Consider the following 72,089-nt stretch of genomic DNA (forward strand, 5'->3'; position numbering starts at 1 on the left):
ATTCGACTGTCCGTTCGATATTGATAATATATAACTTGTACACACTAAGCGATCATAGGAGGTAACAGTATGGGTCACACCACTTACATAAATTAGAACTTTGTATTACAAATTTTAAGCATAAGAAACTTATACATTTTGGTCTTAAGGTACTAAGACTACAACTCATTTACAAAGAAAATATTGGATTTTCTGAGAACATGTTAACATTTTCAAGGAACAAAGAACATACTTTTTATTACAAAATGCTTATGAACTCACCAACTTAAATGATGACACTTTTTCAAAACCACTTGTATTCTCAGGAAACCAGTAGACAGGTACACACACAGGTTTTCAGAAGACGGAGCGTAGTATTGTCACGTCTTAATTTTTGATATAGTTTAGTTGTCAAACAAACGATGTTTCGAACACAATGTAAATTACATATGTTTTCAATATGATGGTTGTCTTTGCTTTATTTACTATTATTCATTGTTATGATACTGTACATGACGTCATCCGCCCCCGAACGTTTCCGCCGTTCCGGTTTGGGGGTGTGACAGATTGGTATCAGAGCATTATTTATATTGAACTAAGTATATCAAACCATATAAGATATAAAACTTTAAATACAATGTGACTAGAACACTCTAACCAAGATTTATACTTTTTACATATAATAATATTTTTAGTATACATACATACATATATACTAAAATAGTGTCACAATAAGAACAAAACAAAAGTTTTATGATTGTTGAACACCACGAGTAGACCTTGGAGTATGTAATCAGGTCTGGGATGAATATAGCCTGATCAACTATATTTATTCAAGACGTGACTAGCATACACTTGGGAATAGTCGTGGTGAGCGACAAGTCTAAAACTTACCAACTTTTTATACCAAGAAACTCTACGACCAAACATAAAGTTTAAAATACTATAGGAGTATTTTATGATATTATAAGATAACAACAAGTCTTAAAACTTATCAACTTCGTATACCAAGAAACCCTAGAGTCAAACATAAAGTAAAAATACTACAGGATTAAGGTACTATAAATAACTTATGTGAATACTAAAAGACCCTTACTGTTAGGTCTATAATTGTTGAGTGTATACGCTAAGGTTATATATAATTAAGATCTTATAGGATTAGAATTTGTGATTTCCGCTCTACTTCCTATTCCTTGTTTGGTTGTGGTCTTAGAGTAGGATCACATATTCGAAGGTCTATTCAATCTTAGTTATCTACAACTTGTATACACTACATGATTATAGGAGGACCTAGTAAGGATCACACCATAAAAATTACATTAGAAATGCTTCTTTTAATCTCATAGATTCTTTATATACCCCCATTCTTGCACAAACGACATATCTAGACATCGCAACCCCATTACAACAGCTAACAGAGGAGACAAGGAAGAACCAGAAGGGGGTTCATGAGGAGGATTCCGAGAAGGGATCAGACAAAAAGATAGCCACCATGAGACAACAAATCTTTGCAGCTGAAGCTAGGGGAATCACATTGGAATAGAGAATAGGGGAGCCCACTCGCGAGACGTACGAGGTGGTAGAACACCTTATGCGTCACTTTAATAACCAATAAATTAATATAACCAAGTGAGTTGGTGACAACACCACTCATACTATGTGTTATGCTTATTGCCTCTTGCGTCACAACTAATAACTGCAAGTCAAGTCACAGAATTGGTTCCATGACTCAAATCCACGCGAGTGGTGCTAGTAGTGCGGGAAGTGGTGCCAACCATTCTAACCACGACAAAAGCCACAGACACCCATGGAAGTGTTCCTACAAATACTTCACCAACTGCAAACCCAAATCCTTTAATGGAAGTGGGGGAGTAATTGCTCTAATGCAATGGTTCGAGAAAACGGAATCAGTTTTCGAGATTTGCGCATGCCCGGAAGGGAGCAAAGTAAAGTTTGCCGCATGCACCTTCTCTGTCAGGGCCCTTACATGGTGGAATGGCCATGTCAAGTCACTGACCCTCACGGTGGCTAACTCAATGGGCTGGGAGAACCTAAGGACAATGGTGATGGAAGAGTACTGCCTAACGAGCGAAGTACAAAAGCTGGAGCAAGAGCTTTGGAACCTTACCATGACAAGCTCTGACATATTAGCCTACACAACTAGATTCAGTGATCTAGTAGCACTATGTCTCGGGATGGTTACCCAGAAGAATAAAAAGATAGAGAGATACATCTGGGGACTATCCCCTCAGATTCAAGGGAATAAGTTAGCTTCAAACCCTATTACTTTCGATAGCGTCAAGCGCTTGGCCCAGAGACTCATCGATCACGGAGTTCGCCAAGGCGGAATGACCCCCGTCCCTAAGAAAACGAAAGGAGGCGATTATAAGTGAAAATCTTGTAGTAAGAAAAAGGAGCAGCCAACACAAGATCCCGCAAAGAAACAACAAATCATTGCCGTCCGTACTGCCATTACCCCTGCAACACCATTAAGACAATATGCTGGGATTTGCCCAAAATTCAACAGGTGCAACTTCTATCACTATAGAGCCTGCTGAGAGTTGCACTATAAAAATTGCAACAGGAAGGGGCACACTACCCGTTTGTATAGGGCACCGACACAACCAATAACCCAGGTACCCAACGTTTGAGTAAGCCAGACTTGTTACGGGTGTGGTGAAACTGGACACTTCAAAAGAGATTGTCCAAAATCAAAGAATGTTGATGGTGATGGAAGGATACTTATGATCACTGCAGGAGAGACTCTCCCGGAACCACCTGTGAACATCAGTACTTTTCCAAACAATAATATTTAAGCGTCAAATTGTCACTAAAACTAGTGCCAATTAAAATTTATCGACCATAGATCTCGAAATACGAAAAATCATAGTCATAAATTACCCCTCTCCCGAATAAATCACATCATTCATATAAAAACTAAGGATCCTTATAGATGATCAATGATGGCTTAGTGTATGCATTAGGGTCATATATAACTAAGATCTTATAGGAATTAGAATTTGTGATTTTCGCTCTACTTTCTGTTCCTTGTTTGGTTGTCGACTTAGGGCATAATCACTTATTCGACTGTCCGTTCGATCTTGATTATATATGACTAGTATACACCAAGCGATCAAAGAGGGACCTCCTAGGGATCATCCTACAAGATTTCATTACTAATTATCGAAACCTTTGTACTATGGGTATTTACTAAATTAGGAGGCAAAACATTCTCAGTAGAGATGACAAAAGGTAAAAACTGAAAACACTAAAGATGTATACATAAGATGCAGTATAACACTAAAACTGCAAATGCTTCCAATTCGGCCTAATAACGGCTACAATAGAAAAATTTTGACGTGATCACTAGCATGTACTGGTTAAGTCCTCACCATACTGATATCACATGTCACGAAAAAGTCGTTCGTCTTAACCTACCAACTAACAACACCCTCGTCACTTATGATGACCAACCTGACATAAACCTCTAAATCGTCTCTCGCTCCAAATCACAGAAGTACCCACACGAGAAGTATCATGCCTTCCTAGCCTATGCAGTAGATAAGAAGTCAGAAGCGTAAAACATTAAGGATGTTCCAGAAGTCCGGAAACTTCCCGAAGTGTTCCCAGTAGACCTCCCGGGAATACCACTCGTATAGCAAGTCAAGTTCAAAAATCAACCTAAAACACAGTAGCTATGGAAATAGTAGTTGTAGATACCTACTCACCCAAACCAATCGCATCACTCATGTAGAAACAGAGGACCCATGTTGGTAGTCTATCACTAATAGGTGCATACGTTATGGTGGTATATAATTAAGATTCAACGAACATAGGATATGTAATTCCGTCTTACTTCCTGTTCCTTATTTGGTTGTGGGCTTAGGGCAGAATTACTTATCCGACTGTCTTTTCAATTTTAATTATATACGACTTGTATGCACAAAGCAATGATAGATGAACCAGGTATGAGTCATACCACGAACTTCAGGACAACGCTGCCCACAACTACGGGTAGAAACACTACCATTTGAGTGATCGTAGACAAATAAACCAAACCCACACACTTTTTACCGATCAAAGCAACAGACAAAGTAGAGAAGCAGATAAGAATGCATCACGTGGAGAAGTCTTTGGAAACCCAACTTGTCAATTTCTCGTACAACGATAGTTATCACACTAGCATCAGAGATGCGCCATTTGAAGCACTATACAGGCACAAGTGCAGATCACCATTAGTTTGGACCAAGTTTGGGAACCCCAACTGGATAAGAAGTCAAACGACCAATTACACCTTCACCAGCCCCGAGATCATACAAGAAGTAATAAGAGAAGATTGTTCAGACCCGTGAGCGACTAAGAGCATCTCAGGATTCAACAAAAGAACGATGAGAATAAACGAGAGTCTGCACCTCGTAAAGGAACTTGTGGAAATCATGACGGAGAGACAGAGAGGACGAAACAAAGCCGTATAACAATAGTGACGATCCGCTGGAGAGCCAAGCGAGGACCTGAATTCACTTAGGAATGAGAAGGTCATATGAAACAAAAGTACCCGCATATCTTCCCTAGCTCATGAGTCACCACTCTAGAACTAATTTCAAGACGAAATTCCCTCTAGCGGGGGGAATCACAAAAATAGGAGCACCATGCCATGAGACTACCTACTTGATATAGATATCTGTTAACTTCTTAGAGGAAGTGCTCTCCTGAATCGGCATAAAATGAGCACTTTTGGTCAACCTGTTGACAATAACCCATATCGAATTAACCCCACGTGCCGTCCTCGACAACTTAATGATGAAACCATAGTAATTTGCTCCCATTTCCACCGGGAAATATCTAATGGCTACATATATCTATGAGGCCTCTGGTCTTTGGCCTTGACTTTCCGACAAGTCAAGAACCTCTCAAGAAACCAAGCCACATCCAGTTTCATGCAGGGCCATCGGTAATCAAGTCGCAGATCCCTATACATCTTTTTCGCGCTTAGATGAATCGAAAAATTCAATTTAGGAGCCTCCTCTATCAAAATATGTAAGTCTCCACCCGAATAAGGAACCCAAACCCTGCCATGAAGTGTTAGTAATCCACGACTATCGTAACAAAGGAAGAAACCTGGCTAACAGTCCTCTCACTCTTCTGATGTTCCTCTTTCATTACCTAAATACGCGCCTCCTTAATCAAATCCAATTGAGGGGAAACAACATTCATCTGCAAATATAAGTCTTTAACAGGGAAACTAGTCACCTTGGACTCAAAAGCATCAACCACCACGTTGGCCTTTCGCGGATGGTACGAGATCTCACAATCATAATCTTTCACCACATCGAACTAGCTGTGCTTCCTCTTTGTCAAGTTAGGTTGATCCATCATGTATCTCAAAATCTTGTGGTCCATGTAAATTGTACACCAGACACCATATGAATAGTGTCACCAAATCTTGACGACAAAAACTGTTAGGTCATAAATTGTGGTTTATACTTTGCTTTTCATAAGCAATTAGCGTTCTCGATCTAGGACCAAAAACACCATGTTTTGGTGTTGTTTGGACCGAAATCACATGTGATTTCGGTTAGGCTTTTACGTTTTGGGATGGGCCTTTGTATTTAAGTCCAGGTATATATGTAGTCTTATTTAGGCGTGAAAAGGGGTTAGATTTAAGAAAGGGACGTTTTTGGAGTGGCCATATGCTAGGGACGCGATTTTGGAGAGTAACAGAGAAAACCAAGTGTAATCAAGAATCTTATGTCCCTGACTATTCATCAATATAGTGTGCATTGAAGATTAATCATCTTGTTCTTATTCCATATTACATCTTGCATCGTTCACTTGATTGGGATTCCGCACAATCACGTGAATCGTTTGATACATCAAAGCATTTTGGGTTTTACAATTGGTATCAGAGCTTGAATCGGTATCAATCGAATTGGGAAGATATTAAGAATTTCTTGGGTTTTTTCTTGGAATTCCGAGTGTTTTTGAATTGTTTTGGATGAATTTTTGGCTCTTTTTCTTCGTGTTCTTCATATTTTTGGAGTTTTGATCGAGTATGACATTAAAGATTTGAAAATCTCGTGTTTTTGGCAAGTTTTGTGTTTTTTTGGTCGAAATTTGTGAGATTTCGGCGGCACCCCTCAGTCTTTGGTCAAGCCCTAGCAGATTTCGGCGGCCAGCAGCGTTCTCAGTTAGGTCAGCAGTGTTTTTGGTTAGCAGCGAGAGTTCTCGGTCAGCAATGAGGGTTCTCGGTTAGCAACGAAGGTTCTCGGTACGAAGTTCTCGGTCTCGCTGTTCTCGGCTTTGCCATTTCGGTCTCGCAATTTTCGGTCCGAAGACTTTGGTCCCGCTTCTCGGTCAGATTTTTTGGTTTTTGGCTGCAGCTCCACTTCTCGGTTTTCAAGATTTCGGTCCAAAGACTTTGGCCTCGCAACTTCGGCTATAATTTTGGATTTTCTGGATTTTGGCTAATTTTCAGTCCTAAAGCTTCGTATTCGGTCAAAAAGTCACGTATTCGGTCAAATACCCTCATTTTTGGTCAAATATCCATGTTTTTGGTCAAATACCCTCATTTTTTATCTTGGAGCTTCATTCTCTATCTAGAAACCTTTGATCTCGGTCAAGGTTATTCTTTGGACAAAAAGTTTGACTTTAAAGTTTGACTTTCGAGGTTTCAAGTCAAAGGGCACTTTTCTTGGCTTCACAATCAGTTCTATTTTTTTTGGTAAATTATCCTTTTTGGTGAATAATGAGTTCTTCAATCACCAAGGTTAATGAAGGTTCATGCTCTCAGTCCTGTGGAGCTAAAATTAAACATTTTCGTGATCAACATGAATTATTAATTAGCGAAATTGAGGACCTTAAATATGAAGGTTATACTCTTAGAAAGTTCCAAAAACCTTTAAAAGAAAAATTAGAGCCCAAAATCAAGGACTTTAGAAAACTTCAAGAAGAATACAGCACAAAGTGTGAACATTATGATTATGCTCAACAAAAGATTACCAGTTTAACTGCCGAGCTTAACACATTAAAAAATAAGTTTGAAAATGCATACTTTAATTTTAAAAAGTTTGATGTGTCAAGTAAAAAGGTTGAGACAATGATATAAAAACAGTTAAAATTCAAGGATAATCAGAATAATGGTCTAGGGTATCATAGTGTTCCACCTCCCTTCAATGATAACTAGACACCGCCCCTTGAAACCAATGAGATAGAGATACCTACATAATATGGCCATCCGCTAGTAAGAAATTCAATTAAGACTGAACAATCTGGCCCCACTAGAAGTATTGAGGTGAACAATTTTGATACTTATACCTCAAGTGCAGAGCAGGTCACAGTGCAAGATGGGCATAAGTCGAACACAAATAATTCTTGTTCTGCCGAAAATGATTCAAAAACTCGTGATGAGGTGAACGATTCTAATGCTTCTACTTCATGTACAGAGAAAGAAGGAATGCAAGATGGGAGTGAGCAGAACGAAACGAATTCTAGTTCTGCTGATAAAGTTTCAAAAGCTTGTGATGATGACACTCCCACTGTTGAAAAATCCCAGCCACAAAAACTCTTGTGCTTGTTCTTGTGAAAGTTCTTCGAAAAAAACTTCAGTTGGAAACGTCCGGGGGTGGAGGACTTCATGTATAGTATCATAACAACAATTGTAATAGTAATTCAAGCAAACACAACCAACATATATATAATTGAAAAAGTTACATCATTGTATGAATTACATGTGTACGAATCAATTACAATATGTTGACAAAATATGAAATAGTAGACGCCTTAGCGTCCCATCCTCAAAAGCACTTGATTACATGTTTAATGATTTCCTGAGAATACAAGTTGTTTGAAAAAGTGTCAACACAAAGGTTGGTGAGTTCATAAGCTTTTGTTTGGTATTATTAAAAGTCTTTCGTTTGTAAAAGTGGTATTTGTTTTAGAAAAATCCAATATTTTCCTTAAAATGTATATGTAGTCTTAAATCCACAGACCGAAATGTACAAGTAACTTTTCTTACTTATAATAAATAATGTAAGTTTAAATCGACATAAACTCATTTAATTTTAATGAAGTTCCCGTAAATTCCAATATTCATTAATACTTTGTGTGAGTTTATTATAACCTTTTCTTGTAAAAGTAGTGTTCGTTCCAGAAAATCCAATATTTTCCTTAATGTGTAAATGTAGTCTTAAAACCCAAAGACCGAAATGTACAAGTAGTGTTCTTACTTATAACAAAATAATGTAAGTTTAAATCGACGTAAACTCATTTAATTTTAATGAAGTTCCCGTAAATTCCAATATTCATTAATACTTTGTGTGAGTTTATTATAACCTTTTCTTGTAAAAGTAGTGTTCGTTCCAGAAAATCCAATATTTTCCTTAATGTGTAAATGTAGTCTTAAAACCCAAAGACCGAAATGTACAAGTAGTGTTCGTTCCTTATAGTAAAACAATGCAAGTTTAAATCGACATAAACTCGTTTGATTTTTGCGAAATCCCCGTAAATTCTATGTTTGTTAATACCACATGTGAGTTATTATAACCATGCTATGACCTAGTTGGCCTGAAACGACGTTCTTCAGGCGTCGGAAATGTTATGACATTTGTCACCCCAGACCTATCGGTCTAACTGTTGCATGCAGTTTAGGTGTGGGTTTGTCAAACCCAATATAGATCTATACACAACTATCACGCTCTCCCTCAAGGAGACTCTGGTTACAATACAGGACTTAATGGTAATTTGAAGTAAATGTCTCACAAAGTCATTAACGAATTTACGTGTAGTGTAATGAAAACTTGGTACCGTATGGCCGTACCTTGCTTAATGAAAATATCCTTTGTATAAATGTACCCTTTTTAAATGTATGTGTTATGTAATGTTTCATAAAGTCATTAACGGAATTACGTGTTATGAAAACTTGGTACCGTATGGTCGTACCTTGCTTAATGAAAATATCATTTGTATAAATGTACCCTTTTTAAATGTATGTGTTATGTAATGTTTCATAAAGTCATTAACGGAATTACGTGTTATGAAAACTTGGTACCGTATGGCCGTACCTTGCTTAATGAAAATATCCTTTGTATAAATGTACCCTTTTTAAATATATGTATTATGTAATGTATCATAAACTATACCTATTATAGTTTATCAACCAAGGGTAGTACGTTGTAATGTATGCAAACTATATTCAAAATAGTTTATTAAATGTTTGAATGTATCGGTTGTACTTTGATTATAATCACTTGTTATTCTTTATATTTTATATGTCCAAATCCATTTGTAAACTGATGTGTGTCTAAATATTAAGATAAAATGTCATATATTGCAATAACATATAATCACAAAAAGATATACACCTTGCTCAACATGTTACAAGGTGAAATGAAATTGACAGCAGCTTTTTGTTGAATACAGTTTATGTTACTGTTCTTAGAAAATTTATAGAAAAATCATCAAAGCTCCAAATCCAAATCCGCAAATTCTGAGAGTTTGGAATATGAGTCTAGTTTGTTCGTAAATTTTATCATGATTTTTAGTGATTTCTAACAGAGGTGAAAATGTTCATAATCACAGACTGGTCTGGGTTTGCCTCTGAAATGATAGGCAGTTTTGTAAAAATCACCATAAATTGTAGAAAAATCATATGGAGATGTGCAAGTATCCATTTTAAAGCTAAGAGTTTGAACTACTTGCACCTGGAACAGTTTTGAAAACTAAAATATTTAAGTTGACCAAAACAGTCCGTAATCGAAGTCCATCTTTTCTGATGTAATCTGTTAGAAAAAGTTTAATTGTGTTCTTGATGATTTTTACTTGTATTCCCCCCCCTTAAAACTTAGGAAATACATGTAAATGTAGGGGTATGAACTCACCCTATGTGGTTTCAGTAGATGAAAGTAAGAGAGAGGAAGTGTTCAACCCAAGAACACTAAGAAGATGTCTTGATGATTCGAAAATCTAACACCGAATAAGATGGAATTTGTGTAAGATATCAATGATTTGAGTAGAATGGAGTGTAATAATTATATGAATGATGAAGATACTTACTAATTGAAGAAAGAAATCCCTGGAGAAAGCCTTGAAGTTCTTGAAGTTGAGAGAAAAGATGAGAGAATTTTGGAGAGTGTTCTTTGGTTGCTAAGTGTAGAATGAAAGAAGTTAATGAGAATGAGGAGAGATGACCAATTCTCCAGCTCTTAGAACGTGGGAAGAGCTGGAGATTGGGTGTAAAGGTCCACTAAGGTGACAAGGGGTAGTGGGAAAGAGTGGCTAATCATAGAGTGAGGTGGTGGTGGTTTGCTTTTGCCATAAATTAAGGAAAAGCAAATATTCCCTCAATAATTAGTTCAACCACTAATTCTTTTAATATATTTTTATAAAAAACCCTGGAGATTTATATATTTTGGGGCCTTAGTTTATAAAATAAAGTTTTGGGTGAAAATCCCACGTTAAAATAATGAAAAACGGAGTTAAAACGAAGTCGTAGTCGAAAAACCGGTAAAAAGGGGCCGTATGCGAGACCTCTCGCATGGGCTGTCTGAGAGGCTTCTCATGCGAGGCTTCTGTCCTGAGAGGCTTCTAATGAGAGGCTTCGGTCCTGAGAGGCTTCTCATGAGAGGCTTCGGTCCTGAGAGGCTTCAGTCCTGAGAGGCTTCGGTCCTGAGAGGCTTCTAATGAGAGGCTTCGGTCCTGAGAGGCTTCTCATGAGAGGCTTCGGTCCTGAGAGGCTTCGGTCCTGAGAGGCTTCTCATGAGAGTTTTCGCTTCTAATAGGAGGGTTTTGGTTCCTTAAGGTTATTTTACCCGTTTTTACCTCGTTTCAAGTGGTTTTTGACCCGGTTAAGGGTCGAGATGACCCAAATGATTACAAAAAGTTAAAGTAACTTTTGAGAGAGATTCGGGAGAGATTTGGGAGAGATTTTAATAGAGAGAGATTGAGTGAAAGAGATTGAGAGAGGTTTCGTTTGTGATCTTTTTGAGTGTCCGGCTTCGCAACGCAAGGTCCATAAACCCCGTTAAACCGTGTTTTAGTGTCGTACACACTCCCGATGAGTGTGCAATAATGTTTTATCGTTTTGGTTCAATGTTTACTTAGGAAATTCAGCACACGAACTTTCCAAATGATGTTTCTCTCATTAAGATATTGCATTGTACAGTAATTACATAGTGTAAACCCTAATATACAAGGGTTAATTGAGTCGATTGGTTTTGACTTGTTGACTTTGTTTGACTTTGACTTGACTCAATTTTGACGGTTGTCACATCATCCCCCCGTTAGAAGGAATTTCGTCCTGAAATTTGCATTTGACTGGGACATCAAGAGTTTGGGAAAAGATGTGGGTATTTTTGTTTCATTTGATCTTCGCGTTCCCAGGTGAACTCAGGCCCTCGTTTAGATTTCCAACGGACCTTCACGATGGGAATACGACTTTGTTTCGTTCGTTTGATTTCCCGATCCATGATTTTGACTGGTTCCTCCACGAAGTGGAGATTTTTGTTAACTTTGATTTCGTCGAGTGGTATTACGAGGGTCTCGTCGGATAGATTTTGTCAATCATATTTTCGGGGTTAAAAAAATAAAGTTTTATTAGTTACCTATAGCGACGACTTGTCTTCACCACAGGTTTAATCTATTACGATGACTTGTTGTCGCTATAGGTTTTTAACAAGAGCCAACGACATACCTATAGCGACACACAAGTCATAATTTGCATGTGTGAAGACTTGGAGTACTTTCTAACTGGTTCATGTGTGAAGACTTGGAGTACTTTCTAATGAAACTATGCTACTGGGGAAATTGGAAACTGGTACGTAGCTTCAAAGTCAAGAATATGCAGTAGGCATGTGATGCATTAAATGCATGAGGCACACAAGTCATAATTTGCAGCAACATATCCGTATATGTGTGTGAATTGAAGAAGAAGGTTACGGCTCAAAGAATATATATATATATATATATATATATATATATATATATATATATATATATATTCATTTTCTCTTCATTTGTTAGATACACAATAACCATAACATCATAGACTATATATATTCCATTTCATTTGTAATTTTCACTAGTTTATATTCCGTGAGTGTTACCGAAATCATTTATCAATTTTTCAGAAGTGCTTAACTTGTTTTGTTGCATTCCCAACAATTTGCTATTAATTACTTCTCCCACTTTACTTATATAAATCATCACATTCTTACCGCGACTTTTAACTTCTCCCTCACAAATGGATCCACCTGCAGATCATCAAAACCCCATAGATGACCTCGATTGGTTTCAGTACTTTGATCATCAAGATCTTTTCAGGTATATATAAACGTCACTTATTACACCATCTTACGCACAGAAAAGTGATTTTGTCGACATTGATCAAAACATGGTTTGGATTTGTAGTGATTAAAAAGAGTCTTTCATCGTGTTGGATTTGATTATCTTGAGTTTTTTTTTTTTTTTTTTTGCAGTGGAGACATGCTCAACCATCATGATTACGAGTTGTCGGAAAAATTGCCTGAAGTGCTCGATCAGAACGTTTCCACAGTACTTAACAAAGATCAAAACATCATTTCTAGAAATGAGTTTCACGATTTTGATCCCCTTGAAGATATAAGCTTATGGGATTGTTGGGAGGATGGTAATTTACCATTGGTTAGTTTCAGTGAAGACTGTAAATCCGGTGGTGAGGCTACATGTAGTTCTAGTGCTGCCACCACTGATCACGGTGGCCGAAAGGTGGCAAAGAGATTGAGACCATTGGAGTTTGAAGAGATAGAGAAGTATTTTGGGATGCCGATAATCATGGCAGCAAAGGAACTAGGGATAAGTTTAACAGTGTTGAAGAAAAGATGCAGAGAGCTAAACATAAACAGATGGCCTCATAGAAAACTTAAGAGCCTTCAATCCCTCATTGAAAATGCCAAGGTAAATTATGATAATAACCTTCTATACATTACTCATGCACTTGGTAACCAAAGTAGTTTTGGTATTTTCTAAAATTTTAATTGTTAGTTTCTTTATAACTAAACATAGGTCCTAGGCATATGCCACATCAAATCAATTGATTTACTACGATTTCCTGATTTATATTTATATAAACTTAACTCATTGTAAATTTTGTGAACTCACATGAAAAATATATTGCATCTACCTTTTAAAAAAAATTAGGAGTTGGGATTAAAGGAGGAGATAGAGACGTTAGAAGGGCACAAGAAGATGATGGAGAAATTGCCATGTATGGAATTGACAGAAAGAACAAAGAAGCTTAGGCAAGCTTGCTTCAAAGCTATTTATAAGAAGAGAGGACTTAACAATCCTTAGCCATTTTGTTATAATTAGTGGATTTTAATCTATATTGTATGTGTTTTTCTCTTGATAGTTTGATACCCTTTTTAGTTTCATTTTATGTATTTGTCTATTGATTTTTAATGCAGAAAATTTTGTATAATTTGGGTATTATAGTTTGTATTCTGTATTTAGCCATATTCTAGATTGCCGACACGACTACGCCGACGACTCTATACCAGAGGTCTATATAAATAGACTTATGAATTTAGTAGGAATAACTTGATTATAATCTTGTGATTTGTTCCATGTCTGATCCACCCCTAAGATTCACTTGACATGCCCCCAGTTATGTGTAATTAAAATTTTATTAGACTGTTGATCCTAATGAGTCTACCCTAAGTCCACAACCAAACAAGGAACAGGTCCTAAGGCGGACTCACCATTTCTAGGTCAATCATTCCTTAATTACACATAACTTCGAGGTACACCTAAAGAATCTTAGAGTTACCAGTTGTAAATTGTTTGTAATACCAAGTAGTGAGATTTAATGAAATAAAATGCATGCCTATTTCATTGATAAACCTTTTAGTAAATATCCTTACCATTTATATACACATGTATAATTTCGCACTTTAGTGAACTATTCTTGGTGTTTCTGTTAACGTCTTGGAGACGGAGTTATGGTAGTGGGTAGAAGTAGGTTTTATACGGGCGTTAAAATTTACACATCATGTTGCTCGTGCGAGAATAGGGGTAGAAGAGATAATTAATAGACGCCTAATCCTATAATTACTTATAGGGGTGATCCTTATTAATTACGTCTATAATCACGTAGTGCATATCAGTTATACATAATTTGAGATAGAATAGACTTTCGAATAAATGACTCTACTCTAAGTCCACAACCAAACAAGGAACCGGAAGTAGAGCAATAGTCATAGATTCTGAGTCTATAATATCTTTAATTATGTATAACCTTGGCGTATGCACTCAGTTATCATAGGCCTACTAATAGAGGTCTTTAGTTTTCACATAAGTTGGTTATAGTATCACCAAATACTCCTATAGTATTTTTAGGTGTTTAGATTCGATTCTTAAAGTATTCCCTATAGGGTGTAGTTAGGTTGTTAGATTTGTTGCCCATTATGACTATCCCCCAATATATGCAAGTCACTCCTCGGACAGATATAGTTGATCAGGCTATATCCTTCCCAGACTTGATTTACATATACCAAGGCATACCCATAATGTACAACTCCTCTTCTTTTACTTTATGTTCTTCTAGTTATGACACTATGTGAGCATGTATGCATGTATTTATACTTTTAATAAGAAACCATTCATTTTCTAAAAGTATATTTATTTGAAAAATGCACAAATCAGAGACTATTAGTCCCAATTGTGTTTATAGTTTGTATATCTTATGTGGTTTGATATACTTAATTCACTATAAACTGTGCTCTGATACCAATCTGTCACACCCCCAAACCAAGGATGGCGGAAACGTCCGGGGGTGGAGGACTTCATGTATAGTATCATAACAACAATTGTAATAGTAATTCAAGCAAACACAACCAACATATATATAATTGAAAAAGTTACATCATTGTATGAATTACATGTGTACGAATCAATTACAATATGTTGACAAAATATGAAATAGTAGACGCCTTAGCGTCCCATCCTCAAAAGCACTTGATTACATGTTTAATGATTTCCTGAGAATACAAGTTGTTTGAAAAAGTGTCAACACAAAGGTTGGTGAGTTCATAAGCTTTTGTTTGGTATTATTAAAAGTCTTTCGTTTGTAAAAGTGGTATTTGTTTTAGAAAAATCCAATATTTTCCTTAAAATGTATATGTAGTCTTAAATCCACAGACCGAAATGTACAAGTAACTTTTCTTACTTATAATAAATAATGTAAGTTTAAATCGACATAAACTCATTTAATTTTAATGAAGTTCCCGTAAATTCCAATATTCATTAATACTTTGTGTGAGTTTATTATAACCTTTTCTTGTAAAAGTAGTGTTCGTTCCAGAAAATCCAATATTTTCCTTAATGTGTAAATGTAGTCTTAAAACCCAAAGACCGAAATGTACAAGTAGTGTTCTTACTTATAACAAAATAATGTAAGTTTAAATCGACGTAAACTCATTTAATTTTAATGAAGTTCCCGTAAATTCCAATATTCATTAATACTTTGTGTGAGTTTATTATAACCTTTTCTTGTAAAAGTAGTGTTCGTTCCAGAAAATCCAATATTTTCCTTAATGTGTAAATGTAGTCTTAAAACCCAAAGACCGAAATGTACAAGTAGTGTTCGTTCCTTATAGTAAAACAATGCAAGTTTAAATCGACATAAACTCGTTTGATTTTTGCGAAATCCCCGTAAATTCTATGTTTGTTAATACCACATGTGAGTTATTATAACCATGCTATGACCTAGTTGGCCTGAAACGACGTTCTTCAGGCGTCGGAAATGTTATGACATTTGTCACCCCAGACCTATCGGTCTAACTGTTGCATGCAGTTTAGGTGTGGGTTTGTCAAACCCAATATAGATCTATACACAACTATCACGCTCTCCCTCAAGGAGACTCTGGTTACAATACAGGACTTAATGGTAATTTGAAGTAAATGTCTCACAAAGTCATCAACGAATTTACGTGTAGTGTAATGAAAACTTGGTACCGTATGGCCGTACCTTGCTTAATGAAAATATCCTTTGTATAAATGTACCCTTTTTAAATGTATGTGTTATGTAATGTTTCATAAAGTCATTAACGGAATTACGTGTTATGAAAACTTGGTACCGTATGGTCGTACCTTGCTTAATGAAAATATCATTTGTATAAATGTACCCTTTTTAAATGTATGTGTTATGTAATGTTTCATAAAGTCATTAACGGAATTACGTGTTATGAAAACTTGGTACCGTATGGCCATACCTTGCTTAATGAAAATATCCTTTGTATAAATGTACCCTTTTTAAATATATGTATTATGTAATGTATCATAAACTATACCTATTATAGTTTATCAACCAAGGGTAGTACGTTGTAATGTATGCAAACTATATTCAAAATAGTTTATTAAATGTTTGAATGTATCGGTTGTACTTTGATTATAATCACTTGTTATTCTTTATATTTTATATGTCCAAATCCATTTGTAAACTGATGTGTGTCTAAATATTAAGATAAAATGTCATATATTGCAATAACATATAATCACAAAAAGATATACACCTTGCTCAACATGTTACAAGGTGAAATGAAATTGACAGCAGCTTTTTGTTGAATACAGTTTCTGTTACTGTTCTTAGAAAATTTATAGAAAAATCATCAAAGCTCCAAATCCAAATCCGCAAATTCTGAGAGTTTGGAATATGAGTCTAGTTTGTTCGTAAATTTTATCATGATTTTTAGTGATTTCTAACAGAGGTGAAAATGTTCATAATCACAGACTGGTCTGGGTTTGCCTCTGAAATGATAGGCAGTTTTGTAAAAATCACCATAAATTGTTGAAAAATCATATGGAGATGTGCAAGTATCCATTTTAAAGCTAAGAGTTTGAACTACTTGCACCTGGAACAGTTTTGAAAACTAAAATATTTAAGTTGACCAAAACAGTCCGTAATCGAAGTCCATCTTTTCTGATGTAATCTGTTAGAAAAAGTTTAATTGTGTTCTTGATGATTTTTACTTGTATTCCCCCCCTTAAAACTTAGGAAATACATGTAAATGTAGGGGTATGAACTCACCCTATGTGGTTTCAGTAGATGAAAGTAAGAGAGAGGAAGTGTTCAACCCAAGAACACTAAGAAGATGTCTTGATGATTCGAAAATCTAACACCGAATAAGATGGAATTTGTGTAAGATATCAATGATTTGAGTAGAATGGAGTGTAATAATTATATGAATGATGAAGATACTTACTAATTGAAGAAAGAAATCCCTGGAGAAAGCCTTGAAGTTCTTGAAGTTGAGAGAAAAGATGAGAGAATTTTGGAGAGTGTTCTTTGGTTGCTAAGTGTAGAATGAAAGAAGTTAATGAGAATGAGGAGAGATGACCAATTCTCCAGCTCTTAGAACGTGGGAAGAGCTGGAGATTGGGTGTAAAGGTCCACTAAGGTGACAAGGGGTAGTGGGAAAGAGTGGCTAATCATAGAGTGAGGTGGTGGTGGTTTGCTTTTGCCATAAATTAAGGAAAAGCAAATATTCCCTCAATAATTAGTTCAACCACTAATTCTTTTAATATATTTTTATAAAAAACCCTGGAGATTTATATATTTTGGGGCCTTAGTTTATAAAATAAAGTTTTGGGTGAAAATCCCACGTTAAAATAATGAAAAACGGAGTTAAAACGAAGTCGTAGTCGAAAAACCGGTAAAAAGGGGCCGTATGCGAGACCTCTCGCATGGGCTGTCTGAGAGGCTTCTCATGCGAGGCTTCTGTCCTGAGAGGCTTCGGTCCTGAGAGGCTTCGGTCCTGAGAGGCTTCGGTCCTGAGAGGCTTCTAATGAGAGGCTTCGGTCCTGAGAGGCTTCTCATGAGAGGCTTCGGTCCTGAGAGGCTTCGGTCCTGAGAGGCTTCTCATGAGAGTTTTCGCTTCTAATAGGAGGGTTTTGGTTCCTTAAGGTTATTTTACCCGTTTTTACCCCGTTTCAAGTGGTTTCTGACCCGGTTAAGGGTCGAGATGACCCAAATGATTACAAAAAGTTAAAGTAACTTTTGAGAGAGATTCGGGAGAGATTTGGGAGAGATTTTAATAGAGAGAGATTGAGTGAAAGAGATTGAGAGAGGTTTCGTTTGTGATCTTTTTGAGTGTCCGGCTTCGCAACGCAAGGTCCATAAACCCCGTTAAACCGTGTTTTAGTGTCGTACACACTCCCGATGAGTGTGCAATAATGTTTTATCGTTTTGGTTCAATGTTTACTTAGGAAATTCAACACACGAACTTTCCAAATGATGTTTCTCTCATTAAGATATTGCATTGTACAGTAATTACATAGTGTAAACCCTAATATACAAGGGTTAATTGAGTCGATTGGTTTTGACTTGTTGACTTTGTTTGACTTTGACTTGACTCAATTTTGACGGTTGTCACACGCAACTTTCAGAACTTTTTTTGAGTGTATGTGTCCTTTGCGGGAAAGGAAGAAGAAAGGATCACAAATAGGGATCGTACTTAACGGTGTGAAGAATTTTTGAGTTTGCTTACTTCGTTCCAGAATTGAAACACAACTAAGGATGAATATGTTGCTGCATTTGATTGCTGTTATCAAGTCATCTAGATGTGTCTTCAATTGTTGAATTACAGTTTAAATTCTTTTGATACTCCTGAGTTTTATTCAAATGATTCGTTTCAAGGACAAATTTTTATTTTTGGTTGTTTAAATTTGCGCATTTATTTTATTTCTTCTCCATGCACAAATTTAGGGGAGAAATCAAAAAATAAAAAAATAAAGTTAATTAAAGAATTAACAAAAATTAGAAAATCAAAAATTCAAAAAGATGTTTTCTTTTGTAAACACTTTTGGGAAGTGATATGAAGTTTAGTGTTAAAGGGAAATTTGAAATGTGTGTAATGCACTGAAGCTAAATTGTTTAGACTCTGTGTTAAATGTGCTGGTAGGAAAGAAGGATTCAAAATTAATGGACTAGACACAACTGACAATGAAAGGACAAGACAATGTTAATTGATCTGGACTTAGATAGTTTCATTTGGAGTGACCATACGACGCTTGGATAGATTGAGTAGTGAGATAAACAAGGGAGCCTACAAGATACATTAAAGTTACTTATCATCTAGAAACTGTGGCTTAACACTTCTTCGATGTATGGACTAATGTCCTTAATTCTGGTGCTGATAGGGTGACTGGGGGGTTCTGATAAAGTAGGTTTGTGTGAAATTGTTTTTCTTTCTTATCCTCTCTGTCAGTCATGTGTTGCCCCCTTTGCGTGATCGCAAGATCAGACCTGGGACGCAACATATGCATCTCCATTTCTATGCACCTCTCTCTCTATGCATCTTTTTATCTATCTATGTCAGTCACATGTTGTCCCCTCTACGTGATCAGAAGATCCGACCTGGGACACAGCATATGCACCTTCTATCTCTCTATCCCTCTGTCTATGTTAGTCATATTTTATTCCCTCTGCGTGATTGGAAGACAACCGACCTGGGATACAACATATTCTCTTCTATATCTATCTTCTCTCTCAAATAATTGAACACTCACCTAAAGTAAAGAGTTCTTTGGGATTCCTTGATTACTAAGGTATGTCGTGAAGTGGGGAACACGTTCTAGTGAGCTTAAAATTGAATTGGTCAATGACTAAAGGTTGACTGTAGATCTCACTGATGAATTTAAGTGGACAACAATATCCTTGGTCATCATCAGCTAAATGGTTTATTTAGGAATATAGTTGCAATGTCTTGTCACTTATAATTTATCCAACTTTCATATATCCTTTGTGTTTAAATGGATCACAATATTGGTGATTGACCAGAGCTACTCATGCAGGTGTATGCTGATAAAAGATATTAAATTACCTGACAACTTTTGATCCCAAAAGTTTCTATTTTGTACATTTTGCATTTTATCTCTGTTTTTGTGAAATTTGTTCATATTTTCTCTCATATGCACAAATTTAAGGGGGAGAATTAAAACTAAAAAAAATCATAAAATTCAAAAAATATGTTTATTTATGTTTTTATTTTATCATAAAATTCACAAATTCAGAAATATGCTTGTTTCTGTTTTTATTTCTTTTTCAGAAAAATCAAAAATCCAAAAATATTGTTTTTGAGCGTATTTTACTTTTATTTTTATTTCATAGTTATTTCTATTTGTGTGCTAAGTTTAGTTTTATTTTATTTTTATCTCAAAATTCCATTTGTCTTGAAATGTGAATTCTTAAGAAGAAGAGACTCAAGGAGACTGTATCGGAATTTTTTGAGCAAGGAGAAGAAACTTGAAAAAGGAAAGGATTTGATGGAGGATTCAAATGCGAATGATAGACTCTTCCATATTGAGACATATATCAGTCTTAATAGGAGTCTTTGCATCAAATGTTAATGATCAAAGGTCATTTTCACCATGACTAATGTGAAACATCCAACTACTCTTTACCCATATCTAAACTTTCTTCATTAAATCATTCCCACGTACCGGTACCCCTTGAGGTTCGAGTATAAAACAACTCGGCTGACGGTTACCAAAATTTTTGTGTTTATGATCTTGGAAGTCATTGTCACAATGATTCTAAGTGAAACCCAAAATCTGAAATCTATCAATTTCTGAATTGACGGTGAATATTTTAATGTTCTAGATATTTTCACCCATGAAATTGACGGATTGTAAGTCCCAAATTTCGCTTGAGTATCAATCAGATCCACTTGATGGTGCGAAATCTCAATTAAGTGGATGATGCAAGATCAAAATAAGAAGAAGGAAAAGAAGAAAATATGAATCTATGATGTATTGATGATAAGATTGATGCTCCAACACAAGATTCTCTCACACACACTCTTCTTCTCTCTAAGTTTTTCTCTCTACAATATGCTCCTCCCTTGTGACTCTCCTCTAGGCCTTTTCCACTCTTCACCCCTATATATATATATATATATATATATATATATATATATATATATATATATGGGCCGCACACACGTTCACGGCCGTGAACACCCACACAACCGTAAACACACCAGCCGTAAACCCAAGGTTGTTTTCGGTCTTAGACTGAAAAATACAATTGCCTAGAAAAGTAAAGTACAAACTATATTTTTAGACCCAACAGATTTATGAGTAAATAAGTTAGTTAAATACAGTTAGGATAGGTAATGTTAATGTACACCATTATACTATGAACTTTACTGGATTCTTTGGTGATTAGGAATCAAGATGAACATCAAACAACGAGAATGTGAGCTAATTAGTCTACTTATTACTGAATTTTTTATTTTTTATTTTTGTTTTTTGACAAACTTAATTGACTATGTTTTTTGACCATAAGATGTGTTCATCTATAAAAAAAATAAAAGATATTACATTTTTATCATTTTGGGCAAATTCATATGCATATAGGGTGAGAAGGTGAAGATGGTAAATGTAATGTCCATTAGGTTTATTTACTTATAAAAATGGTTGAATTAGTTAGAAGCATCAAAATGGTCAATTTTGTGAATATCTGGTGTAAAAACAGTTATGAAAATTTCCATTATTCACTTTCATTGATTTTTGAATACTTTCAAGCTATTTAAAGATATTTAATATATGTTTGTGTGTAGTGCTGGAACACGTAAGATGAACAAAATACTTGGATTTGTTATCGTTAGTTTAAGTGATTTATGAGTAAATAAGTCACTTAAATACAGTTAGGATTGGTAAAGTTCATGCACCCCATTAGACTATTATGCATCTGATTATCCATATATTAAATTTGAAACCCATGCATATCACAAATCTCATGAAAATTTAGGTGGTGTATATATATATGCGTTGGGCTAATGAATTGTCTCTAGCAAAAAATAGGTGATGGGGTTATATGCATGACTTTAAATACGAATATGGGTCGATGGCTTGAGTTATGCAAGAACTAAATTAAGCATGAACTAAGTATGTTCAATGTATGTTCAAGAAATAAATATAAAAAACCATGAAATCCAAAACAAAACCCATTCAAAAGCAACAAAGTTAAAAATATAAACAACTTAGGAGTGTATGATGCGGAAAAAAAATTAACCATGAATTGAAATAGTTTGTAAAAGTAAAATACATTTACTTTTCTTTCTTGGGGACCAAAAGGGGGCGGTGGTTGTTTATCTGGTGGTGACAATCGAGCAGACTTAGAAGTTCACAAATTTTCCATTTCATCAAGATCTATGAATGTAGCAAGGTTTCTTTTCAACTCAGTTGCTTTAGAAATCAACTTTGTAGGACTTGTTGCAGTTGAGTTGTCCCTAGCATACGGTGTTACATTTCCACTTGTTTGTGAAAAACAATCCTATAAAAATTTTTAGTTAGTTCTTATACATTAAAACATAATAGTTCATAATTATAATTAAAAAACTACAACCTTGACAACTTTGGTCTCTTGGAAATTGATATCTGAAGAACCAATCATGAATGAATCAGAATTAGCAGGTTTCATAAGAAGATCAAAACAATATGCTATTTAGTCGGATATTGTTGGGTCAATGTGGTAAAAAGTAAATATAATTGTTGAAAATAACCTGTGGAATATGATTCTTTTTTTCAAGTTCATCAATTATGTCTATATTCTCGGTTAACCTTGATATCCCATAAATATTACTTTTATTATTGACATTGTAACTTGTGGTATCAATCTTAATTGCCAACTTTTTGTCTACCACAACTTTCAACTCCATTGGATACAAATCGGTACTGATGCCAAGCTAAAATCTAAATAAATATTGTTAGAAAATTTGTATGTAAAAATATATAATGTATAACATAAAGAAGTAATTTAGAACTATGAAATAATACCTTTTTGTTTTTATCATACAACTCTTTAGCTGTGTATTTGAACAACTTCTTCGCTTCTAAATAAATTTTAACTTATATTATATTATACAATTATGATTAACATATATTGTTATTAAATAAAATGAATATGTAATACCTTGGAATAACCGAAATTTGGATATTTTTGCATATAGGATTAGCACATTCATAAGTAACGATTTCGGCCACTTCATGAGAACCATCAACTTTATCGGTAGAAGACTCTTTTTGTTTTGCTAACTTTTTGCAGTTGCTACAAGCGAGGTAATACCAATGTATGTTTTGACGTATTCCCTTAACAGTACCAAGAATAATGTCCGTTTTTTCCTGGAAATTTAAATAAAGCTAAATGTTAATATATGTTACTTTGTGAAAGTGCATAAAACTAATAAAAGTGCATAAAATTAATAACTTTAAAAAGAACGCAAAGTACCTCCAAAGGTTCAAACACATCATCAATGTTTGAAAACAAATGATTTTTCAGAAAGTCATCGTGTTCCGTGTCTTGTTTTGATGCAATCATATTGATTCCACTTGATGAAAGTTGTTGTCCATTTTCAGAGACCACATTGTTCATTTATAACAAAGAAAGGAATTACATTTATTATAGTATGAAATAAATAAATATGATAATACAAAGGAAAATTTCCAATCAAAATACTTGTTTTTGTAGATTGCATTTTCATCGATATCATTGTTTATGAACAACCTACTAACATCAAAGTAGGTGGATGTAAAAGGACGACCTGCGAAAATAAAATTAATTATTTAATTATAAATATAAAATTTTTAAAAATGGTTGTTAAATATAATTACAACCCATTAATAAACTTCACTTTGGTAAATTGAACAATAACAATAATTGGAGCAAGGTTGTTATTGTTAGCAATAAAATTATGCATGTAGTATGTATTATGACCCCACAAAGTTACCTTAAGCTTAGTATCCCTGAAAAAATAAATAAATAATGTAGATAAATTAAAAGAAAATATATTATTTGTTTCTAATAATGGTGAATACTCTATATCTTGAAGATGCAAGAGCATTTTGTGTTTTGAATTATCTTGTTCCGAAGTGTCCATACGCCCATATTCAAAAATGTGTCCAATAATATCTACAAAAGCAACAAAACATATGATTAAGTTAATAATAATTATGAATTTATAATAAAAAGAAAGAAAGTAGGATGTTATATAAGAAAACTTAATATTAAAAGAACCAACCAATAGAGTTTGACTCCAGGATGTTGTTAGAAAGAATCGTATTGAAGTCAACAAAAGCAAAGCCATGTGCAGAACCAGAAAAGGTTTCACAATCTTTTATAGTTGTATCGGGATTTAAAGTAAGTTTTCTATCCAGATCAGCAAACTTAAAGTTTGAAGTATTTGGTGCGACGTTAGGTTTCCTGACGTATAATGTACTATCCTCTTTTAAATAGCGCTGAAATTTAGGAAACAATCTCTTCAAACGAGATGCATGAATTTTCCTTCCCTAAAAAATAATTAATTAACAAAAATTTAAATATAATTGCTTACAAATATGAATAAATTTTTAAAAAAATAATAATTGAATATATGCATGTTATACCTCCTCATCCATCAGAATCGTTTCAATCGAGTATGTGTCGTTTGCATCAAATTTTGACTTTTGAGTCCAAAGACGTATGATGCGAACCTTAATTGTGAAATCGTCCTTGATTGAGTCAATCTCCTTTATTGGAGTAATATCTTCCATTTTACCTTGAAAATAAAAAAAAAAATTGTATATTTAACAAATTTTTTATAAATATAAACAGAAAAATCGTAAAGAAAACATATACTTAAAAAAATTGAAACAGGAAAAAATAAAGTACATTGCTATTTAACTGATTTTGATCGATAGAAATACATAATGTTATCATTTGTTTAAGTGAGTTATGGGTAAATAAGTTAGTTAAATACAGAGATATGTAAATACAGAAACACATGATATAAGTGTCAAAATACAGTTCTGCAATTGATTGATTAAAGATTATGTTGATGGGACGGGGGGGAGGGGGGGGGAGGGTTCAATTTAGGCATTGTATAATATTTATATGTGAAATTGAATAATCCATGATATAAGTGTCAAAATACAGTTCTTTAGGCAAAAAGTACATTGATATAATCAGCAACGAATAAAAGTACATTTTTATCATGTGTTTAAGTTATTTAGGCAAATAACTTAGCATATAAAAATAAAACATATATATGTTTTTCAACGAAAGAGGTTATAAATAACATGATGAAACAGGTTATAAAGTACATTGCTATAATCAGCAACGAATACATTGCTATAATCAGCAACGAATAAAAATACAAATTGCTGAACTTAGGAATAATATCACAAATTGAGATATAGGAAAAAACATGATTAACAGGTTATAAAACACAAGGTTAAGAGATTATAAACTTTAAGTGTGAAATTCAACAATTCGTGATACATGTACATGATGAAACAGGTTATAAAAAAACAATTAAATACTTTTAGGCAAATTAAATACATTGCTATAATCAGCAACGAATAAAAGTACCTATTGCTGAATTTATGAATAATATCAAACATTCAGATATAGGAAAAAACATGATTAACAGGTTATAAAAAACAGGGTTAACAGGTTACAAAAAACAGTAAACTGACCTTGTTGATTATGCAGTCCAAAGCTAAAAAGTCGATGAGTATATACCCTGGATATAGGAAAAACACACTGCAAACACAAAAAATAAATAAATAAATAAATAAATCGATGAGTATACAAACGATATATGAAAAACAGAGAGTAAAGAATGTAGTCTCCTTACCCGATGAATAATGTTTGATCTATGCGTAGTGAAACAGAAAGGTACACACGCATGTAAAGATGTATATATATCCGATTGATATTCGATTGCTGATTTATTGGGATTGAAATTTGATTTGCTGATTTATATGGAGTGATAGAGTTTAACATTTATTTTCTGTCATGTAACACCGTAATTTTTCAAAACAAGTTTTCACTTTTAAAAATATAATTTCATTCACAAATATTCTCAAATCTCAATGTATCACATCTTAAATCCATAAAAACACATCCCAAGATCAAAATGTATAAAACTCTAATAGTGTGTACTGATCATGCCGGCGCCTTCCCGCGATCCTCACTGGTACCTGAAACACATAACACAAAACACTGTAAGCATAAATGCTTAGTGAGTTCCCCAAAATACCACATATAACACATATTAGCCACTCGAGGCTGTAACTCTGTGGACCCTCTGGTCCTAACTCTGTGGACCCTCTGGTCCTAACTCTGTGAACCTTCCGGTTCTAACTCCGTAACTCTGGAACATACACGACATGAATCACATATAAATAATGCAGTGTATCACAATCACATAATAGCATACAAGATACTCTATCACATAACTCTAATTACCACTCTAGGTAAAGTATAGTGAGAAGACTCACCTCGGGTAACTAGGTAAACCTCGAACTCTGAAATACTGCACTAGCCTCCGCCTAATCACATAAATAATTACTTTAATTAATACAACTTCTAAAGGCTAGGCTAACCCCTCTCTATAAGTTCTCTAAGAAGGGTAAAAGACCATTCTACCCCTCTAATGGCTCATAAGTCCAAACACTGACTAAACCCTAAAAGTCAACAAAGTCAACGGTCAACATTGACCGGACTCGTCGAGTGCACTCGTGTGACTCGACGAGTACATGCGTGTTCTCTTCGCCCCTGGTCCACACTCGACTCGCTGAGTCAACCCTGCACTCATCGGGTTATCACAGGTCGCGAATCGCGGGGCAACCCGACTCGACTCGTCGAGTCCCTTTTGGGCTCGGCGAGTTCCTCCCATGAAAACACTCATCTGACTTCCTGAGGTCAGATCTGCTTCTCTAATCTATAGATCTGACTTCCTCATGACCAATAAACACGTAAAGGTCGAATCTTGGTACACATGCAAGGCACTCTAGGCCTATTTTGGTGAAATACCTTCTAACATGGCAACCTATGTCCATTTCCTCCATAGAACCACAAAAAGCAGCATGGTTCAGGCTCTCTGGACCTCAAAAGGTCCAGATCTAGAGTTTAGCACTCAATGGGACACTATACACAACTAAACAAGCCATAAAAGGGTATAGAAAGCCCTAAATTCAATGCCCTTAAGCAAAACAGAAGGATAGGATCAAATAGCTACCTCAAACTTGAAGATCCAAGCCGAAAACCCACTGAAATGCAATCCTCTTGACCTCCCCTTGCTGGAAACACTTTCTCCTTTGCAAAATCACACCAAAAATGATCAAAAATGCTCAAACTCTCTCACAACTCGCTCAAAATCGCTAGGGTATCTCTCTCTGGACTGGTAGCCACAAATGGAGGCCATAAAGGCCTTTAAATAGGGCTCAGGCTCGAGATTTAGGGTTTCACTTTACAGCGCGGACTCGCCGAGTCCACGCATTGACTCGTCGAGTCCCTCATTAATCTAGGCAAGAATTCGCGATCCTACTCGGCGAGTCTGAGCGCCTACTCGCCGAGTCCCTCCCTAAAGCTCAAGGTAAATACTTAAAATAAGATACCTGGGAATCCGAAATTTACATGTCATATTTGTTGCAGAATTATATAGCATAATTGAAAATTCAAATTTCAAATGTCCTGATTTCCTGATTTAAATATTTACTGATTTATAAAATATTTTTCAAATTTTTCGAATTTTCAGTAATTACTAACATGAAGGGCAAATTTGGAATTTTAGTTCTAACATTTGAGCGGGAAAAGTCAAGACCGAGGGACTAAGGTGATGCCACATGGCAGTTAATATACTGTTTTATTAGAAGAGTATATATATATATATATATATATATATATATATATATATATATATATATATATATATATATATATACGGGTTGGCGGGTTGACCCATGAGCCCAAACATGTAACCCAACCCAACCCATGAAATAAACGGGTTGACGGGTTGGCGAGTTGACGGGTTGGCAGGTCAAAAATCTCAACCCAAACCGTCTATTTTCGGGTTGGGTCGGTGTCGGGTGACGGGTTGGGTCGAGAGTTGTCACCCCTAGTTGAAAGACATAATAATATTGCATCTATTGTCCAACTATATATAAAACTCTATGCAATAATTTGTTTCCAGCTTGCAATATTATAAGACTATAATGGTCTTGGCCGGCTAGCAAAAAGAGTATTATAGGACTCCAATGTGCTTTTCAAATGTGTATTATTATAGAGTGTGCTCGCGCTTCACCAACCGTTGCAGTCTTCTAAAATGATTATTATAAGACTCACGGCAGTGAATTTAATTGGACCAATCTGTCACAAGTTGAATGTTAGAATACAATTTACTTTGTCCATACGTTAAAACAAAAAAAATTAATTCACTTTTTATAGCCTCTAATTAACTTGCTAAATATTTATAAACAATTTTCTTGGTTTGTACATAACTAATATAGTTCTTGCTCTTTGTATTCTCAGCTCATCATGATGAGCTGAAAAGGTGACGCCGGTTCGAAATGCTCTTTTCCCGGTTTGAAAAAAGTTGGGTCACGCCTTGTTTGAAAAGAGCTCGGTCATTTTTATAAGCAATCGTCGTTGACATAGATTAAAAAAAAAATGCACCGTTTGATTGTAACTTTGTAAGCATTATGGATTACAAAAAAAGCACTGTCTAAATTTATAAAGAAAATTTCATGATTGATACCTATGGTTTCCAAAATGTGGCGTGATGAGAATAACATTAAGAAATGTAACACCGATGGTTACTATGATTTCAAAATCAAATATAGTTAGTCTTCCAAACGTTAAAACTAACTTTTAAGTAGTTATTTTTTCTAAAATAACCAATTTGCTCTTGGACTATATCTGAAATATATAAACGAAAAACTACAAAGGACCATTTCTATAACATTTTCTTATTTTCACTTTGTTTGTTTTTTTGGTTTTATTTATTATTTTTTTTGTTTTTTGTTTTTTTTGCAACTATTTTAAAGAAATATTGTTAAGGACATAAAAAAAGAATACTATTTGATTTTGGTTTCATCTAGATCAACCTAAATTAGATTCATCATTTGCATTTGGTTTAGACAATAGAAGGTTAAATTGAAAATCAAATACCGAAAAGCATCTCCAGTATCCTCAACCAAAAAATCATTTAACCATAAAACGAGTTAACCTAAACAAATAAAATAAGAGTGGGTTCGGACAACGAAATTGAAATTAGAATGAAATATACTAATGTATATTCAAAATCAATTCATCATACAGATAAGTAAGAGGACCATGAGACATATCAACAAACAAAAACTCTCTTTGATGCAACATTTGCGTCGTCAAAACAAATAAAAAAGCTAACATAAAAAGCCAAATGTATTCTTTAAATCGACAAAATGCTATTTTGGATCTTGACATATCTAGAGAATTTACACCAAAACTCTTGTGAGAAAAATTCTCCAATTTAACAGGAATTTCAGCTTAAAAACAATTCATCTCCACACCCTCTTCAATTTGGATGCAATTAAATATGACTCTGTATTTATGAAGAAATTAAGCTGTGAATCAATTGTGATTCCATTTATTGTTTTATTCTTCCAAGTAAGAACTCGGAATTTGTAAAGGATATGCCAATTCTGCAACACACTTCAACTCTTTTCACCAAAGGGTCTTTGGCGTAACGGTAAGGAGTGATTCTCTCAAACAAGAGGTCATGGGTTCAAGTCTGGGTTCAAGTCTCATTAGGAGACATATGTGGTGTTTAGGATTAGATTAGGAGTAGGATAGTTTGTTGTTTCAAAAAAATAAAAAATAAAAATTAAAAAAATAAACTTGAACACTTTTCATAAAATTAAAAGGCATCATCAATATTTTTATGCAATACATCAATATTATATAAGTTGCAAAATTTATACTACCTTGTCTTATATATTTCTCTATAAATGCTCGAGAAGATGATTCTCTTCTATCCATCTATAAGTCACGTATGGCAAGCAAACATATTGACTTTGCAAAGTGAAACCTAAATAACCCATTGTTTATGCTTAAAGAAACAATATGAATATCGTTGAAGACTGAATTCAATGTCAATGTTAGTTGCTCAGTGAAATAAAGTGAAATAAGTCTCTTGTGTCTAGTCTTCAAAACACTTAGAAGTCTTTCATATTACCTGCATTTACTTAAATCTTTCCATATTTCCTGCATTTAATTTCCAGTTGTAAGTTCTACTATTTATAAATGCCTTGTCTTTTATGTTTATCATTGAATAATACACGAGAGCTTTTCAGAATTTAGCATTTTTTATTTGTTTTGAACCAACATTTTTGAACCAACGTTTTGGTATTAGAGCTTAGGTTGCATACCTAAGTCTCACCGGTTAGTTTCAATGGCACAAAACCTCAACATTATCGGCATGTCTCAACCTCAAATTCAAATCTTCAAAGGAGACTCCGATGAGTTTTGGAGAACCAAAATGAAGACTTTGTTCAGGTCACAATGTTTGTGGGATCTTGTTGAAAATGGGTATGTAGAAGCAAGCACAGATGAGACACGTTGAAGAAAATCAAAAGAAAGATGCAAAAGCTTTGTTTTTCATCCAACAAGCAGTTGATGAAACAATCTTTCCTAAAGTAACTCTAGCAGTCACATCAAGAGAAGTTTGGAACATTCTAAAAACTAAATATAAAGGATCAACAAAGGTGATCACAATCAAACTCCAGTCCCTAAGAAGGCAGTTCGAGACCTTGAACATGAAAGCAAGTGAAACTTTTCAAGAGTACCTGGCAAAAGCATCTTCGATTGTGATTCAAATGCGTGCTTATGGAGATAAAATCTTTGATGAAGTAGTTGTAGCAAAGGTACTGAGGCGTCTACCTTTTAAATTTGATTATGTTGTGGCGACTATTAAAGAGTCAGAGGATCTTGCAACATTCTCCTTTGATGAACTGATGCTCTCACTACAAGTACATGAATGAAAGAACTAATAGAACTCAGACTCAAGACAGAGAACGTGCATTTCAGATCCAAGAAGAACAAGGTAGATATTCCATTAGTCGAGGAAGAGGTAGAGCATTATTCTGTGGTCGTGGACGAGGGAGATCACAAGGTTCACTGGTTCAATGTGGTAATTGTAAGAAGTATGGCCATAAGGAAGAAGATTGTTAGACAAAGCAAAACCAAGCAAAGTACATTGAAGGGTGTCGATACAAGAAGTGACCCTCACAACTTGGCTACCGCACGATCATTCATACCACAATCTATTTCTCTACCGCAATGACTCTTAATACCGCAACCTGATGAAGATGAAGTCTACCGCAGTTCCCTTATCCGCAACAAAGACTTTTATTTTAACTTTTCTGTTTACATTGTATTGTCCAGTGTGCCTTGCATGGACACTTTTATCAGTACTTTAGTCTTTGTTTATTTCTTGTGTAAACCTCTCGGGACTCTATAAATAGAGCTCCCTTTTTTCTGAATGAAATATATCTATCAACTACATCTCCATTATCTCTATCTAAATTCTTACTCTTAAAAGATCTTACTGAAATTACACTAAAATACTAAGATCAAACTCTCTTCGGAGCAAGTCGTTGAGACTTCAATCATTTTAAGCTGATCACGTGAACTAACTTGGTTTGACTGCAAACCTTGTTAAGAATCAACATAGTGTTTACTTTATATATAACTGTTGTCATGAATATTTCCTTACTTTTCTGCACTTACTTTTCCGCATCTAACAATCTAACAACTCTAACCTCTAACTTCTTATTATTGTTGAGCTCTTATGATCCCTTGAGATTATCTTGATTCCGCAACTATATACTTCACTAGTACAAAAATGACCTACGGTCACACTTTCCGAAAAACGGTCTGTCACACTTTTTATTAAAAGTGTGGCCAAAGGCCATTAAAAAAATTTACAAACTGTTTTTGGATATATTTAAATTAGTTTGTGTGGCCATTGTATAGATAATCAAAACTTTAACCACACTTAATTATACCAAATGTGACAAATATTAGTCACACTCGAACATTGAGGCCATAGGTCACAATTAGCCACATGTATCGATTAAGATTGTCATACTTTTTTATAAGAGACAATAGATAAACGTATTGTGACATGAGGCAGTTGTATGTGTGTCTATAACCTGGTGGCTTTTTAGACACATAACAGACAAAGTAGCTAAAAGGTGATACATATGGTCACACTAAATATTTGTGTGTCCATAGGGCGGTTCTGTACTAGTTGTACTTAGTTAACGAAAGAAAAAAAAACAAGTTTTTTGGAAAGGGAACTTCCCTAACGAGGGTTTCTGGACCAGCTTTCACGCACCGACTAATCCCCCGCTGCAAACATGAGGCTTTGCCTCATGCCCTGGAGTCACTGCAGGCGAACCTCCATGGCCACAAAGGCTGAGTAGTGCCAGGATTTGAACATGGGTCAATAGATTATCCACCATATCTTCCACATGCCTTACCAAGTCACCACAACCCAAGTGGTTAAAATAATAATAATAATAATAATAAAATAATAAAATATATATATTATGATTACAACTTCTTAAAAAAAAAACAAGTTAGTATTGGTTGTTTATGGTCATGTACCTTTTATTATGTGTGTCAAAATATGATGAATTGACTTTGAGAAGAAACAAATATTGTGAGTGTAGGTAGCATTTAGTTATGATTACAGCTATTATATGTGTCTATATGTAAATATAGTTATAAAAGAACAATATTGTCTTATCGGTATAATTAGGGGTCGTTCATTAAATATGTTACTATAATTATGTAATGTTCATTCTGGTTGTACTATTGTATTTGTAAGTTTAAAGAATAGTCTTCATAATTTGAAAATTTGTTGCTGTAAAACTGAAATTTTTTCCTGATTAAGTTATTATTCCAAAAAATGACAATTTTAGACATTTTGGACGACTGGTAAAATTGACCATTTTTTTCTTTGATATCATTTTGCAGAATTAAAAATGAACAAAAAGGTAAATCATGTCATTTTACAAAAGTACATTGCTTTATTTTCATTTAAAGGGATGTATAAATAAATGAAAGAAATTGAATGGTAGTTTTGTAAAGTTACCTTAACAGAAACAATTTGTGAAAAAACCAAAAAAAATAAAATAAATTGAATATAAAAACAAAAACAAATAACAATATAGTTGTATTGAATGGTGGAGTTTCGGTAACAGCCATAAGAAAGGTCCAAATTGCCCTTTTTTGTCATGTATTCTTTTAATTGCACCAGATCATACACCATTAAAAAACGAAAAGAATACAACTTCCTTTAACAGAAAAGTATGATAAATAAATGAAAAGAATACAAGTTTGTCTTACATTGCATGACGAAAGTACGTTGCTATAATATGCAGTTTATGTTATAACACGTCATCTACCATTACAGTAAAATACTTTGATCGAGCGGGTCTGTCACGTAAAATACTTGTTGTGCTTGAGAGGCCAATATGAAGGGATCACCTTTATGGCCTACATAATAATTTTTTTTCTTTTTTCTTTTTTGACCTATACATACATATATTCACCTCCTCCCACTGCATTTGCAGCTCCTTTCCTCTCTTCTTCAGCCTCCTTTTCTCTCTCCTTCCTACTTTCATACTCATGATCGTCTTTCCGTAATTCATGTCGACAAATCGGGCACAAATTATGCTCATCCTAACACAATACACAACTACAAATTCTCAAAACACTCAAGGGTAAAATGGTCATTTACTAACATTCTGAAATAACAACTTAATAGAGAAAGTCAGTGAAATGATGTTTTCTCCATTAATTAGTTGTTAAATGAACAAAGACTAGAGACTCTTTCTTTATTTGACCAAATAAACTTTATGAATAAGAGTAAATGACCATTTTACCCTTCTATATAAAAATGATGTTGAACTTTGAGAGATTGAAGGCTACGGAAGGAGGTTGCTAGGGCTGTGAAGACCTGCATAGGCACAAGGGCAAATCAGTAATTTAATACAAAAAATGTTAAATGAGAAAAAACTTGAAATACAAAGTTGCAAATGAGCAAAAGACTGTTTTTTTTTCTGTTTTACCAGCAGATCATACCGAGAAAAATGATCTTAAAACAGCAACAAGTGGAATTTAACAAGTCAACAACAAACTACAAAACAACAAAACATAAATAGTCTCAAAACAGCAAAACAACACAAAACAATCCCTTGATACCCTGATGCCAATTACAAAACCCTTAAGGCGAATTGCATAATATGCATCCGGAGCTTTTTTAGATTTCTCTGCCTCTCTTATGGCCTTAATTGGCAACTTAACTTGTTGGAAAAGATACATTACACCTTCTACTTTGTTGCAGGTAACACCCTCTAAGTTGTTCAGTGCATCTTCCAATGTCTGTAGTTTCAATATGTCAAGGAAAAAGAAATTAAGAATTATCAAGAAATTAAGAGTTGCAAACAAATTAACAATTGAATTAACTAACTGACCTTTGCTCGCCTTGCAGATCATCTCTTTCAGCAAAATAAGAATCATATGATTCATCTCCAATCTTTGGATGACTCATAATAAGGCTTGCAAGAATTTGAACATAAATGTTCGAACAAAGATTCACTGATGCCACCTTGTGGACAGTGACTGAAAAGAAACCAAGGGAATATCCTTGTCACCATATCCCATTGAACGAGTAACTTTCTTAAAAGAGTGAAAGTGCTTTTCAGGGACATAAATGTTTTCCTGATAAAACTGCATAATGTACATGAATGATGAATGTCACCCTACCTAATCACACTTTTACTAAAATGCCAATAAAATTCTGGAATTTAATTATCATAACATAGAGAAAACACATTTATTAGTGTTTAAAAACTAATATAGATTTATCTGGCCAGTTGGGTTTCCTGGATTAATGACAACAAGGGCTCTAATAGTAATACCCTTTTGTCTAGCAGTTTCCAGTTGCTTCTTGAGCTCAGAGACCTCAAGTCCCCATCCTGTTGTATCCAAAACATTATCAAAAAAGATATAGTGCATTTCCTTAAACCCTTAAACTGCATTTATGCATTTATGCACCAGTACCTCTACTAGGAATTTGATCAAGAATCTGCCATGCTCGCTCTATGGAATCAGCACTGTAAGTTTAATATATGCATATTAGTATACTTGAATGCATATACTGATTAAAAAGATGGAAAGTTTTCTATAAATATAATCATTATTAATGATTTCCCCGATATATACATCCCTAACATGCTTATTTAATATTGTTTTGTCTGTGTCTTGATCTACTTAAGAACAAAATCAAGACAAGAGAGGTTTGTTAGTGCTTACCTGGGTTAAGGAAAAAGAAGACGAGAAGAGGGGAATACAACGGAAATGATGAGGCCTGAGATGTACGACGGAAATGACGAGGCCTGAGATTTACGATGGCGACGACGAGGTTTGAGAATTGTACGAAGGGAATCTCTGACTCGTAAGTCTTACCTATCTGAACCAAAAAGATCATGGGAGTGGCAAGATGGCGATGACTCGAGAAGGTGAACAATAGGTGAATCGAAGATGACATCCACTGGATTTCTCTTGGCTTAATTTTATTATCTCCTTTGACTTGGCGAGTGTTTGTTGACCTCGATTTCCCAATGCTGTCGTGGCTATTGTTTAAGGCGGAGAGATGATGGATCAAAATTCAAAACCGCAAAGAGCGAGAGAGGAGGGGAAAAAGGATAGTGGGATGTTCCTATTCTCAGATTCAATTTTTGATTGTTTTGGTGAATTTTGAACGACATTTGGATGCAGGGTGCTTAAAATTTGGGGGTGGGGGAAATTATATGAAAGAGGGAAATGTAAATTTTATTTTATTTGGTGGGAAATTTAAATTATTTAGATTAACATGTTTATATGAAAAATCATATAGTTCTTATTTTTATTATGTTTTGGCTTTAATAATGTCAAGTGTGTGTATATATATATATATATATATATATATATATATATATATTCATTTATAAAAATATTTAATTTATAACTAAACATAAAAAAAATTTAAATTATATATATCTATGTATTATACTCAAAATAAAATAAATATTGTGATATAATAATTTGTATTTCCAAAACTAATATTTAATTTTATGTGTGTATGTGCGTGTCTGTTGGTGGGGTGGGGGGTGGGGGTATGCGTAGGTGTATGTATGCAAAGTATATGATTTATGACTTATGACTTATGGATTATAGCATAGGGCTAAGTCTTATGGCTTATGGCGTATAGCTCACAGATTAAGACTTATGACATAATTCTTAGAAATTAGGATTAGGGTTCGAGTCTTATGGCTTGTAATTTATGGATGATAATGTATAACTTAAGACTTCAGACTTAGTGCTTGTGACTTATGGCTTAGGCTCGAAGTTTCCGATTTATGAATTGTGGCTTATGACTTATGGTTTATAGCTTAGGGCATATAGGTTAAGGCTTAACACTTATATTTTAGGGGTTATGGCTTATGGTTTATGACTTATGGCTTATGGCTTCTGGTGTATGACTTAAGGCTTATGGATTAAGGTTTAAGGCATATGGCTTATAACTTAGTGTTTAAGGCTTAAGGCTTATGGCTTAGGGAGTAGGGTGTATGCCTTAGGGTTTAGAACTTTGGGAATCTGGCTTAAGGCTAAGAAATTATGGCTTATACTTAGGCCTTAATGCTTATGGTTTAGGACTTATGGTGTAAGGCGTGGGCTGGGGGGGGGGGGGTTAAGGCTTATGGCTTATAACTTAAGGGTTAAGGCTTATGTCTTGTGTCTTATGTATTATAGATTATGCTTAGGGCTTAAGGAAGTGTGTTGTATGGCTTATTGATTATGGATTATGGCTTATGGATTATAACTTATGTAGCTTATACACTATGGCTTATGGCTTAGGACATATAGCTCATGGCTCATGGCTTAAGGCTCAAGGTTTAAGGCTTAGGGCTCATGCCTTATGGTTTATGGTTTATGAATTATAGATTGGTGCTTTGGGTTCAAGGCTTATGGTTTATGGCTTAGGGCGTAGTGTTTATAGGTCAAGGCTTAGGGCACATTGCTTTTGGTTTATGGCTTATATGACTTATGACTTATGATTCAAGGCTTAGGGTTTAAGGCATATGGCTTTTGGTTTAGGGATTATGTCTTATGACTCAGGGTTTGATATGTAGGACTAACGGATAAGGACTTCTAGCTCATGACTACACATGTACCATCACCTTTATATCTACACCCATACCCCTAAACATATATACTTGTACACTTATTTCCACAAACTCATAGCTTATTATGTATGACTTAGGGATTTAGAGTTATGTGTTAAGGTTTATGACATAGGTTTTATGGCTTAAGGCTCAAATTTATTTTATTTTTCCATTATTGTCCATATATTTTTTTTGGCATCCGAAATGTATAATCACAAAAAAAACATCCTTGTGTATCATAATATTGCATTGGTCTCAAAAAACTGTCACACACACACACACACACACACACACATATATATATATATATATATATATATATATTAAACAACATTATTCAAATGAAAATTTCAATTTCGCAAAAAAAAAAAATTTTATTTTGAATTTCACTTTTACGTACCCCAAATTTAAACTCCCTCCCAAATATTAATTCATTTTATCTTTATCTTCTATTAATTGTTTTTTTTTCAGTGTCTTCCCAAATATTCAGTCTAGGGCTCCATTCTCTCATATATGTTTCTCCGCTTAAGAATCCCTCAAATTCAGCTTTTGCACTACGATCTACGCCACCGGCCATGCGTTGTCGACTCTGAAGTGTATTTTCCTAAAAGGCGTTCCGTCTATTTCTTTAGTTCCCGATTGGTCTTTGAATGAGTTTATTTTGGCCGCTGAATGAGATTTTATAGCTTTTCCCTCCCAATTTCTTGTTTGATCGGCGCACGAGGTGACTATCTAGGATCTACCGATAGAGTTAGGTCGTCTATCACCAGAACCTTGAGAGCTACTCGCTCTATCGGCGAGTTCTCGTCCGACCGATGGGAGGTGGGTCCATCGATTTCGTGTTCCGCATTCAAGGTTGTTGGTATGAATTCACAATTCCCCTTCAATCCTTCATCACACATTTAACCCTAGATCTTCGGATTCTATAACTATTAGGGTTCAATTGATCGAGAAGCGTCATTTAACTCTTCATTTTTCCTGATTTTGGGTTGATTTATGTTTGGAATTTTGTTAATTTTCGAATTAGGTTCAACTTTCCTCTTGCCGAGACTTTTGCGTCCCTCCCTTCAGGTTCGTCGCCACCCTCTAATTTGCACCGCCTCCATCGCCGGCTTCCCCTCTACCTCCGATAACTTCTCCATTCACGCGTCCGCGTCCTCCAACTTCTGCAGGTAAGATTTCCATTTCCTTTTCATCTGAAAATCGCGTTCTAGATGCGTAAATGTAGTTCTTATAGAACTGTTTGAGGCTGAAATGGAGTTCCAGATGTGTATATGTAGTTTTTTTTGTCTTTTCTTTTTCCTTTGAAAATCGAGTCCCTGGTCTATGGTAATCCATTGGTCTAAGTAAAATATTTCTTTAACTTTGACCAAAAAAACATTCAAAATCCATATCAGATCACAAAATTATTTATTCCATTCATCATGTTTTTGTTTATTTTCTTTGAAGTCAAGATTCAAGATCTAGGTGTAATACTTCATATCATAGATAAAGTTGACTCTTTAAACTATGTTTGACTATCCGGATCAACTTCTTGATGTACTCAAAACCACCGGATATTTGGAAAGTTAGAAACAAAGCTTTCTTTAAGGGCAAAAATGGAATTTGTGATGTTGTGTTTGATCACGTAAGGATGCGGTAGCTTTTAATTAGATTAGTAGTAGGTGTAGTAAATATAAAATTGAGTGGAATGCTTGGTTAATTAGCTCCTTTGTGTAGAGCTCTAACTCCTTTGTACGTAGTTTTGTGCCCAGCCAACATCTGGCTTGGTTATTTCTGTTTTCTAAAAAAAAGAAAACAATATCACATTATAATTGCAGGGCGTTCTAGACAATGGGATGGATGTGGCAGTAAAGAGACTATCAAAATCATTTGGACAAGGTTCACAGGAGTTCATAAATAAAGCCATTTTAATGGCAAAGCTTCAACATCGAATTCTTGTGAGGCTTTTAGGGTTTTGCCTCGATTCGGACGAAAAATTACTCATCTATGAATATGTATCCAACAAAAGCCTCGAATACTTTCTCTTCAATAAGCCAAAACACCAAATCTGATTTATTTTTAACCTTTTTTGTATGAATTTGTTACAATCTCCGATGTTTTTTTAATACAGATCCAAACAGACATGGGCAGTTAGATTGGCCGAAACGATATAAAATCATAGGGGAGGGATTACTAGAGGAATTATTTATTTACATGAAGATTCAAGATTAAAAATCACTCATCGTGATCTGAAGGTTAGCAATATTTTGCTCGATTTTGATATGAACCCTACGATTTTTGACTATATGTTTGATTCCTTCAACCTTATTGTAGATTCCAACATTGAAGTTTTTGTAAGAGTCAATCCTTGATTTACACTACCAATGGCGGCAAACTATTGCAAAAAGAAGATTAGATGAAAGTAAAATATTATACCAGAGAATAAAATGAGAATACCTTGCTTTTTCTTGCATCTAGCTCAAATTAGAGGCCTAATGAAAGAAATAACAATATAATTTCATTTAGTTGTCTAACATAACATCTTATTTTCATTTCTTATTCCTATTTTTTTTATTTTTTTTATTAAACCCTTATGCTTTGAAAGTATGATGCTATTTTGGATAAAACTTTATCGGTAATTAAAACTCAAAAGTAAAGTATATTGCTATTATTTGTACATTCCCCTAAGTGAGTTGTTTGATTGTGAACCAGGCACCATAGTTAAAGTATCATCAACCAACAATGAAGTTGCCCATGATCCTTATGGAAGGAAAGCTAAACATATCACCAACCTACAATGAAGTTTCCTGGGATCGGGATCCGTAAAACTGGAGAATTCACATTAGTTGAGGATGCATATAAAAGTTTTGTTCCATGGCCAAAATACCTTGTGCAAACCGAGTCAAAGGTTTGATTAATTATGTTCACTACTTTGTGCATTACACTTTATTTTCTTCATAAAATAGTATACTAAGTTTTTGATGAACTCAATTTTTTTGTTTCAATGTTGTTATAGGTACCAAAAATTATATCACATCAAGAACATCAACATCAAAACTCAAAGAAAAGAAAACCAACTTACATATAATCTGATGCTCTTCTCAAGAAGACAAGGAGCAATACAAATAAGATGAATGCCTAGTTATGTTTAGGTTTTGGTTTATGATGTGTTTGACTTTTTTACGATTATTTAAATTCTTGAAATTAGGACAATTTTTTTTTTGGTATTTTAATTAGGAATTTAATGTATGGATTTGGATTTCAATTATTACTAATATCAAATTATGAATTTTGCTTTTGTTTCATATTGTTGGGTTTGGTTACTTTAATTTAAATTTTTTAGATGTGTCTACAATGTACAAAAAGTAACAATAAATATTAAATTAAAGTGACTTTAATATAAATTTGGCCATGTTTTATAGGTTTTCAATGTCTCTAAAATTATACAATGGTTACTTTACATCATTTTTTAACGTGTGGCTAAATGGTTAACAATAGCCATAATATACAAGAATTATGAGTCTACAGTTGTTTTAAGATAATGTTTATTCTAAAGTTTTTGTGACTAAGTTAAACAATAACAACATAAAAAACAATTTATGTGGCAAATAAATACCATAATTGATTGTTGTTGAGACTAAATACTAGCAAATCGTCACTTACATCATTAATTATATATGTCCATTTACCGAACATGGACATGTTCACCGTAATTATATGTGTCTAAAATATACCCAATAGTCTTGATACGATACCGAATAGTACTTAATTTTAACAAAATATGTGTCTTTATAATACTTATGATTGTATTTCACTTAATTGTGTGTCTCTATACGATAGGCTATTGTCACAAAAATTGATTATTGTTTGTGACTAATTATTAGCAATTCGCCACTTATGGAATTAATTACATGTGACCATTTAGCAAACATGGTCATGCTCACCGGAATTACATGTTTACAAAAGATACACAATAGTCTTAATAAAATTTAAACTGTGTGACAATATAAAAGAAAACAACTATACTAAAACATCATGAATGTCGAAAGTTGGTGATATACAGTCACCACATTTACTAAATAAATGTGTCTACTGACGGTTTAACGCTACAATATTGGATATTTAAGGAACAAAATTCCATACACATTTGCCACACTTTTATAATACGGCCACATGTTTTCATATTATACGGACACTACATTTTAAAGTGACCATAAGACCCATACGATGACGTCACCTTCCATCACACTTTCAGTGAAAAAATAAAATGTCACTATACGCATATGGTCACACTTTTTTGGTGTGACTGTAAGTCATTTTTCTTGTAGTGCTTGTACTAACGTTTGTTCAAGTGTTTCTCAAAAGTTTTTCTCTCAACAATTGGTATCAGAGCCAAAGTGGTTGCTTTTTGAACGAAACTATTATTTTGAAAAGCCCTCCATACCACTGGAGCTCACTCTATTTCATAAAAAATTTTAAAAAAACAAGGAAATATGGCACAAGCTTTATCTCTAAATGTCTCCAACAGTGTTGGTGGTTCTAACCAGGCACCGATACTTGTTGCAAGTGAGTACCACCACTGGTCTCAAAGAATGGAAAGATATCTGAAAAGACTTGGTCGAGATGTATGGAGATCTGTGGAGGAAGGACCTCACGTTCCTGTTCTCACTCCAGTTCAAACTGATGGTACTCAAGCCAGACTAGGTGGAGGAACAACTACGCAGAATCGTCCCACGAAAGATGATCTAGATGAAATGGAAAGTGACACTGTTGCTTTTTATGAAATCTCATGCGGAGTAGCCCCAGACAACTTCGACACTATCATCAACTGCAAGTCAGCCAAGGAGATCTGGGATGTCCTCAATAATCTGTATGAAGGTTCAGAACAAGCTCAAGACAAGAAGCTCACCACTACACTCAATGAGTTCAACAACTTTAAATCTCATGCTGGTGAAAGTCTTGAAGACTCATTCGAAAGGTTCAATCTCATTGTTACAAAGCTATCAAATGCGGGTACTGTACGAAGCAACCATGAAACCAACCTCCAGTTTCTCAACGGCTTAGGAAAGCACTGGACTACTGCCAAAATGATAGTTCAATGAGATAGAAAGATTCACACACTATCTTTCTTCAAGTTATATGGCGAACTCCAAGCACAAGAATCCATTGTGCTAAAAGATTGTGCAGACTTCGGAGGTCCACTTGCTCTCTTAGCCCAAACCCTGCAAAGCAGAACCACCCAACCATATGAACCTTACCCTCTTTCGTATGACAACCCACCACAGTCTTTTGAAGCAGATACGGAGTATGATGATGAAGAAGAATTCTAGAACCACCCAACCATATGAACCTTACCACCAGCATCATTTAGAAAAAATCAGCAGTACACTAAACCTCCCTTCAACCGAAACTTCAATCCGCAAAACAATCATCCTCAATATCCCAAAAATCCTCACCCATTTCAACCTCAGAACACTCATCAACCAAAGGAGGCACCGCATTCTGTCAAGCCAACTGACTCCGGTACCTCAACAGAAGATAAAAATGATGTTATCATTTGCCATAAGTGTAACAAAGAAAATCATTTCACCAAAGACTATAAAGCGAATGTTGTGAAGGATAAAGCATTATACCTCAGAATGGCTCAAGAGATGGAGGAGAAAGAGAAAGCGAGAGCCTATGTGGCACAAGTCAAAAGGAATCATCAAGTTTGGTCGTCGGGAGATGAAGACGAAGACTTCAACAACATCAAAGGCAAGGGAAAGATCTGCATGGTTGCAGTTGCTGATGAAGATGTGTCACACCCCGCTAAAGCGGAAACACGAGGCGTGGCAGTATAAAGGGTTTCATAGGAAAAGTTAAAAGACAACACCAACCATAGTATTAAAAATCATTACAAATTTACAATGGGTTTGAACAACTTTTAAAAGAAATTACGATGCAAATTGGAATACAACACATGCGAATGCTACTAAGAGTGAAGTGTCCCTAAGTGCCACTTACTCGATGATTCCTGAAAAAGCATGTAAAACGAGCGTCAACTATAAAAAAATAGTTGGTGAGTACTCACAGATAAACAAAATAATATTGGTTCCATGAATTGAAATCAAAGTTTTGATAAAAGTTTCCAATAATAAAAGTCTATTGTTAAAATGAGTAAATAAGTTTGTAAAAACAAAGTTCTTTGTCATCATGAGAGATAAAGTATGTTGACCAAATAAGATGCAACATTCATATTCTCATGGAAGATAAAGTTCGTTACTCAAACGAGTAAACAAGTTTCATTGCTAAAATGAGCGATCAATTTCGTTGCTATAAGGAGCAAACAATTTCATTGCTAAAACATGTATATAAGTTTTCAGTAATAAAAGTTCGTTGTTGTAATGAGAAACAAAGTTCATTGCTATAATTAATAAACAAGGTTATTGCTATAATAAGTAACGAGTTTGTATGTGTATGAGCAAACAATGAGTTCCCAACCAAGCCTATGACTGATGCCCTATCAAGATCTATGCTTATCGTTCCATAGATTATATGGTATCATGCACTCCAGCAATCGGGCGAGTGAGGAGTTGTCAATTCCTAATAGCACTATCCATAATAACCATTGGCTCAAAGAGTTAATGGTTGGAGTAAAGTATAAGGGAAGGGACTTAAGACGATAAGTTCTCATGTTCCGTGTTGCATAGATATACATAGCAGAATATAGCAAATTATAGCAAAATATAGCAATCGAGTTTGATACGAATCAATTTAAATACAACGAACATTAAATAGTTTTTCGGACATGCTTTTCCACCCCAAAACATAAAAACCGAAAATAGGGGAGTGCGTGAATACTCACAATGCATTGAGATGATGCAAATGGTGCCTTGAACTACGTTCCATGTGTACCACTACCGATTCCTACAATAATGGTATTCGCTAGTGAGTCTCTAATCGAAATCTAACACTAGTATACATACTACTACACTAGAATTATGCCAATATTGTGTCAAAATTTAATATTGATAAGTTACAAACATTTTTCTTGCGAAAATTAAATTTCAATGAATCAATTGTTATATAACAATTTAAGTGGAAAATTCTCATTATTGAAATGTTAATATTTAATATTTTAAGAGGTGTTCTAATGATTAAATATTGAAAAACTAAATCAGTTTAGTTCTAAAAATTCCCAAACTTTGTGTTTTAGTTTCAACTGAAGTCAATGATGTTAAGATAGTTTTTCTTGCATTTTTGATATGTCTAGCTATTTTTCACCATTTTAATTTCTTGAATAACCATAAAATTATGAAAAATACTAAACAGTTAAGAAAAATTACCAAACTTCAGATTTTGGTTCTAACTGCAATAAAAGACTTCCAGATAAATTTTCATGGATTATATATGTGTAAAACCATTTTTCTTATATTTAATTCTCTAAATAGATAAAAATTCATGAAAAATAGCAATCAGTTAAAAAAATTCCCCAAACTTTTTATATTACTGCCATTACATATACTTAAGCTGGGAAAAATATAAAAATTGATTTATAAACTAGTTAACCCAATTTTATGATTTTTGTACATTTATCCTAATAAAAATGGAGATAAATAGAAAAAACAGTTTCCAAAATTATCCAAACTTTTTGTATTACTGTTATTAAACATTCTAAAGTTGGGAAAAATATAAAAATGGATTTATAAACTGTTTAAACCAATTTTATGATTTTTGTGCACTTATTTTAATAAAAAATGGATTTAAGTGTATTTAATCTTGGAAAATTGAAGAAAAATAGTATACAGAAGAGAAAACTCATCAAAAATTTTATGTAGCATCCTAATATATTTTAAGGTGTTCTGGTAAACTTTCATGAATTTTAGATGAGTACAAATATTTCTCTTATTATTAGTCCATTATAAATACAAAAATCGGGGAAAAATAGGAATGCATTATGAAAAACTCGGAAAATATTTTTCTAAGTTAAAAAACATAGCGTATGAGCTGCGAAAATTATTAGATAGCCTTTTCAAATTGTCTAAAGTAGATTTATGATTTATTGGGGCTAAACAAAAAGAAAATTCAAAACCATGCTAAACTGTAACAAAAATCGATGAAACTTAATGAGAAGTCATTATTTAGCATAGGGGTTATCCACGAATTTACCTAGGATTTATAGACCTCATAAAGTATTTTATATGATTTATTGCCCTATATTATTGCAATAATTATAATAATTCGAGAAAAATGATTATTTTCTGAAAATTTGTAGAACATCTCATTTTGTTGGTGGAAATCTGGGAAAAATCGGATTTGGTCAGAAAAGGAGTTTTAGATATTTATTTGGAAATAAATCCTTCATGAACATATTTGAAAACTTTTAACAACATACTTTGATGATCTAGCTTCTAAGCTTGAAGATACTCACATGCATGTTTGTTTGAAGACCATTCATGAGTTTGAAATGTTCAAAATTCGTTTTTGAAAGAAAACTTTGGATGCATGTGGTGTTTTTCCACCAAAACATGTAGAAAAGTGCATTCCCTTGATTTTTACTTAGGTTTAGGTCATGGGACTTCACCATCTACAACATGCATGTTGTTTTTGGATGAAATCCTACCACCATCATCATCAAAACCGTGGTTATGAGCATGCATGTGAATAATCTAAAAAAAGTGTATGCAGATGAAAAGTGCAAGAAAACTTGATATTTTTGAAAGAAAAGTAAATAAAATGTAAGGAAATTTATTTTACCTTGAATATCAACTTCAAATGATGATGATTTCTTAGTAAAGTGAGTAATATTCTCTGTAAATTTCGTGGATTTTGTAGCTAGTTCAGAGTGAAAAGGAATGGGGACTTTAGAGAAAAGAAAAGAGTGAAAAGAGGGATTATATCTCTCTGGATAGCTCATCTCTCTCGTCATCTCTTTGGGGGTTCCCTTAACCAAAATCGACCACCAAAATATAGAGATGCATCAGGACTCATGAAGAATGGACTGGCTAAATCTCTCCCATAGATTTGGCTTCTATGTTCGTCAGTTTAGAGAGAAGTGAGAGAGAAGTTTTTAGAGAGAGAAAGAGAAAATGTGGAGTGTGAGAAAGTGAAAAATGAATAATGGTTTAGGGAAATGGTGTATTGGAGAGAGGGGGGCCGACTTTTTAGGGTATAATATCCCTCTCTCTTTCACTTGTTTTTATAAAATTTAAATTTTTTTATAAAAATATCAAATATTTATAAAAGATGCAACTTAACCAAGTTTTTATGCATAAAACTTTTGATTTTTAGATTAATAATTAGGGATATATGGTGATACTTTAAATTATATTTTCCTTTATTATATTCCCTTAATTTAAATATTTTAAATTGATATTGTAAGGTTCCTAATTATTTTAATTGAATTTTAGAGGTCAAATTTTATAAGTTTAGGTTTTTAGGGCATTTAGGATTTTTGAGAGTTTGTAAATCTTTGGATATCAAAATAAATAGAATCTTTGAGACTTAAAATTAGCTTATGGTATTATAACTCTTTTATAGTTATAAATAATGTTTGTAACTTATTTTATCGGTTTATTGGCATTCTATGTAGTGATTTCGAGATTCAAGGGAAATTGAGGAATCAAGTATACTAGTCCTAGTTTTCAACTTTGACTTAAGTTCCCATGAGACTCGGACCTAATTTATATCACTAGTTCAAGTGCATAATGTGTGTGTATGATTTATAAAGATGTGTTCGAGTCAAAGAGTGACCCGAATATGGATAGTCTCTATAGTTAAGTAGATGTAGAATTCACATATCAATGTGAAATCTAAGTGCACTGTCCATCGTTTCTAATTGTTTCCAAGTTTCTAGTAGATTATAACTTAGCTTCTAGTTACTAACTCTAGTATGTGTCGTGCATATAAGTGCAACTAAGTTTAGTCAAATCTAGAACCAACTCGAATTTTGACGGTTGTCCAAGATGGGTCAACAATGCTTGAAAAGAATTACTGCTTCATGGCGAAAGACGACACTCTGAGCATCGTAGAGCAGGTAAAACTCATGATTCACACTAATAACTACAACATGCATGAATGTCAACCTTTTCTAGACAATCTTAATGACACATGTGTTGCCGTCCTTTCAGACTATAACAAAGCACTAGATGAGAAGAACATTGCGTCCCAGGAAATGTTCCATGTGAGAGGAAGATTAGAAGACAAGAGACTGAAGGTGACCATGTTAGAAAAAGATTTAGTGTTAGAAAAAGATGCCAGATTGTTATGTGAGACTCAATTAGGAACAGTCTTGAATCAGAGGGATTTAGCTTAGAAGGAAATTGTACGTTTGAATCTATTAATTGAAAAACATTTTACTGAAAGTGAGGCCATTGAAAATCTTGTTAACAATGGGACTGTTGATAACACTTATAATTGGGGCTGGTCTAATGGTTATTCAACCAAAGATTCCTCCCCTCGGTTCAACAAAGACCGTCCTTACGTCCCTCCTGATAGAGAATCTCATTTCCCTGTCAATGACAAGACTTTTCCCGAAGATATTAGATCCCACTTCGGTAGACTCCATAATCTGAGCAATAATTGTGTCATCAAGAAAATCATTCCTGAAACCTTGGATCATCCAAGTGATCAAATACCCATCTATGACACAATTTATCCCAACTCTCAGACTTCCTTTGTTGTTGATGAAGAAATTTTTATGGAAGGACCTAATGACTGTCCAAATTTGTCCTTGAGCCGAAGTCCCACTCACTGCAGTCCCGGACTGCAGTTTGTCCCACTCTCCATAAAATGTCCCACCAAGGAACCATCACGGTCTTACTCTGCGGTAGTTCAATCCTCTCTACCACAGACCGAAGTCAAAAGCACCATAACTATTCAACCCATTCTTCATGAGTTGCCCATAGAAAATTTTGAATACGGTCAATGCTCTCAAAGTCCTACATTTTCTAGTTCTGATGAATCAAATCCACTCTCGATGCTCAGGCTGTTCACTCCAAGAAACTTGTGGATGAGACTCATAATGCATATGAGTCTGCCATTGCGGTGCTTCAATCTACCATCAACAACCTTCTCCACTCTGCTTCTTACCAGCCTCATCTCACTCAAATCCTCAAGCTCACCAAAGACATTCACCATCTGCTCTTCAACTCCAAAATTTCTTCAAATCAACAAGTTTCTGAATTGATCAAAAATCAATTCACTACAACTTTTTCAAAAATAGATGGACTTCGTCAATGGTTTGAGGATCAACAGGTGGTTGAGTCCTCAAAAGGGGGAAGTGATCACAACCCATTCCATCAGCAAGATCCTTCTCCAACCCCTTCAATTCGTCACTCTTCACCCACTGCGGATCAAGCTAAATCTCCCACTCCTCAAATTTCTCCAAAGAAAACCAAGGAAAGAACTCCGGTTCAGTCATCTCATCAATCTCCCCCACCACAACAAGATCCTCCAGTACAAATAATTCATCAGTATCCTCCCCATCAAGAAACTCCCCCACATTTAAAAAATCTTGCTCCTCAAATTTCATCAGAACACTCAACTGATTCTCCATCCACAATCCAAATAAAGAAAGACTGGCGTGCTGCCAAGTTTGCTTAGCAAATTTGGAGAGAACATAATGGATGAATCCTTAATCAAGTCATGGATCAATCCCATGAGAAGATTACTGGATGATGATTACAAGCCTTACATGACGTATGCTGAGCCCCCTTCGGATGGGTATTGGGATGTTCCAATCTCCCCAAACTCAATCTACTTCCTTGTCTTCCAACCATTCGATCTCAGTCTCCCGGATGATCAGAGACTACCCTTTGAATTTGAGCGCCTCAACCAATGCCATGCTAAGCATGTAACCGCGTTAGAGAAGATTTGGTCTAATGACAGACCTGAAGCGGTTTCGAGCAACAAAGTTAGAAAATTTATGAAAACTGACTTTGTTCAGTACACACTCATTCGTAGAGGAATGGAATACATCCAAACACAGGCGGATTTTCCTTGCATGAATCCAGAAGAAATATTTCTCATTGCAAGATTCTTCCAAGTAAAGGCTAACAAACATCTGAAGATGAAAATCGCGTATGAAAAAGCGTGTGATTTTCTCAGAGCCTTAGTCTATGACTTTGGAAAGATTGACGCTGAAGTTTACCCAATCCTTGCCCTAAAGTTCAACTTTCCTCCATTTGAACCAGCACCAAGCTACACTGAAGGTTATCAAGACATGTCTCTAGGAGCTACCAACTATCTTGAGTTGGGAGGCATCAACAAAAGGGCCAATAGTGATCTGAAGTACTTCATTCCTGCCACGTTGATGCACAGACTGACTAGGAAACAACATGAAGTAACATCGGCTGCGATTCAACGTTCCAAGTTCACTACTGATGAAGTTAAGTTTGAAATTTCAAGAAGAATTGTTTGGCTAAGCGAAGTTAGAAAGTTTTGGTGGCTGCTCATTAAGTTTCTAAAGCTCGATCGTTGATGATTGAAGTTGTAGAGGTCACTTAGGGGGAAAATGTTGATACAAGAAGAAACCCTCACAACTTGGCTACCGCAAGATCATGCATACCACAATCTATTTGTCTACCGCAATGACTCTTAATACCGCAACCTGATGAAGATGAAGTCAACCGCAGTTCCCTTATCCGCAACAAAGACTTTTAGTTTAACTTTTCTGTTTACATTGTGTTGTCCAGTGTGCCTTTCATGGACACTTTTATCAGTACTTTAGTCTTTGTTTATTTCTTGTGTAAACCTCTCGGGACTCAATAAATAGAGCTCCCTTTTTCTGAATGAAATATATCTCTCAACTACATCTCCATTCTCTCTATCTAAATTCTTACTCTCGAAAGATCTTACTGAACTTACACTAAAATACTAAGATCAAACTCTCTTCGGAGCAAATCGTTGAGACTTAAATCACTTTAAGCTAATCACGTGAACTAACTTGGTTTGATTGCAAACCTTGTTAAGAATCATCTTAGTGTTTACTTGATATATAACTTGTTGTCATTTAAATTTCTATACTTTTCTGCACTTACTTTTCCGCATCTAGCAATCTAACAACTCTAACCTCTAACTTCTTATTATTTTTGAGCTCTTATGATCCTTTGAGATTAACTTAATTCCGCAACTATATACTTGTACTAACGTTTGTTCAAGTGTTTCACAAAAGTTTTTCTCTCAACAAAGGGGAATCAGCAGAATAGGAAGATTACTTGTTCATTACCCACATTCATCCGTTTGATGTCACAAATAAGATATGGTACATAGAAAGTGCATGCTCTAATCATATAACAGGAGTACGTGAAAAGTTCAAAAGCCTGAACAAGACAGAAAAATCACGTGTTTATCTCGACAATGATCAGCTAGTAACGATAGAAGGTATAGGAGTTGTGACTATATGCATCAAAGGAAAAGATAAGCTCATGAATGACATTCATTTTGCACCTCTGGCCCACAATTTGAGAAGTGTACGCTAGTTAAAAAGGTGGAATTTGAAATTGATGCTTGTGTGGTAAAATTCAAAGTGGTGAAGCGTTGTTGTACTAAAAAATGACTGCAAACATGATGTTTCTAGAAGATATTTCATGAAAAGAAGGATATATGATGATGATTAGCAAGGATGAATAGTCAAGACCGTGGCGCTATCGATATGGTCTACAACTATTAGCAAGAAAACATACGGTGAATGAGCTGCCAACCATAAAAGATTCCACCTATGTGTATGAAGAGTGTGTCTTGGGTAAGCAAACACGAAGATCATTTCCAAAAGGGCAAGCAAGACGAGCAACACAAAGACTAGAGATAGTATGTGCTGACATCGGCAGATCAATGTGGACATAATAAGACTCATAAATAAAGTACTTCTGCCTTTTTATTGATGATTTCACTCGTATGTGTTGAGTCTATGTAACATCCCAAAAATCAAGGTAAAATTTTCATTTTTAAAATCCAACCAAAAGTCATAGTCGTTTACAAAATATTGTTCTCAAAAGTAATAATCATATATCAGAGTATCCCAAACTCAATTATCATAAAAATCAGAACGATGTGCACGATCATGCCTTTCTTTCCCCGATCATCTGAAGTACGTGAAACATAAAACATAAATAGTAAGCCAAAGACTAGTGAGTTCTCCTAAACTACCACACACAACCAATACATATAACAACATACATATATGAGCCTTTAGCATTACTGGACTGCCTCAATGGGCCTACAACATATCTGGACCGCTCTCGAGCCTTCGGCCTAACAGGACCGCCTCGCAGGGCCTATTGCTTATCCGGACCGCTCTTCGGGCCTTTGGCCTGACTGGACCGCCTCTCGGGCCTTCAATGTATCCAGACCTCCCCGGGTATCTTGGTCTTCAGCATGAAGTTGGACTTCCTCAACCCAACAAACCATAACATGTTGACATATATAATAACAATCAGTAACCAACAACACAGATAATCATACAGATCTACCAGTCTAATGCATATCAGTAAACATCAGGTAATAATTTACATCTACTCATCTAACACATCCTCAGCATAAAATCAATCAATATAGCAGGATACCAAATCGAGTGGGCCAACCTTGGTGCCTTCGAATCACAAGTACAATAAGGAAAAATAACCTCAGAATCTGATGAAATAGTTGAACAACACGTTGCTCTGAATATGAACTCTACCAGTCACCTTTACAACAAATAGTGATCAAATCTCAGTCCACAGTTCAAAATACCCAAAATACCCCTAGGTCAAACTTGGTCCAAATCCTGGTCAAAGTCAAAGATCAAAAAGTCATGCGAGTCAACTCAAGCTGAGTATGTCGAACGTAATCAACATGTACGCATGTCATACTTACTAATACAAAAACGGGATTCCAAAGGAGTACATGCAGCGTACTCAGAAGTACGCCTAGCATACTCGGTGAGATGGAAAATTTCCCAGTAGTTGCTTATTTTCATAAGTCCTTCCGTCCAAAGCCCAGATCTAGTCCCAAGTAACGTTCTAAATCATAAAGTTTCCTACTTTATGATCTTTCATGGCTATTAAGTGCTCAACACCAAAAACCTAACTTAACACAAGGTTCTAAGCCACTAAAGACCATGCATGATGGGATATAAATAATTAAGATTTCATTTTTTATAACTCAAGACACTCTAAAACGTCCAAAAGGACAACTCATTTGGTCTAGAGTAATCCATACTCACTTAGACCAGATTAAAAGCACATAACTTCTAAAAGTATCAAGATCTAGAGATATAATCATCAAGTTCAGAGCTATATACCTTTTGGAGGATGCTCAAGGAGTGTAAGACTAAGATCAGCAAAGCTTGGAGCTCATTCCTTTCTTTCCAATGATATCCTTCCTTCAAGACTGGACACCAAATATCACACCCCCGAAGCAAACGGCAGAAACATCCGGGGGCGGGTGACTTCATCTTGTAATATCATCACAGTGTATATAAATGAATCAAAGACAACATCATCGTACATGAAATATAACAACCATCATAGTTTACATCAAAGTATTGGTTCCCAAATTACATTTCCAAAAGTCAAATGTATGACAAAAAAAAATACAAAAAAAGTCCACATGTTCTTGATGACCAAACTACTTAATGATTCCCTGAGAATAAAAGTTATTTTGAAAACGTCAACATATATAATGTTGGTGAGTTCATAAGCATGTTTGTATGAAAAGTTTTGTATCATTTGTATACACCAGAAAATCCGATATTTTCCGTAAAAATAGTTGAGAGTTTTGTTTCAAATCTTGTATTAAATCATGTGTGTTCCTGTTTAATAGTGTATAAAGAGTGTTCCCCACAAAATACGATATTTTCTGTATAATGTAAAATGTAATGTATAGTGTATGTTTCCCAGAAAATCTGATATTTTCTTTTTGTAAAAGTGTTGTGGTCTTAAAACCCTAAGACCCGAGTATTGTAGTCAATGTATAGTTCACACAATGTATCAAGAGTATAGTATGTGTATTGCATAAATTTTGTGTGTTTGTTAATCTCTATGTGAGTCGTTATAACCATACTTGATATCACTGATATGCCTGTCATGAAGTTCTTCAGGCGTCGCGTTAGGTAAGATATTTGTCACCCTAGACTGGCCCCGTCTAGCTGTAGCGAACAGCTTAGGTGTGGGTGTCAACCCCGTATAGATCTATACACAAATTCTCGCTCTCCCTCCAGGAGACTATGGTTATAACTACAGGACTTATGGTGTACATTAGGTAGGTACGAATGAAGGCGTGTCTGACAAGAGCCTTAACTAAGTTTACGCGAATATTGTATCACACTATTTAACTCTTTAAATAGTGTTTCGAGTATGTACGATGACTACCAGGCATCGGTGATAAAAATATATTTATTTTTATCATAAATGTCAAATATTTAATGTTATCGACCCGATTAACATAAAGTGTGTCGTAAGGCCCAATTAAAGAGTAACTGGGCATATAAGGCCTAATAAACATGAAATGAGTATACAAGGCCCAATAAGCATGTAAATGGGTATATAAGGCCCAATAAACATGTAATGAGTATACAAGGCCCAATATGCATGTACATGGGTATATAAGGCCCAATAAATATGTAATGAGTATATAAGGCTCAATAAGCATGTAAATGGGTATATAAGGCTCAACATACATGTAATGAGAATACAAGGCCCAATAAGAATGTAAATGGGTATATAAGGCCCAATAAACATGTAATGAGTATACAAGGCCCCATAAGCATGTAAATGGGTATATAAGGCCTAATAAACATGTAATGAGTATACAAGGCCCAATAAACATTTAAATAGGTATACAAGGCCCAATTAACATCTAATGAGTATACAAGGCCCAGTTAGAGAAAAATGACGTAATTAGCCCGTTTGTTATCAAAATGCTTGTTTTAGCTCAATTACTACCAAAATGACACAAAAGGCCCATTTTTATTAAAAATGACATCTTAAGCCCATTAAAGCCGAGAATTTACAATCAAGGCCTATTTTTGATAAAAACGACATTTTTAGCCCATTAAGCCGAGAATTTACAATCAAGGCCCATTTTTGTTAAAAATTATATTTTTGGCCCATTAAGCCGAGGATTTACAATAAAGGCCCATTTTTGATAAAAATGACATTTTTAGTCCATGAAACCCTGAATTTCCAAATAAAGCCCATTTTTATGACAAATGGCACTTTTGGCCCATAAATCCGTGAGTTTTGAAATAAGACCCATTTTTATGGAAATTTACACTTTAGGCCCAAAATAACCGTGGGTTGACAATTTCGGCTCATTAAAACCAAAATGACACCAAAAGCCCATAATGTTTATCTTTATTGTCAAATATGGTCCTTTCTGTATTCTTTCTTTGTTTTTCTAGAAACTTTCACATGTTTAATCCTGTCAACCTTATGTAATGTTACTTCAAATAGTTTGTTTACAAATAACACCAAGACATGGATGGTATTTCGAGTTTAACATGTTTTCATGGCATAAACACAGCTTATCATGAAAAATACACATATACATGCATAATACTATGATTAACCATAAAACTAGCTTGTATTCTCCCCCAAAAGATAGTAAAACTCGAAAACAAAGGGGTATGAAGCTCACCTTGGTGTTGGATCGGTTTTGAAGAGAGGAAAAGAGGTGTTTTTGGCCTTGAGTGCTTCTTGAAGATAGTTTTCGATGTTGAAAGAGTTCTAGGAAGCAAAACTCAAAATGGTGTTGTATGGTGAATGATCTCGTCATAGATTGGAAAAAAAACAACTTGAGTTTGATTACAACTTACCAAGTGGATGAAAGGCTTGAGGAGGATCCTTTGAAGATTCACACAACCTCACAATTTATTGGAGGAAAAAGTGAGAGAGTTCTTGAGAGTTTAGAGAGGAAAGGAGATGTAAGTAAGAGTTGGAATGAGAAGTGAGTGAGGTGGGGAGTGGTCTCGGCCGAGTTTTAGAGAGAAGCGAGAGAGATTAGTTTGGTCATTGCTTAATGGTTAATCACTTATGCCTAGATGTTTTATTGATATTTAGCATATATTAACTCTATACAAAAATGAGGTGTCACTAATTAAACCAATTCAAATTTCTCTATCTTTTTTTTTAATAATCAGGAATTAGGGGAGGAAAGAGAGAAAAGAAATATTGGGATTGAATTGGATAGCAACCGAGATCATATAGCCCAATAAGAAATCTTTCGTCCCATTGGGCCCACAATTAAGTTTACAATCCAAAAGAGTAAAAGAAATGGGTTTTCGGCCCAATATGATTAAAAAAGTGGGTTTTCGGCCCATAGAGAAAAGTTGAGTGGTTTTCATCCCAATAAGGCCCATTAAAAGTTTTATGGCCCAAAATACTATTGTTTAATGATTTTCGGCCCAATTAGGGCCCAAATAAGGATTCTTGGCCCAACAGAACCAAGTTGAGAGGTTACTAGCCCATTAGGCCCAATAAGTGAATCCTGGTCCAATAAGAGGTTTTGAGCCGGGAAGTTAGGGTTACAAGTCCAAAGTTGAGTGAATGTAATGTATTGAATTACGTTTAGAGCTTTCACGATTGAGTTTTGATTCGAATTGTCGTTTTTGAATGAATAACTTGTATAACATCATACTTCGGGTTACAAGATACAACAGAAGTTAATTACACATGGACAAAATTTCCTAGCCTTAAAATGCTAGTTGTGACATCATCCCCCCGTTAAAGGGAATTTCGTCCCGAAATTCTTTTTAGAGATATTCTTAGGTACTAGAGAAAAGGTGAGGGTACTTTTGCATCATTTGATCTTCGCGTTCCCTTGTGAATTCCGGTCCGCGCTTTGCACTCCATCGAACGTTTACAATCGGAATGCGACTTTGTTTCGTACGCTTCACTTCTCTGTCCATGATTTCAAATAGTTCCTCGATGAACAGGAGATTTTCGTTCACCTCGATCTCATCCAAGGAAACAACAAGGGTTTCATCTGATAGACACTTTTTCAGATTGGACACGTGGAATACGGGATGTACGTTGCTAGGTTTTGAGGGTAGCTGTAGCTTATAAGCTACCAGACCGATCCGGGCAAGGATCTCGAATGGTCCGATGTATCATGGATTTAGTTTTCCCCGCTTCCCAAATCGGATCATCCCTTTCTAGGGAGAGACCTTCAATAGCACTCGATCTCCGACTTGAAACTCCACAGGCTTTCACCATCGATCTACATAACTCTTTTGTCGGTCTGGCGATGCTTGGATCCATGCCATGATTTGGACTATCTTCAGAGTTGTTTCTCGGATGATCTCGGGTCCTGTGAGAGTGTTGATCGGTGTTTGTCCTCTTGCCAGCTGAGTGTCTCCCACCTCAGCCCAGCAAAGAGGTGATCTGCATTTCCGACCGTACAAAGCCTCAAAAGGAGCGACCTTAATGCTTGTGTAATACTTGTTGTTGTACGAGAACTTGATTAAGGGAAAGTGGGTATCCCATGCTTTGCCAAAATCAATCACATAGGCTCGGAGCATGTCTTCTAGCATTTGAATGGTTCGCTCACTTTGGCCGTCAGTCTGGGGGTGGTAGGTAGTGCTCATGTCCAGTTGTGTTCCCAATGCTTTCTGGAGCGACTGCCAATATCGAGAGGTAAAACCTACTATATCGACCAGAGATAATAGATATCGACACCCCATAGAATCCTACAATGTCCTTTAGGTAGATCTGCGTTAGCTTCTCCATTTTGTACGTCTCCTTTATTTACAGGAAATGGGCGGATTTGGTTAACCGATCGACAATTACCCAGATAACATCCAATCCGTCTGCCGTCTTAGGCAATTTGGTTATGAAATCCATTATAATCCTTTCCCATTTCCACTCGGGTATGACTGGCTGCTGTAACAATCCTGAGGGCTTTTGATTTTCTACCTTTACTTTTGCACAAGTCAGGCACTTGCTCACGTAGGTAGCAATCTCTTCTTTCATGTTTGGCCACCAATATTGTCGTTTGATATCCAAGTACATCTTATCAGAACCTGGATGGACGGAGTATCGTGTCTTGTGTGCTTCGTTCATGACTACATCCCTAAGTCCTCCAAATTTTGGGACCCAGATTCGACTCATGAAATAGTAGGCTCCGTCTTATTTGGTTTCAAGATTCTTTTCCATCCCACGCAGTGCTTCACTCGCGGCATTCTCCGGCTTCAATGCTTCCAATTGAGCTTCCTTGATTTTTGAAGTCAGGTGGGAATGGATGGTTATTGTTAATGTTTTTACTCGGTGATCCGAGTATTCTTTTCTGCATAAGGCATCAGTCACCATGTTAGCCTTGCCTAGATGGTACTTGATCTCGCATTCATAGTCGTTTAGTAGCTTGACCCATCGTCGCTGCCTCATGTTCAGTTCTTTTTGTTTCAAGATATGCTGGAGGCTTTTGTGATCTGTGAAGATGGTTCACTTGGTACCATAAAGGTAGTGCCTCCAAATTTTTAGGGTGAAGACCATAGCTCCCAGCTCGAGATCATGGGTAGTATAGTTTACTTCGTGGGTTTTCAATTGTCTGGACGCGTATGCTATTACTTTTCCGCGCTGCATCAACACACAACCTGGCCCTCGGTTTGATGCGTCATAGTATACCACAAAATCTTCCATTCCCTCTTCCAGAGACAGCACCGGAGCACTGCAGAGAGATCATTTTAGGGTTTTAAAAGCAACTTCCTATTTGTCACCCCTGTTGAAGGGTATGCCTTTCTGGGTTAGAGTGGTGAGCGGCTTGGCTATCTTGGAGAAATTCTGAATGAACCTTCTGTAGTAGCCAGCAAGGCCCAAGAATTGTATGATCTCCGTTGGCATTCTCGGGGTTGCCCAGCCCTCAATAGCTTTGATCTTAGAAGGGTCCACATGTATTCCTTCTTTACCGACCACATGACCCAAGAAGTGTACCTTACGAATCCAAAATTCGCACTTGGAGAGTTTTGCGTACAGCTTCTCAGCCGTAAGAGTTTCCAAGATTTGTCGTAGATGTTGATCGTGCTCCTCCTTGCTTCGAGAATACATGAGTACGTCATCGATGAAAACAATTACAAAATTATTGAGGAATGGGCGGAAGACTTGGTTTATGAGGTCTATAAATGCTGCGGGGGCATTCGTCAAACCGAAGGGCATAACCACGAATTCATAATGGCCATATCGAGTTCGGAAAGCAGTTTTGGGGATATCTTCTTCCCGGACTCGCAGCTGATGATAACCAGACCCTAGATCTATTTTAGAAAAATAATTGGCTCCTTGAAGCTGGTCGAATAGATTATCAATCCGAGGGACTGGATATCAGTTCTAAACCGTAAGCTTGTTTAACTCCCGATAGTCGATGCACATTCTGAAGGATCCGTCCTTCTTCTTGACAAGCAAGACCGGAGCTCCCCAGGGTGAGAAGCTCGGCCTGATGAATCCTTTGTCTAAGAGTTCGCTCAATTGGCTAGATAACTCCTGCATTTCAGCGGGAGCTAACCTGTAGGGTGATTTGGCAATTGGCGTTGCTCCAGGTATAAGGTCATTTAACATCCCCCTCTGGCACATATCACAATATTGTCCGCTTTGGGCTCCCGACACGAAAACTTACCAAGGGGTCACCCATCCCTGGATTGCTCTCGCCCGGGCACGCTTAACTGCGTAGTTCTTATGGGACGCTTAACTGCAGAGTTCTTATGGGACACTTAACTGCAGAGTTCTTATGGGATTTGCTGCCCTCACGGCTTTAAAACGCGTTGTGATAGGGAAGGTATCCACACCCCTCATAAGGAAATGTTTTGTTCTCCTTCCAAGCCGATATGGGATCAGGTGCAACCCACATTCACCCCCCCCCCATTATAGGGTTCGACGACCCTGTCGAACACATCGACCCGTGCCCTAGCTCTGATACCATTTGTTTAGCCTGGGATGTTTATACTCTGATATACTTGACCGATGTTATGATATTTTTGAGATACACGACTTACAACTTTTATATGTCAATTGATAATTATGGTTTATTTAATGATTTAAAACGAAATTTTTGGACTGTATTTTTGGAATGTTTAAAGTTGGTATCAGAGCCTTGGTTTGAGGGATTTGGGCACACTCTCGGGTGTGTCTGAATTCAAACTGAGGACTTGGTACGAAAATTTTCAAATGAAATTTTTTTTATATAAAAAGAATCTAGAAAAGAGGATAGAATTTTGAAAAGACAAAAGAACTTTGAAAGGAGAAAAGAGTGTGGTGCATGCAATCAGCCGAGCTCAAGTAAGTACTCCCAAATTACCCATACAATTTTATGTTATGATATGTGTATTAGCTTTATGAGAACTGCATGCTAGATTAGGACTAAGGATCTAGGAAGGATGCCTTATGTGCCAATGATATGTGTCAGCTTTATGAGAATTGCATGCTAGTTAGGACAAAAGATTTAGGGAGGATGCCTTATGTTCCTATTATATGTATGTCAGCTTTATGAACCGTATGCTAGTACAGATTAGTTAGTGATGGCCTGAATGTGATATGCTTGATTATGTGGTTAGTTTTTCCCATTGTCCGAATGCGGCTTGCTTTGTGCTTTGTGGGACTCTTAGTAATGTGAGCTAGCTATTAAGTGAATATGCTGAGTCACATGTGGCACAGACTGGATAATCTTAGAATGATGGATTTGACCCTATTGCGCAACTCTCGTTTGAGTCTAACCGTTCTAGCGATGGGTCTTTTACTCAAAGGATTATCTGATCTCTGTTGCATTTGGCTATGTTTAGAAGGTAGCTTGTTGACATTACTTGGAAGTCCTTCAGCAGCTGAAGAAGAAGTGAGTTGGAGGATACCCTAGGGCAAGCCTAGGATGAGATTAGTGTTGGGGGCAGTGTTAGTAGAAGGTACTTGGTGGAGTCGAGGCGGTTCTTGAGGAAAGTACAGATAGATGTGGAAGGTAGTATGGGCCCGTACTACTGAAAGCAGAGGATCCGTACTCGAATCAAGGGAGGCTGAGATGAACCCAGGGAACTTGTGGTGTGTGAGATCCCTCGAGTTATGGTGAATATTATGAAGATTGGGCTGGTATGTTTCCGAGTACAGTGACCCTACGTGGTAGACTCTTGACAGATCTGGTGTTGGCAAGGGATCAAGCTCGGACTATGGAGCCGAGCAGATTGATGGTCAGATAAGGGAGCTCATTCCATTTGAGAGTACGCGCAGTATCATTGACCAGACTCCTGTGATCTTCAGTATGATCAAGGAGGGCATTTTAGAGATTGTGATTAGAGGATGAGGGCATTCTGCACCGAGATAGCATCCAGGATAGGGATGCGTACGATGATGATTTGGAAGTTCAGAGCTTGAAAAGCTCCAGACTATCATGGGGCTAGGGACACCATGGCTAGCAGCAAGTGATTGGCAGATGTCGCCAATATTTTCATACCAGCCGTGGTCTAGAAGAGGACATGGACCAACTTGCTCCCTGCCTCCTGAAGGTCAGGGCACGTGATTGATTGGAAGAGGTTGGCAGAAGGTAGAGTGATGATGCGGTTGATGCTATGTCATAAGATGACTTTTAGACCAGATTTCAGGCAGAGTGTGCCCAAGCGATTGAGGCACAACAGTTGGCGCAAGAGTTGTTAGATTTCCGCTAGAATATGGAGACTGGGGAAAAGATCACTACCAAGTCTCGGGAGAGAGAGTTTAGTTGGTTCCACAGTATGCAGCAAAGGAGGAAATGAAGAAGGTAAGATATCATGACATACTTCAGAATGATAGCAGGGAGATCGTGAGTATCTCGGGGTGTGAGACCCTGAATGATATGACCTCTAGAGCCTGAGAACGGGATATTGACTTGGAACACATTGGGAAGAAGAAACCAGGTCAGTTGCATATATTGACAAGTCTCGAGAGGAGAGCCAAGATTTCAGATAAGCTTTTGAGAGGCCGGTAGGGCCAGATTCGGTGCAGCATGTGTGGAAAACTGTTCGGTGGAGCCTCTCATTCCAAGGGTTTGAGTAAGTGTAATTATGGATTATCCTCTGTCTGTGTTTGAATTATACTTCCAAGAGACGTCATATGCCAATTGCATACCGAGAATTATTAGTGGGTAGCGGGAGGTCATTTCCCTAATTGTGGATTCGGGAAGTATACATCGGATTCTTAGAAGTTATGTAACCTTTTAGATGGGCTAGTATTGAAATACTAGCAATGGTAAGCGTGGTTTTCAATAGAATGGTCATGGGATGGTAAAAAGGATTGAGAATCTCTCCACTTTTGTATGCTGTAAGACGTTAGTTGAATCAAAGTGGCGGAGAATCGTCCAAGGATTCAGAAGTAGGAGTAGTTTTGAAACTGGGATAAGTTTCGCAACCTTGTCAGGAAGGAAGACAACCCAAGCAGCTGTATGGTTTGAGGATAGTAAGAGATGAAAGTTCGGTAAAAACTTGCCAATATTGAGATCGCGTTCTCGGAATGTTTGCAAGAAAGCCTTAGGGAATCAGGTTGGGGATTCCAGCCAGGACATGAGATCAGTTTGGGATAAATAGGTCGTGTATGCTCAACATTAGATGTGTTCGAATTAAGTAATCAACAATTAAGATAGCATGGAAGGTGCTGTAAGTCTGCGGGTGTAGCGGTAGCATTCACTAGCAGTCAGATAATGTTTGAGTGTTGTGAGACAGCGGGTGTAGCCGTAGCATTCACTAGATTGGTAGATGGCATGAGCGTGTTGTTAGAACGCGGAAGGAATAGTAGTACCCACAAGTTGGGGTGCAGCCGTGAGGATATGGAAATCCGCGGATTGGATTTCGGAATTTCCCAGATGGATTAGATCTATTTGAGCTAGTGATAAGACCATGGGAACGCCACTACAATTATGAGATCAAGGAAGCGATGGACCGTTTAAGGTCGTTTGTGATATAAGGTTACCATTGGTCGTGTAGCAATCACTTTTAGCCTAGGAATTGATGACGTCAGGACTCGACGTATCCACCCAATCGCTTAGATTAGAAGGCCGCTAGGGCCACAATGTCTAGATAACTAGTAGCAGCTATTATTAGACAAGGATTTCGTTCGGAAGTCGTGTGGGACGACTGTATGAGAGCCTTTGGCTCAGTAACTAGGTAGAAACTCGGTACCTCAGGTGACCGGCAAACGAATTGAGACCAGGGAGGTCTCGGTAGATTTTGGAAGGCAGCCAGAGTGCAACATACTGTTTTAGGCAGCTCAGTGCTTCAGACAGTTTGGTGTCTCAAGCAGTAATGGTATTTTAGGATCTCCTGTATGGACGGAGTAACAGATCAATTGGGAAGTGATGAGTCATTCACAGCGGGATTATCTGAGCCTTGGCCAAGTATAAGTAAATTGTAGGGATAAGTGGATCTGTGATTATATTTTCCAGTGGGAACCTAGAATTAAAAGAAGATGAGTAAACAGTTGAGAGATAAGTGGACTGGGTTCAACAATAATAATTCAGTATGGACGTTTTGTCAAGGAGTCAGACCATCTCAAGACAGCAGAATTAAGACGGAGTAGATGTGATCATGTTACGAGGAATTCGTTCACCTGCGGATTTTAGGGCTTTACAAGGATTGTTCACGGTTACCCTGGGAAGGCTAGGCTGTGCCTAGGATGGTGACCATGTCACTAGAATTATTGGGCGTGTAAGGAAACGATATATGGCCAAAGTTCCCATGTGACCGGGTATAAACCCGTCAATTTCTCCTAACCCTAACCCTAAGGTGCATCGCCGCCACTCGTGTTCACCAGCCGCCATCATCCCGTTTTCCCTCTTGCGTTCCGATCAGATGGAGTTCTGTCGACCGCCGCCTGCTGCCTCACCGTCGAGATGCCGCTACAACCATTGATGCCAGTGACGCCATGCACGAACAAAAAAACCACCTGGGCGACGTCGGGGCAGTGTGATAGCGTTCTCGGACGCTCCTTCTCCTTTCTCTCATTCTGCTCCGCCTTCAGCCACGCCGCCGGTGTTGCTAGGGCCATCAAATGTTGTCCCTAACCACTACTGTTGCTGCTAGCACTGCTACATCAACGATGTCGTTGCTTCTTCTTCCGTCAAGAGCGAGGTCCGACGAGATGGAGTGATGGGACTGTGGGAGAAGCCGGAAGAGCTGTGCGTCGCTTCTGTCATCAGAAACCGCCGTTGCTGCTGCCGTCGTGTTGTGTTGCTGTGGTCGTCATTTCTGCCACCCTCCTGTCGCCACCAGCCACCGTGGAAGGTGGCTGTGTGCGTGTGTTGCTATGAGTTTAGGTGTGTGTGTGTGTTGATGGGTTATGTTGTATGTATTGTTGGCCGGATTTCAAAGGAAAATCCACCACCACCACCGTGAGGTGGTGGCTGCCGCCATGTGCCACCGCCGGCCACCACTAGGGTGGCTGTGTGTGTGTTTATGTTAGCTAGTGTGTGCGTTTATTTTGGAGTTAAGCATTGTAGTTGTAATTAGCAAAAAGATTAATGAGAGGAACCGTAAGCACCACCGTGAGGTGGTGGCCGCCGCCGTGAGCTGCCGTTGACCACTACTACCCGAGGTGGTAGTGGGTGGTGCCCCACTAGCAAACCCTAATTGACCTAATGAAACCGTAATGGGATTAAAGATTAGTTTTGGGCCTATTGGGCCATGTTTGAGTGGGAAACCCTAATTAGGGTTTAGAAAACCCTAATTTTAAATATGTGGGCCTTGGACTTATTCGGACCCACTTTTAGGCCATCGGGATTGGACTATGTATTAAGCCTAACTACTCCATATCATTTATCTAGTAGAGTAAAGGACTTAATGGATTAAGTCCTTAATGGGTTAAGTTAGAAACCCTTAACCCTAATTGTGATTTTATGTGAAACCCTAATTTCACTTGGGTGTGTGTTGGGCCTTCGTAATGGGCTTTGGTGATTGGGCTAGTAATGGGCCATCCAAGAACAAGCAAATGGACTAGAATATTTAGATGGGCTTTAGGGTAAGGCCCATATGAGGGTTTGGGCCCAATTTGGAAAACTGGGCCATAGATGGGCCATAGTTTAGGCCTTGATGGTTATATGATATTGGGCCCTTAGAATGCCAAATGTTGGACTGGACTAAATGGTTGGGGCTTAAGGGAAGACCATGTAGAGGTTTGGGCCCAATCTGGAAAAATTGGGCCATATGATGGGCTTGGGTCGTTATTAGACTTTTGGGCCTTTAGAGTGGGCCTTGGGCTTGAATCAAGCTAGTTAGGGGTGAAGTAGTCTTTTACCCCAAGCGTGGACCTTATGGATATATGTTGGAGCCCAATTATTAATTGAGTATTGTTTTGATATTGACAGTTCGGGAAGCTGTCATCCAGTAGTCCGGGTTTTCTTTTGCGGGACTTCAGTAGTGTGAGGTGAGTCCTCTTCCAGTAGGAACGGGTCTAAGGCCACAATGTAGGCCCGTTTAGATGTTAGTAGTTTTGGACTTCGGTCCGATGTCGGGGTATGCCTGATGCATGCTAGTTTATATGTTATGAGTTACATGTTCCGGGCTTCGGTCCGATGCCGGGGTAAGCCAAATGTATGTTATATGCTTATGTTATGTGTTATGCTATGTTGTATGTATGCCGGGGCACGCCCGATGTCGGATGAGGTCTGATGCCCGATGCGGTCGGATGCCGGGTTCGTCCCGATGCAGCTGGGCGGAGTCCCAAAGTTATGTTTATGTTATGTGTTTATATTATATGCATTGTTGATATATTTTTATGTATACCGGGTTACGGTCCGATGCCGGGCGGGGCCCAATGCAGTGGGCTAGGCCCAGTATGTAATTTTGTGTATGGTATGTGGTAGCTTAGGGAGACTCACTAAGCTTCGTGCTTACAGTTTTCAGTTTTGGTTTCAGGTACTTCAGTTTTCAAAAGAGGAGCTCGGGAAGATTGCAGTGCACACACCATATGTTTAGCCTGGGATGTTTATACTCTGATATACTTTACCGATGTTATGATATTTTTGAGATACACGACTTACAACTTTTATATGTCAATTGATAATTATGGTTTATTTAATGATTGAAAACGAAATTTTTGGACTGTATTTTTGGGATGTTTTAGGTCAATTCGGAATTCGACCTGTCGCTTGGGAGGTATTCCTGGAAGATCCTCAGGGAATACATCGGGAAAGTCCCACACTTCCGAAATATCATTGATGTTCGTTTCCTTTTTATGTTGTCCACGAAATGGGCGAGAAAGGCATGATTCTTTTTGTGCAGTTATTTTTGTGCCATGATGCACGAGATAAGTCGGAGATTTGCTCCAGGTTTATCGTCGTATATGATTAGGGTTTCTTTGGTGGGTATGTGAAGACGAACGACCTTCTCGTGGCACATAATATCGGCATGGTGGGGGCTTAATCAGTCCATGCCGATGATCACATCAAAACTTCTAATATTTACAGGCATCAAAAGTGATTTGAAACGAGTGGTTATTTAGAGTTAGAGTGCACCCTACGTAAATATCTTTGGTTTTTTCGGTTTTCCCATTAGCCATCTCCACCGTGAAGGCTTCGCTTAGCTTTTGGGGTTGTTGATTTAGTAGGTGTTTGAATTTATTACTCACGAAACTCCGCTTAGCCCCACTATCAAATAGAATGCATGCGTAAGTGTTATTGAGGGGAAACGTACCAGTAACAACTGCCAGATCTTGAACTGCCCCCCTGCCCCGTTGTGAGGACCCTGCCTGATCCTCCTGCACCTTGAGTGATGGCCTTGGTGCAGTTTCGCCTAAAATGACTGGTTCCTCCACATATATAGCAAGTATGATTGTCCCCGACATTGTTGTTGTTGGGTTGTTTGTTTGGTTGGGGTTGAGATCTGCTGTACCGGGCGGTGTGACCCTTGCGGTTGCAGTTGGTACACTGCAGTTCTCTGCACTCGCCATTGTGGTGGTAGCTGCATTTGTTACATTTTAGTAAGGTTCCTGTGTTAGGCTTGGTAGGAATTGGTGCGATTGAGGCTGGAGTGGTTGGTGCCGATGTAACTTAGGCGGTAGCAGCATGGACTGCTACCGTTTGTTGCCTTTTCGAAGATCCCTGATTCTGTCGCCCCTTTCTTTTGTTCTCCTAATTCCTCTTGTTATTCCCTTCCTTCTTGGCCTCAGTTTCAGCAGTTTTGGTACCTTTCTTGTTCCCATGATCATAATGAGGGGTTTTGAGCACTACATCAATCCTATGGTGTACATGCAAACCCTAATAGCTTAGGATCTAGTTTGTCTAATGAACATGAAATTGATAATCCAAAGCCATAAACCCTAGATCTAATAAACTATAATTGAAATTAGGGTTTAGATCTTACCTTTGATTGTTATATAGCAATAACAATCAATCCTTGGCTTCAGAAAGCTTAGTGCCTCAAGTGTTGCACCTCTAATGGAGTCACAAACACCACTAAGCAACAAGATGAAGAAGAGAAGAGAGGGGAGGCACCAAAAAACGGCTGGAAACCTAATCCTAGTGTTAGCCACGTTTTTGGTGCCCAAGGGTTCCTTATATACTTAGGCTATTAGGGTTATCCAACAAGGATACCCTAATTTGACTGCTTAAGCCCTAAGCAGCCCATGGACCCCTTCTGGAACATGCCTTGGCCGATTTCTAATGGGCTTCCCCATAGAATTCGTCCAACCTATTAACCAAGGTGATCCATAGCCCAATTGCAATTATCCTATAATTACAATTCCAGTCCCCTAAGTTTAATTAATCTCTTTTAGTCACAAAATTAATTCTTAATTAATTCTTGACTAATATTAATTAAACAATATGATTTCTCCTTTAATATATTATTCTTATAATATATTAATAAATTATAATTAAACCTTTCTCTCCTTAATTCATCCTACATATTGCTATGGTGAAGGCAACCCAAAAGGACCATGCTCATAATTGGGTCAAGCACATACCAAAATAGTTATGGACTTAGACACTAATCCAACAGTCTCCCACTTGGATAAGTCTAATAACTATTTTGCATAACTTCAGAACCTGATCAGCAATCGTAGCTTTCAAAAGCCGTTGTCAACTCTGATCTTATCAGATACGTGTGTCCTTTAGATAAGGGATCATATATTCCTCCATTCTCAAGATATCATATAGACACGAGACATGGATTTAAATCATTCTCTCTGTCTATGTATTGTTTCCCGACATCTGATTTATGACGGCTGACAACAGACTACAATTGAACACATCAACTTAGTCCCGGCTTGGCCAAGCGCTTAGGGTGTCATCACTAAATCATCGAGGGGCCCACAGATATCGCTTTGATCCCACTTTGGGTAAAAGGAATGGATAAACTTCGACTCAAATGCTTGCTTGCACTTACTAATCGAATCACACACAACAATAAGTTTTATAACACCAAGTTACTGGTGCGTTTACTTATCATCAATGTGCAACTGACCAACAAATAACAACTCACACGTCTCGGTTTCAAGAATATACAATGTTATCGTCTCACTAATCACCCGTGATAAATGCATGAAGTGATTCAACTGAGCGTGGGTTTAATCCAGTACTTTAATCTTATAAAAGCACTCATGAACTCTGCAGCAAACTTCTGCTATGTCTAAACACTTTAGACAATCTACAGAAAAATTCATGACAGTCTTCCTTCATACTTACTTCCAACGTATGACCGACTGTGGAGGTTTGAATAACCCAGTTATTCTGGAAGTCAAAACATGCAAAGTGAAACGCAATAATAATATTAATCCTATATGGCTCCAAAACTTTTGAGCGTAAATAAAAACACTTTTATTTAAACACCATATTGATTACTCATTATTCATTGCTTACTGTTTCAGAAAATCAACTTATTACTCGAATTATAACCATAATTGTGCCATGCTCCAAGCATGCACACTTTGGTTTCCTATGGTCCATACTTTGTGAAATAGATCAATTGAATAACTTTTCCAATGAAACTCATTTCACAATCCCCAATCCTTATTATTAGTATAAGAATACCAAATTCTTGCCACTTTTAGAATATGTCAGATTCTAACATTTTATGCAATGATTTTTTCGTAATGTCATAGCACAAAAGTTACCAAGACCCGGCTAATGAAATTACAAGGTATTCTATCGGAAATTGTTACAAGACAATTCCATAGATGTGAAGTCTCATATTCAAAGTACATTCCTTTGAACATCCTTCTCGCATAAAAGTTTCTAATCTAGACATGTTTCTTAATATCCAACTCCCATTAATGGAAACATTTCCATATTTGCCATATGACAGCTCATTCTTAATAGGATCTTATCTATTCATAATAATGTCAATATAGACCATCCAATACCATACTTCCAGCTACTCATAAGCGACAAATCCTCAGTGAACCTCAGATCGTCCTTTGATAGTTGTTTAATTATTTTAGTCAAAACCGATTCTAGTCCCTTTTTCCCTCTTAATGCCCTAGGCATTTGGAAAATTTTAGAACGGTCAAATATTATAGCATATGCAATCGATCCTATACTCGAAGCGTATTGGACACGATGCATAATGTCTCACATAAAGACGTGATACTTTATCATCCTTCTGCCATAATATTTTATGTGTCATGTTCCCACAATTCGAACTATGAAGAGAGATGCCATAATCATAATCGAATTTTGAGAATACACTATGTATCCTTGACTAAATTTATTAACATTTCTCGATCTAAGCTTTAGAATTTTGAAACGAAGTATAATATTCTCTCCCTTAATTATAGCAAAACAACTTTTCAACCCTTGCAACTTTGCAAAGTGAATCTTTGTTTTCTATAATTAATATTGCTAACTTGCAATACTTACCATAATAATCATGCTCCCACTAACATGATGATTATTTTCTTATCAGCATAACACTTATGCTCCCACTAGCTTTGACATGTATTCAGAAAAAAATTGAACTTCTAGAAAACAATGCTTATTGAATTCCTTAAGTTCATATTTCTAATACCTAATGCTTTGATAAGCCTTTATCTAAGCTTTTTAAGCTCATACACCTTTGCCTTAGATAGCTCACATGTGTGTCTAAACAATTCAGAATTTATGTTACTAAGTCCCAAATGTTCAAACCGATTGCCAAATCTCACAATTCGAGCTATGAAAAGGGATGCCGTAATCATAATCGAATTTGAGAATACAATTATCACAATTGCTATCTTCTTAAAATCTCTCTTAGTGAAAGCATTTCCTCACAATCATTTTCATGAAGGAGGGAAACCTCATGACACTTAGATTTTAAAGTGTATGTGTTCCTAGCCATGTGAATTTGCCAAAACCAAAGTTTGCGACAAATCCAAACTCATATGGACCGAACGTGCTCAATCTCGATTTCTTGCCTCATGGTAACACGAGTGCCTACCATGTCTTCCAAGTGGTTTAGCAACTCATCCTTAGTTATCAATGTACTTTCCATTGATCAAGGTGCTTTGTCTTTATGCATTCACATGAGAACCCATAGAACTCACATGCATAATTAACTCAATTGGAATGGCAAAGAAAAGAGTATGTCATCCACGATAGGCTTTAAACCTCAAGTCGTGTGCTAGTGATGATCAACTAGATTTAACTCTTGATTTGTTCTTGAAACCTTTCAAGACCATTAAGACTCCCACTGACTCCTTGACATATAAGATTCTCTTGTCAAGAAACATTTGTTGACAAACAAATATTCAAGAGTTAGTGTAGCCTTTTTTTTCAAGTTTAACACTTCACACAATTGGTCTTGGTTGGTCTTTGTCTTATCCAAGACATCACAACTTACCAATTTCAAATGTGCAAGAATAAGAAAACTTTTCCAAATTCCACATTTGACGAGTGTTATAAACCTACTTAAGACTTGTTACTCAAGTCATAATCTTGGAGTATGGCTCTTAAGACTTGATATTGGAACGGAGTATGATTGACTTATTGATTTAACTATTTCCATAATTCTCGATTCCTCTTCTTAGACATGCAAATGCACTAAGACTCACTTAGAGGACCAATTGAGAAATAGTTCTTAATCATTAAGACTTATCATAAAACACAATAAAAGGTACTCTCCCTTCTTCTTAGAATAGAGAAACTTTTATCTTTCTGCCTACTTGATTCTTCTTATTCGTTCTGCTATTGATTGAAACTCTTTCGATCAACTCAAGATTATACTTAATCTTATAAGTATAACCATATTTACTAAACTTTTAGTAAATCATGACGAATATCTTTATCACTCTTGTGATGGACTTGATCAACGCACAACCTAGTGTACTTGATCTCCTAGTCCTTCTCTTGACACTTTGTCAAAAATAGTCTAATTTCCAAATATGAAGTTTCTCATTCATCACGCAACCTAGTTGTATGATTCCAAGTTTCTGTCCAATTGAAACTTGGGCGATGAGAATCTTCCCTTATTTGGCAAATTCTCGACATTTCCACAAATAACATAATTAAGAATCAAATCCATTATTGCTAATAATAGAAACAATTAAACATCATTTTTTCATACACACCATTGCAAGGATAAATAAATAAGACAAAATCAAAATTTATTTTATTGCGGAAACATTTGTCCTTACAATGCAATTCAACTGAAAAACTATGCTAGTACATATTTCTTATCAATCTATCCTAACTCTAGAAGCAGCTCAAAAATCTGATCTTCGAATCCATGCGATCGAAATCCATTTCTTCATGATCAGATTCAACACGCTTCTTCCTTAATCTTCCTCTCTTTTCTTCGATCCTGCAAAAACATCAAAATGTAATCTTATCACATCATGTGTCAAGAATCAAAAAATAGGAACTTACAGAGTTAGTTAGTGGATTTTACCTGAAGTAGAGCCATACGTCTTGACTCTCCCATCTGTTAGATCTCTCAGGTACACAGGACAACTTCGTCTCCAATGCCCCTTCTCTTGGCAATAAAAGCAAATGGACTGCTTTGGCACAGTACATGGGACAATCTCATGCTTAGTCCTTTCTGGACTTCCAATGTTGCCAGTGTCCATTGAAGTTTGGGAGTTTGATTCACCAGACAAATTTGCTTGACCAGCACGCCAAATCATTGCTGATTCAGCAGCAATAAGCAAATAGGTGAGATCAATAAGGGTCACGTCGTGTTCCATCGTATAGTACTCTCTTACGAACTCACTATATGATTCAGGAAGTGACTGAAGAACCCAGTCAACAGCCAACTCACCTGAAATCTCGACACCCAACATCCTTAACCTGTCAATGTGTGACTTTATCTCCAAGACAGGTTTCCCATCTTTGTGTTTACTTGCCAATAGGGCTTGAGTGAGCTTGAACTTTTCAAGCCTTTGAACTTGTGGGTTAGGGAGAATAATTGGAGGAGGTGGAGGAAGTGAAGTATGACTCTCATTTCCTTGATCGTATCGTGGAACGTCATCTTCATTTTGAAAGCTTGTTCCAATGGATTTGGGAAGACCATTGTAAGATTTCGACATCTACAAAATGGGAGCAAATTCAAGTTAAGTTGATTAGAATCCTTGATGTAACACCCAAATGAAACATCATGGCTAGGATCCAACACAATACTCTACAACCTAGAAGAGGGATGCCGTAATTTAGTTGCAGAATATTTGAAGGTAGGTAAATGACGATTTACCAATTTCCACCATGAAAAACGAAAAAGAAGTTTAAGTTTTAAATGAACTAAAACTCCTAGATCTTTTGAGATTCATTGAACTTTTCAATGGCATGTTTAATCTCAATTATGCCCTTCAAATTTGCGACTGGGATGCCGAGGATCACAAACAAGGTGTGAATAACCATACGAATCTACGTGATGCACTCAATGATACTATCACCTAATCAATGGGCCGGTTAACCACACACGCTCCATCGATCTATGATAAACAACGAGCCACCCTTCACAACCAATGTCAACCCCAAATTAGTGTGCCGATTAACCACGCACGCTCCACTAACGTTTGTCAAGGGTGTGAAGTGTAATTCCATGGATTAGCATACAAATTCACATTTTGCCTAAAGTAACTATGATTTGGGAATTTGTGAAAGCATTTAGTTACTTTGTACTTCATTATACTTGTAATGGAAGGTTTCGTCCTATCCTACCCGTTCGGCTAATGACCCTCCACCAGTCAAGAGTGCGGTGGGTAAGAGTGGATACCCAT

The 72,089-nt window shown here is 36.3% G+C and overlaps 2 protein-coding genes across 2 annotated transcripts; one reads left to right on the plus strand and one right to left on the minus strand.

Annotated features, from left to right (window-relative positions):
* Positions 1 to 23,504: 23,504 nt before the first annotated feature.
* Positions 23,505 to 29,993, minus strand: LOC145112093 (uncharacterized). Its single transcript, XM_079048308.1, has 8 exons — positions 29,988 to 29,993; positions 25,465 to 25,531; positions 25,358 to 25,363; positions 24,394 to 24,545; positions 24,030 to 24,297; positions 23,827 to 23,920; positions 23,739 to 23,754; positions 23,505 to 23,552 (listed from the first exon to the last, which is right to left on the minus strand). The coding sequence occupies exons 1-8, from the start codon at positions 29,991 to 29,993 to the stop codon at positions 23,505 to 23,507; spliced, it is 657 nt and encodes a 218-aa protein (XP_078904434.1).
* Positions 29,994 to 30,360: 367 nt separating this feature from the next.
* On the plus strand, positions 30,361 to 30,792 carry LOC145112094 (uncharacterized). Its single transcript, XM_079048309.1, has one exon. The coding sequence runs from the start codon at positions 30,361 to 30,363 to the stop codon at positions 30,790 to 30,792; it is 432 nt and encodes a 143-aa protein (XP_078904435.1).
* Positions 30,793 to 72,089: the final 41,297 nt, after the last annotated feature.

This window comes from Lactuca virosa, chromosome 5 (assembly GCF_052849685.1).
Source record: "Lactuca virosa cultivar CGN04683 chromosome 5, Lactuca_virosa_CGN04683_v6, whole genome shotgun sequence".
NCBI lineage: Eukaryota > Viridiplantae > Streptophyta > Magnoliopsida > Asterales > Asteraceae > Lactuca > Lactuca virosa.

Bases quoted from the DNA above. Each gene is read 5' to 3' on its own strand.
- LOC145112093 (XM_079048308.1), bottom strand. The intron at 24,298-24,393 runs GTATAACATGCA...ATTATTTTTTAG, and splicing joins CGATTCTGATGGATGAGGAG to GGAAGGAAAATTCATGCATC. The intron at 23,921-24,029 runs GTTGGTTCTTTT...TTGCTTTTGTAG, and splicing joins CCTGGAGTCAAACTCTATTG to ATATTATTGGACACATTTTT.
- LOC145112094 (XM_079048309.1), top strand. From the start codon at position 30,361: ATGAGACACGTTGAAGAAAATCAAAAGAAAGATGCAAAAGCTTTGTTT.